The sequence below is a fragment of the Trichosurus vulpecula genome, chromosome 1 (genome assembly GCF_011100635.1).
Source record: "Trichosurus vulpecula isolate mTriVul1 chromosome 1, mTriVul1.pri, whole genome shotgun sequence".
In the NCBI taxonomy this organism is placed as follows: Eukaryota; Metazoa; Chordata; class Mammalia; order Diprotodontia; family Phalangeridae; genus Trichosurus; species Trichosurus vulpecula.
The window spans coordinates 115,182,285-115,254,373 of NC_050573.1; the positions used below are offsets into that span (position 1 = coordinate 115,182,285).

Consider the following 72,089-nt stretch of genomic DNA (forward strand, 5'->3'; position numbering starts at 1 on the left):
GAAGAATGATACTAATGCAACAAATACTTATTAAGCTGATCATTAAATAAATTAGGAAGATTAATCTTGCAACAGTTGCAAGATTAAAACAGTAGCTAAATTTGTTATCCTGTCAAAGAATTTCAAGCCCCATAAAAGTTAAGAAGTCTGACAAATTTTAAATAAATACACAGCACTTAGAGAATGGGTCCAAAAGAACAAATGATTTGAGATACTTTACAACCCAGATTTGCTGTGATGTATGCCAAAATAGAATGTATATCAGTTTGTGATAAGTGTTGCTCACTTATAGGACTGTGTTCTAGAGAAATAATGTCCTCACTGGCTTCTCATTCAGAAAGTGAACATTTAAGCAGCATGTGCATTTCAACAATTTTGATTTTTTTATTAAAGTGGTCTTCCCAATTGTTCTAATTACTAAAATTTCACTGTACTACATCATTTCTATACTTATAACAAACATTTAAAAGTGAAAATCATCCCACTATCTTGATCAGTAATAGTTTATTGTAAACATTTATGTTACATGTGCCAATCATCAAACTGAACACAAGGTTTATACATTTCATTGTATACTATTAACAATGTCATACCAGAAAATGATCCATTGTACTCAGTTACAATTTTGGTACTTCAAAACCTTTTAAATACAAACTGTTTGAAAGACTGAACAAGGAGGGGAAAAAAAGAAGAACTGAAACCCTCAGGGAATAAACCAGCAGGAAAAATGGTAAAACTCAATTCTAAATGCTTAAGATAATTCCAGCTAAAAGCACTATGTAGGTTGGTTGCACTATTCCCCAAGAAAAACAAAATTATTTGAACACATTAAAAGAAGACAAGGGGGCTACCACATACTTTAACAGCTCTGCTTACTGTAATAGCTATGTGCTATTTTTATAGATTCTTTCTTTTTCTCTCTTTTGGTTTTCAAAGAAATCTTGCCTCTTAAGCAACACTTAAAGACACTTATTAAAAAGTAACAAAGCCAATTGGAATCATATCAAACAGCAACAAAATTGAGTTAAAAGTCTTTAATGATCCTTCTCTTTGGTAGTCACCTATTAATTAGGTAACAGTCTGTATTTTTTAATTACCAGCTTTAAATGAAGAGATGTAACTTTACATGAGATAATGTATGTTTCTTTTATGAGCATATATACAATTGTAATGAAATAAAGCTAAGTTTGTAAAACACAATCTGAAAACAGCAGCATTTTACATTTTTTGTTTACAACACTGAATATGCTTACCCCATCTCTTTACAGTAATGGAAGCTCTACCAAGCTGTACATCAAAAGATTCCTTTCCTTATCAATGGCAGAAACCAAAAAACAGAGTTGAAACAAGCCTTTTCAATCATTTTTCCTAAAAATCATGATCACTATCTTATTCCATCTTCCCCTCCATTTTCTTTGAAAGGAAATAAGGCAGAAAATCATTCCCATATTTTGTTACAAATTTATGAAAAACTGGATTTACTGCCAGCAAAAACAAATATTCAATCCTTTATTAGTGCACACATCACAGTAGGCCCAAAGTATTAGTATCTGCAGAATAAATAACTACCTACAGTTAGTAAAAACAAACCAGATAAGAAAAATGTTAGAATAAAAAGCAGCACTGATCAAATTAAGTACTTGGACTTTCAGTTCAAAAACTGTAAGTTATACATTTACAGGAAGAGGAATGTATATTAACAGTTATGTGAGAAGTTAGTGTGTGATTCACAGTTTAACAAATCATTTTACTATTAGTATGCATTATTTTTCCTTTTTTAAACATACATTTAACACACACTTGGTTCCTACTACAGCAGAAAACGAAATGTTGTCGGATTTACCATGAACACTTTCCAGCACTCACTATGCCACAGGTTCTTGGTCCAAATTTTTAAATTACATTGTGAGCACGCAGTACTAACAGCATGGTTATGATTACCAGATTAAACACACAAATAACTGTTCTTATTAGAACAAGAAAAAAAGTGTGAGCTGAAATCTTTATGTTACAACTGTCCCCCAAATTTAAATGTTTTCCACATATGCTGTTTTACCAGGATTTTTGTTAAACCGGCAGAGCAATTATCCTACAGATTAGTCTAAACTAAACAATAACACTGCACAAACTTCCTAAGGAAGCTAACTTGATATATGTAAAAGTGAATTACTGAAGTATTCCAATTAATCGAGTTAACATTTGTCATACTAAAAGAACAGCTCAAGAGAAACTTTGAAATAACACTCCCATTTCCCTTTATCTTTGTCCCCAGGCCCACCTACAGGAAACTAGGATCCTGATTCCAGAAGATGAAGGCCATGTCTACATGGAAAACAGTTAATTCAATTGAATAATTTATCATACTTTTTTTCCTTAACTCAGTCAACTTTAACTGTTCCCTGTATATAAACTAAGGCTCCCAATCTTTGGTTTGTAAACTCGAAATCTGTTTCCACATAAATCAATCTTATGGTTATAAAGGAAGGCTACTTAATTAAACTGAAAATGGGCAGCAGTAGTAGCAACTAAACAAGGTCTTTTTTTATAGACACATCTGATAAAAATAGTCTATGTGAGAGATAATGAAGCTTATGTATCTAATCCTCATCACTTTATACACTGGATGTTTTTCAAAGTTTCTCATGAGGCATCAATGAATCTTGATGTTCCAAGAGACCTTATAAAGTAAGGTCAAATTAAGTATGCCAATTTATATACTTTCAACACTGTCCAACTGATATATAATTTACAGACAATTGCTACAATTTATAATGCCCCCATCATATCATCACACAACACTGGATTTTACTGGATTTTGGGGGTTTTTTTGGTTTTGTTTTGTTTTGTTTTTTTGCATTTTTACTACTTTAAGTACCAGGAAGCCTCTTCAGTGGAAGAGTTAAATCTCTTTCCATTACCCCAAAAAAGTATAGGTAATAAAATATAAAATTAAACAGGATTCATATTTGAGTAACTAACATATAAAATTATCATTGCAATATTTGTGGTGACAGCTTATAAATTTAACAATCATCATAAAGCCTATAAAGGGTATCCTTAGGTTTACAAAAGAAATGCAGATTGTCTCTAGGTAAAAATACAGTGCTGACTGCTAAAAAGCTCTCTGTTGCAGCAGGATATGCAACAATGAGTAAGACTCCAGACAGTGCAAATATTTCCCCCCAAACTGCAACACAATACACTTTTAACAACACTTTAGCATACATTATTCTGCAGCAGTACACTTCTTAGTGGTTGGCACTACAAATTAACCGTAAGAAAGAAAAAAGGCAGTAAGTGTGAACAACAAATGGTATGTGAATGAACTATTGCAAATTGACATTTGCAATAAGTACTGAGGAAGGTGATCGTCCATTCCACTCAGATAAGATGCCATCTTTAAATATTAAGTTCTTTGCAGGAAGTGGAACACCCAATTCAGCACATGGAGGCTGTGAAAACATACTTGAAAAACTGGCCTCAGTGTGTAAATCCAGGGTTGAAATTCCTTCCTAAAAAACAATCAAGAAAGAGAACACATTAATTTATAAACAATACGATAAACAGACCACTTTAAGTAAAATATGTTGTTCCTACTAGCTCAAAGCACTTGAACTTCACAGAACCTCAGCAACGGGAGGACCTCAGAGGTTAACCAACCAATGAGCAATCGTATCTTGGTGTCTGCTAGGTGCCAGGCACTGTGTGAGATACTGGGGATACAAAGACAAAAAAAGGAAACAATTCCTGCCCTCAAGGACCTTTCGTTCTCTTGAGGAGATGACATATATAGAATAAATGCAAACCAAATACAAGATCATTAGGGAGGAAAGGCAGGAGCACTTGGGGTAAGGAAAGGCTCAAGGAGAAAATGGTTCATCTTCAAGGAGGAGGGAGGGCATTCCAAGCATGAGGGGCATACAGTGCAAAGATCTAGTTCAACCCACATTGGAATGAGAACACCTTCTACAACATCCCTGAAAAAGGATCAACTGTTTTGACCAACTTCTGCTTGAAGGTTTCTAAGGAAAGGAAAATGACTATCTCCTCTCATAAGGCAGCCCATTCCACTTCAGGAATGCTCTGTTAGGAATTTTTCCTTTTACACTGAGCTCAAATCTCACTTTTTCAATCTCACCCCTCAATTCTATTTAATAAGTCAAAGTTCATCTTTATAGTGATTTATAGGTTCATAAAGTACTTTCCTCACAATAACCCTGTGAAATAAATACTGCAGAGTTAACAGATTAAAAAATTAATCATCAGGAAAGGTAAATGTGACTTGCCCAAGACGACATGGCTAAAATGCAACAAAGCTGAGACTCAAGTTAGGCCAATTTTCTAGGATCAAACAGAATAAATTTTATCCCTCTTCCACAGGGCAAACCTTCAAATAGTTGAAGACAGTTGCCAAAGTGTCTTTTCTAAAGCACAGATCTGACCAAGTCACCGTCCCCGACCCCTGAGTCAGGGAGCTCCACTGGTTCCCTATCACTTCTAGGATTCTTCATGATATGCCCCTCTCCTGCTTTTCCAGTGTTCTCACCTACTCTCTTGGGTGTATTCCATACACTGGCCTTACTTGTTTGCTCCTCACATGTGACAATACAACCCTCCCTCCCTGCCTTTGCTATGGTTAAGCTTTATACCTGCAATGTTCTGCTCCTTGACTCTGGTTCTTAGTTTTTTGGCTTCCTCCAAGACTCAACTCAAATTTCACATTCTGCAAGATGCCTACCAATCCTTTCAGCTGCTAGCATCTTTCTCTCCAAGATTACCTCCATCTAAAAGGCATCTTATATTTACCTAGTTATTTATACGCTGTCTCCTGTACCACAGAGGTATCAAACTCAAGGAACCAGATTAAAATGTAATCAGGAGATGTTTAGCAAAACAAATACAATATGGATAATGTTAATTTTTGGTTTTCCAAGTCAATATGCATTTCTGTTTGAATTTAACACCAGTGTTCTACAAGAATGTAATCTCCTTGAGAGCAACGGCCATTTTTGCCTTTCTTTGTATTCCCAGTGCTTTAGTAGAGTGCCTCATAACCAAAGCTTCATCAGTGCTTGCTGACTGACTACTGGATTGCCTATTTTCCACTCCCTTGCCATGCTTCTTCAATTGATTCTTAAAGAGAGCATGGTTTCAAGTACCATTCTGCCATCTTGGACATAAGCCACCTGGTCAATGTCCCATTTAAAAGGAATGAAGATACAGCCTGACCAGAGGAAAACTGTGGTTTACCAGGACACTTTCCACTTCTGGAAAGGCAATGTAGCATAGTGAAGGACAGAGTGCTCTCTAATGGATGGGAGGGCTGGATCTAGAATCCAGAAGACTTGGATTCAAATCCCACCTGACACTTATAACCTGCATAACCAAGGTCAAGACACTTCCCCTTTTCTAAGCTCAGTGTCCTCATCTACAAAATTGAAGTATTTCCATGGAGGGTATTACTAGTAATTAGCCTACCTGGCTATGAAACGATATGTAAAGTATGTTACAGACCTTAAGAACATTAAAGAAGTATCAGCTGTTGCTGCTACTGTTATAATTATTTCTGGCAAATTTCATGACTTAATAATCGTTTGGCCCCAGAAATCTCATTTTCCTCTATTTATCCCACCAATATACAAAGATCAATCATAAAACCTCAGATAATTCTTAGGTTTGGCCTTCAAAGAATTAGGAAGGATCTTTTCCACAAATGGTCCCAGTGGCCATGGAACGTAGTTTGTAACTTAATGGAGCTATTTTCAATCTTTCTGAAACAGAATTTTTGTCCTTTGCATCAGTAGTCCCCAAAGTGGGGAGTATCCAAAGTGGAAGCTGTGGTATGTGTGATCAGCTAAATGAGAAGGTGGTAAAATTGTATATACCATCCTCTCCAGTCAGGAGGTTTTTCTCCAATACAATGACACCTGCCCTTCATCCAATATGGCCCAATACTCCAGCAATCCTCTACTCCACCCTCTCCCTGTACTGTGCAACATTCCAACCTTCTCCTTTTTTGAACCAGGTATCAACCCCTCAAGGTTTTTATAATCTATCCTTGACCTTGTCCCCAGAATAACTGCACAGATGCCACTAGGAAAATCACCAGTCCTATTCCCTGACTGAGCCCCACCTCCTCCCCAAAAGTGTTTTACTGATAAGGTTACAAAATCAGAAAGTCTAGAGGCCACTGCCCTACATAATGTTAGATTTCATTTATTTCATGGTATTTGTGAAGATGTATTAAAAATAGAAAATATATTATCAAAGTTAAACACAAGTTGGTAATGTAGCACTATTAAAATGGCAAAGATTATACACCACAAGAAAATTTCACAAATAAAAATAGCTATGAAACCACAAAATGAAAGTATCATTATATTCTAGAAAAGTATTCCTAGATTAGTATAAGTTAGGCACTTTTAGGAGGTACTGCATGGATTCCTGGTGAAAACCAAATAACTGCTAAAAGTTATCATCTAACTTACCCTAGTTAGTGGCTCCCACACCAAGAAACATTTACACAGACAATATGAGTACTTTAAGCATTAAACAACAGTTTGCAGTTACTCTCTATGGTATAGATTATTTAGTAACTTAGATATGGACACGTTTAAGCAAAAGCACTCCTAGTTAAAATTATCTTCTTGTACAAATTAGGCTGACACAATTTTAATGGCTTAAATGCCAGACTTTTTTTTACTCTGCTTGCTTGTGGTTTTGTTTTGTTTGGGTTTTTTACCTGGAATGAATGAACAAAATTAAGGACGTGGAGAGAGAGTTTTCTACTGGAATGTAAGAGTTTTTGAAGGCTGAAAAAGAAAATAATAAAAATAAGGGCATAAATATGATTTTTTTTAAAAAAAGCATTAATATTGCACATTAGATTTTGTGATACAAATTGCAATTTTGATTAGCATTTACACTAGATGGTACCCCAAAATATTACCTGATGAAATTGTTGCATAACTCAATAAATATAAAAGAGATCAAAGGTCTAGAAAGTCATATTTTATAAAAAGAGCCAATATTAAATTGGTCATAATATATAAGACAGAAAAACTGGCCTCAAAAAGAAGTTTGGCAAAACATTTACATCCTTCACCATGAACTAATAAAAATAAAATTGGATTTGTTTTTTTTTTTTTAAATAACAAGTATTTTAAGACACAGCCTATTAGCCACATTTAAAATATTCCCTAAAATTCAAAAAAGTAATTCTGAAGAGCTGGCAGATTTAGCATACACCTGAATTATTATTTTTCCAAATACACAGGCTGTTGTTATTAATATAATTAAATATTAATTATGATGACAATCTATGCCTTTCCTCTGTGTAACATTTTCCCTTTTAAAAACACTCATGTATGTTATTTTACCTTGTGGAATGCTTATCATTAAGTACTGCCTGTCATCTCAAAATTTTAACTTGTTCTGACAACTATGTTCAGTAAACACATCTTAAAGTAAAAAATTTTGATATAAAAAGGAACGTTAACCTTTTTAAAAAATTTATTTTTCCCAAATTTAATCTTTGCCTTACAATTTCAGTTCAACTTAGGAAAAAACAAAGTAGAGAAATCAGAGCAGATTATGTGTAAAAACAGAACAAGATAAAACACCGAATCGATATTTACTGAATACTATTGTAACAAGACACCATGCTACAGAAAACTGGCAAGGGGGAGGTAAGGAATGAGGATGGGAAGTGCCCCATTAGAGAAAAAGCTATCTCAAACACTGTTACATCTCTATCTTCAAGGAACTGAGAATCTGAGATTGAGGGAATATAAATCAGTAACACACTCACCTTTCTTTCCTACAAAGACCATGTGTAGCAATTTTCCTACAGACTTTGCGATTCAATTCAGAACTAAATAGTGGAATTCCAAAGCACAGCTCAAGAGGAACCCATTCGACTTCCGTTGTAGCTACTACAAAAGAACATACACACTATTAAAAAACCTTCAAAATCATTAAAATGAAAGCTCAGTTAAATAAAATGTTTGCCAATTTTGAAACTCTCTAGATTTTAACTTGACAAATATTTACAAAGCATCTATTATATGCAAGGCAATATGCTAGGCATTGGGGGCAAACAGACACAAATATCCTAACACCTGGCTTCAAGCAGCTTAGGTTCTACTGGGGGAAACAAAATGCATATAGCTAAGGAAATACAACGGGGACATGGGAGAATCAAGAAAGGCTTCACATAGAAGGGAGTGCCTAGATGAGCCTTGAAGGAAGCCAGGAATTCTAAGAGACAAAGGTGAGGAGGAAGCAGCTTCTGGACATTGAGGGTGTCTTTCACAAAGGAGTCAAGAGCTAGAAGACTGGGTCTGGAGAACAGCAAGTACACTGCTGCTGTGGCTAGAATGAGAATTCATGAAAGGGAGTAATATACAGTAAGGCTGAATAGGGAGGTGGGGGTCAGACTCTGGAGGGCTTTGAGACTTGAAGATTTGAGCAGGGGAGTGTTATGAACCAACTTATGTCTTTGTAATATTAATTTAGTAGTTATATGGAGGACAGATTGGAGAGAGGGGATTATAACTAGGAGGCAACTGTAAAAGTCCAGGTGAGGAGTGATGACAGCAGTGACTATGTGAAAGGAGAGAAAAGGACGGATGAGAGAGTTGTAGAAATGCAGAAGGACAGAGAGAAAGAAGTCTTCAAAAAAATGCAATGAAAACTAAAACAAGTACTCTGAAGCTATAGATGTATAACCCTTTAATTATACAATTGTTAGGATGATATGAATAGGATTTTGAAAAGGAGTTTTTTTCAAAAGTCCATGATGAACACAGAGCAATACAAACTTAATGGGAGAATTAAAAATAATGACTTACAACATTTAATAGTCTCTCAAAATTCTAACAATTTTACCATCAACATTTTGCTTTGTTGTTGAATCTACAGTCTCCTCGATGACCATTTCAAATGATTCTGTGCTTCCATTTACATCTGATCCTGAAGCCAAATCAGGTTCGCCTAATTAAAGATAGTTAAAGATATTTATATAGCATTCATATTCAGGCAACCCAAAGTACTCCAAAAATCAGTCTTCACATTTCATAAAAAATGACTTTAGGCAATAGGTTTTTTGTACTATTTTTTCATGTCTACAAAATAACACTCAACAAGGATACACAGTAGCTAGGCTAGCACACCAAAATTTCTAGCATTAAGAAGGTAAAATGAGCTAAGCTAGTGTCTGTCCAGGCTCTGAGGATGAAGATCTCTTTTTAGTGTCAAAAAAAAAAATTGTGTGGACTCCCAGATGAAACAGTCAAGTCAGGCCAACAAGTATTTATTAAGCTCCTACTCTGTAACAAGCATTGTGGTATGTGCCAGGAATAGAAAGGCAAAAGATAGTCCCTGCTCTCAAGGAGTTCACTCTAATGCAGAAGGCAACAAGCAAACAGCTACGGAGAAACAAAATATACACAGGGTAAATTAAAGATAATCAAAAGACAGAGCCTTTAGCATTAAGGGGGATCGGGATAGGCTTCTTCTAACAGGTGGAATTTTAGCCTGTATTTGAAAGAAGCAAGGGGAGCCAGGGGGCAGAAGAGTGAGAGCATACCAGACATAGAATCCAGCCAGTGAAAATGCTCAGAGTTGGGAGATGCCGTGTCTGGTGCAAGGAGGCTACTGTTACTTGGTCACAAAGTATGTGGCAGGGAGAAACACTAAGAAAATTGAAAAGACAGGAGGGGGTCAGGTTATGAAGGACTTGGCAACATGTTGTTTGGACATGGTATTGAGAAAACACATAACAGAAAGTGACCAGGAAGTCAGTAATGCTTTTAAATTTATATTTTGGAATTGCAATAGCATCTGCATAAATTTAAAAAAAAAATACATGTATGTGTGAGACAGCTGTTATTCAGTCTGGAATTACATACTATTAGAGCTAAATATGAAAATGACAATGTTTCGTGCATATATAGATTCACAGTCCCTTGACAGTAATTGCTCCAAATGCCCAAAAGTGCTACACTCTGAGGCTGGGAACAACCAGTCTAGGAATGATGGAAAGACAACAAGGAAGAAAGAAGCCACTGTCAGGATGGAAAACAGACACAGTGGACAAACCAGATGTTGAGTTTCCATTTGAAATCTCTTCTAATGTATAGTTTTCTATATGGTTCTGTTTAAAAGAACCACTTACAGTCAACAAAAGAGCAACTTAAACTTATAAAGACTAAGTTTTAACATACAATTGGGAACTGCTTAAAATCTCAAGAAATTTTTTTTAAATAAGACTACTTTATAAGGAAAAAGAGTAAAAACTATTCTTTACCCTTACCAACATAATTCTTTTAACAAATAATTCTAATTGCCAAGAGTAAAAAGCAGACTTAGTTCAGGAGTAAAGCATCATTATCAATTCGCCTGGGCCTTTTGTTCTCCTTACATCAGCCTGCTGGTGGGACACCTGCCAGTATTCCACTAGAACTCTTTCTAGAAGTGACAGGTGCTAAGTCAAGGCCAGGGACACACAGAGATAGTTACGTGCGCTATTCTTTCTCTGTGAAGGCTCGTGGCACAAAAGCCAAAGGCAGAATCCAGAATACTAGAGGCACGAAAAGTTATGAACTAATTCTTTGCTGTTGTGAAAATAATAATATGATCAAGGAATACAAATCTATATTTAGGAAACTGAAATAATTCTTCTTTTTTTTGAAACAATTAATCACCATGGCCTCCAGATTTGTAACTCCTGTCAAGCATGGAACCAACACAATCGCATTCAGGGACTAGAACGTAATAATTTTAACCTTTAACCCCAGCTTTACTGCTTAGTTAACAGCACAGCCTCAGGCAATGCTGCCTCCTCTGGAGGATAAAGAAAAATGTTTATTCAAAAAAGCATTTTCTTATCCTCTAACAAAGGAATTTCAGGCTCACAGAAAACATGCTCAAGTTCCTTACCGCTTTCTGAAGGTACCAAACTAAAAATCAGCTACTCCAAATCCAAAACAAATTGACAAGCAGCTAACCTTTTTCATCAGATGCATCGCTCAGCTTTCTGCTAGCAGCATGGCGGCTAGAAGCGTTCAACATGGTGACATAGCCACAGAGGTGCTCCAAGTCCACTTTCTCCCGTAATGTCTGCAGTGCTTTATGAACACCCAGATTGGCTCGAGTCAACTCTAAGAACAGAAAGTAATATAAGAATAACTAACATTTATACAACAAAGTTTACAAAAGACTTTGCAGACATTATCACAAGTATACATATCCCAGACTGGAGAGTACTTTCCTCTCACTATAAAGTTAATAGCAATGTCACCTATGGGTGAGAGAAGGAGAGAGGGAGGGAGGGAGGGGGGAAGGGAGAGGAAGAGAGGGAGAGGAGGAGAGAGACGGAGAGGGAGAGAGAAAGAGAGAGAATATGCGTGTGCATGCACCTATATTAGCCAGATACAACACAACAATTTCAAAGTTTATTTGCTGCGATCCCAAAGGACAAATGCACTCTCTTAGTGGAGCAAGCATTTACTTGACATCCAAGAGAAGCAGCAGCCATTTGTGCCAATTTTGTTCACTTATTGCTCAGGGCCAAATGCTTACCTATGCTAATTTCAGTCAAGAAGGACAGCTATTAGCACATTCTTATTTGGATCTCCTTAGACATTCTAAATCTGCTACACCTCTTTACTGGGTAAACACACTGCCCAGAAGAAGAGGAATAGGAATACCAAGAGTGGAGATTTTAGAGCTTCATGGTTATAGAATCCAAAGCACTAATTCTACAAGTAAGAGAACACTGAAGCCAAGAGATCAAAAGTGATTTGTCCAATCTCACACAGCAGAACTCAAACTAGAACCAAAGATCCTGATTCTTACTACCGGAGTTCTTCAACTGTGTTCTATGCTACTAACCACTGAAACTTTTTGGAATCCTGACTCTACCATCCAACAGATATATTACTGAACCTCCTTCCCATCTTGGTATCATGATGGACTGCATGCCATCTTGGGGAGAGGGAGAGGAGGGAGGGGGAGAAAATTTAAAACTTATGAAAATGAATGATGAAAATTAAAAATAAATAAATTAACATATTAAAAAAAAAAGATTATCCAGTCCCTAGCTCAGTGCCTTGCACACAGGAGCTTAATAAATATTTGCTGAGTTGAATTACCTCCTTGCAGTTCCAATTCATCAAACGGGAAAGGTATATGCATGATTTCACCCATTCCATGCATGCCATGGCCCTAAATACCAACAAATAAAAAAGTCAAAGGTATATATTAAAAATCCATATCTGGTCATATCAATGTCTAGAGGTGAAGAACAGACAGCTCCAAGGCCACATCTAGCTCACCTCACCCCCTCACCCACTGTACAGATGAAGTAACTGAGGCCCCAATAGGTGAAATAACTTGCTCACAGTCACATAAGCAGGATTAGAGGCAGGATTGGAACCCAGGGCCTTGGGCTCCAGACAAAGTAGTTTTTCCATTGCGACACGCTGCCTCCTCATCTCTCCCTTTTTACATATTCCAAGAATACTTCAGATCTCTTTTCCTCCTTAATCACAACTGGCATCTCGTTCATCTGTTCAGTTTCTTAGGAAGAAAGATTGTGTCTTTTGTCTTTACATTACCAGCATCTAGCAGAATGCCTTGCCTATAGGCATTCCATTTGCTGAATTGAATCAAATTACACAGTGCTTTGAAAATTCAAAAAGTATTCTATATAAATGATCTTAATTTGATCCTCACAGTAATTGTATGAGGAAGGTACTCCAGACATTATCATTCTAATTTACAGATGAAAACACTGAAGCTTAGGAAAGCTAAGGCACTTGCCCTAGATCACATGGCTGGAGATGGCTCCAGCATTCTTTCCATGGTACCACAACTGCCTCTGTGTGATACTAGATGGAGCCCTAATTAGTAGCAAAACTACACCCGGACATTCAACTTTAAACAATTTCCCATCCTGCTCCTGTCCTTTTTGAAAGGTTATAGCAACAAATAAATCTCTCTATAATCTTTCTGATATAAGCATAAGGCTCCTAAATAAAGAACTTTACTTCAGGGAAACATTCTACTTTAAAAGAAACTGAACTTGCAAACATGTTCTGTTAAGAGTATGATTACCAGACTTGCCTTTTCACTGTTATCCTATCTCACAGGTAAACAGATTAAAAATTTAAACTCATACATAAAAAGTACACAAAGAAATAAACATATGACATTTCATCAAAAGTCTATCACTTATATTTTAATACATTAAAGAAAAATATTGGCTCTGTTAACTTTTGTATGACATAATAATGGTATTCTTTCAGGCAAAAATAAAATCAATTATCTTTTTTCTTAAATAACATAGAATTATGATGTTTTAATGTTTTGGTTAGAAGTTTATTCTCTATTAAGTACAACAGAACCTCACTAATTTGCATTATAGCAATAATCTGAGAACTAGAAAGACTTTGAGTATCATCTATTGCATCTAACTCATATTACAAATGAGGAAACAAGACCAGACAGGTTAAGTAACTTGTCAAAGGCCACAAAGCAAATCAGTGGCACAGCCAGACTAAGAATCTATATCTTCTGAAGCCATTCACTTTATTCTCATGATTCCAAATTAATCAAGCCCAAACTAAAATTCAGCCTCATTCTAAGAAGAGAGCTATCTAGGCAGAGTTAAAATAAGTCAAATTTTAGCATTTCAAAGAAGCTTATGATACCTGAATTAAAACTGCAGAATGTGTTAAAGCATCATTCAGCATTGTAAGCACATTTGAAGTAGGAACTACTCCAGGATCATGACCCCACGAAGTTATTAATAAGCGATCATAACCCTACAGGATACAAATGAACAACAGATAAGCCAACAGATAAGCAGTCACTTTTAAACATAATTTTTAAAACATTTTTAATAATTAACTTTATGGTCAACAGCAGCTCCCATTCCTCCAGCACTACTCCCTTTCATGTTGAAAAAAAAAAAAAAAAGTCACATCCATTCAGAATACCTGAAATATATCTGGAAGTTTTCGCAGCCTTGTCCCTTTGGAAAGTAAGAGAGATGGTGGTCCCTGCCCAGTAATATGATAAATGTATAATTTAAACCAGACTGAACTGACTTCTGGTATCGCTGGTCCAATATGCTACAACCACAAAAATAAAACAGATCACGACATCAAATTAAAAGGGAAATTGAAATTATTAACTTCATGCGTTCACTAAATACAGATGACAACCAAGTATTTTTCCACAAAATGCTAAATATTTCATTTCTGTTGTTGCTACACTTGTGAAAATACATTTCAAAAGACCCAGAAATATAATGGCTAGAAATCTGTACCCAACAACTCAAAGACAAGGTGGCAGAATCTAACCAAAAGGACCTGCACTGTATATCAAGAGTTAAAGCGCAAAGGCAATGTGTCACAAATGAGACTGTTCACTCAAACAAACACTGACTTGAGTTCAAGGTTCTGTGTTTGATGCTGTGGGAGATACAAAGATGGATAGGAAAAAGAGCATGAGTATATAGCCAAATTCTAGTGGATTGTAAGTATCATCTTTATACAGGATAGAAAATAAATTTTATGCCTGTAAAGGTATCTCTAGAAGCATGGTAATCTGATAATACGATGTTTCACCGGCACTCAAAATAAAGTTAATTAGAAACTGCTCTTGATATTACAGTACATCTGCATTTCAAGAATTCTGCCAAGTGTTCCCCAGTGGGGTGGACTTTATACTTTGACAGGCAGAGAACAAGAAGCAAGCATAAGGACTGCTGCAACAGCCATTCCCTCTCTTTATCCTGTATTTTTTAATTCCATCTTGAGGCCACAGGTCTGGGAGAAAGAACAAGCCAGGCCTGAAAATGGTACTGAGGACTTTTTGCCACATGTATAAAAGTTGATGAAATAAAGTGGCAACTTCCAAAAATAATTTCTAAACTTTGGATAACTGTAGAACATTTGACGTATAACTTAGGATTTCAGAGTCACTGATTTTCAAATTATATAACATCTTCACTCCCATCTGTACAAGACTTAATTTATTGTCCTTATCAGACATCGCCAAGAAATATGAGATTAAATTTCATCGCTTTCAGGAATTTTAAAATATTTTATTAATGAATACATGTTCATTGTAATTCTAATTTTGGAATGAAAATCCTTATTGCCACTCAAAATTCTTCAAGCAAAGGCAATAATCCTGTGGCTCCATAAGACAGAGGTGTTCATTGTCTAATTCTGGTATCTTGGAGGTCCCTAAGAACAACTCAAGGTCAAAGAGGATTATGATGGTCACCCTCTTCTGGGGAAGTAAATATTATTACCCCTTTGAGTAGATATTTATTCTTTTTACAATATTATTACCTGGGGAGTACAGCTGCTGATGGGTCGGATTTCATTGGTGAGGGGAGCCATGGAAACAAGTAGAGAATAATTTTTGTTTAAGACTCTACTGCAAGTGGCAGGATCCAAACCAAGGAGGCTTTCACATCGTAAAAGATCCAAAGGAAAACCTGAATCACGAATAAGCACACACGACACAATGAGAATCAGTGAAAATCTGAAGAATGCTGGGTAAGAGAGTCTAAAAGCCTTATGGCCTTGAATTTTCTTAATGAAAACGGTTTAAGTTCTAATCACTATGCCTATTAACAAGCTCCTGACATACTAGCTAGAGAATGGAAAACTAAAGCTGATGCTCATTCACATCCTAACTTATGAAATTAGCTGGCAGAGAACTATCATAAAAACATGCCTCTAGTAACAAACCCAATATTTTATCTACACTTCAGGATCAAGTACGTAAAGATGATCTATTTCATTTTATTGTAAATAATTCCCACGGAATCATGGCTTTAAAAATCATATGCAGTTATCATACCATAATTAGGTTGTTCTGGCTGTGCCGTTTGTGCAACTAGATCTTTATTGTGTCGTAAGAACAATATTGTGTTTCTCAGAGTAAGTGCATGATCAAAATATCTTTGTGCTTCTCCTTCACCAGTACTCTGAACCTAAGCCAAGAGAATAAATCCAACAGATTAACACATTCACTTTAATAGATCATCATACGACACTAGATAGATAGATGCAGATAGATACTAAGTTCATACTTAAAATTTAAAATCAGCAAGTTTGTCCAAACAATATGAAACCCAGCCCTGCCACTTCATTTGTGTTTCAAATTAACACTCCCCAGCTAGGGCAATGAGAAATGATACCAGTAATACTTGTATGTGTGGAGTGATACTACCACAATTTGAACAGTGGCTTCCCTCTTTCTTCATGACATAATATAGCAAATGATTTTAAAGGATACTACAAAATTAAGAAAATAGCATCCACTGCTGGGCCATCAAAATCAGACATATCACTTGTTGCTAACAATAATAAAAGTAAAACCAAGAGTGATTAGAAAACTGACACCTCAGTAAACTCCCTAAGGAATAAAAACTAGTTCTTCCAGAAGACACCATCAAGAGCTGAACTCAATTTATTTGAATGTGGTGCCAATGAAACTAAAGTCATGGATTATATCTTCACATAGGCCAATTACTCTCTCACAAAGGGGAAAAATATAGTTTAGAGACACAGATTGTACTGCTATTCTTGTCTAGTCCTGTCACAAACTTTGTATTGCTCATCACATGTAGAAGTGAACATAAAATACAAAGCACATGTCCTACCAACACTGGGTTAGTAATGTCACCTTCGTATACAGACAGGCAGCATATGTATTTGAAGAATATAGAAAACTAGAGGATGAGTCCACAGTATAATATCAAAAAAATTAACTCTGTGGAATGGACAAGGCCAACCAAATCAGCTAAATCAAAATTAGAAAGCTTAAAAAATTAGGATTAAAATACTGTTAACAAAAAAAAATTGGAATACAGAATCCTTTACCCAGTATTAGCTATCCCATATAAAAGGGGGAAAAAATAAGAGAGAGAAAGCTGAGCTAACCTGGTAATTACTATATTAATGAAATATAGGATAAGGTTAAAAAAAATAGCCTCAGAATCAGAATTCACTGTGTTACCACACAAGGAAAGTTCACAAGAAGAGGCACAATAACAAAAAGGCTGGTGTGATTTAAAAAATGTTGGAAGAGCAGTGAAAATCCAATGTAAGGTGTCCAAAAGAAAAGTAGTGAAGATTATCTTAGAAATATATTTCCTTTACTAACAACAGGAACAAAAGTTCTACAAAAAAAGTAAAATGAAAATAATATTAGATTTTTTAAAAATAGAAACAAATTAGAATTACCACAAATTCAGTAAACATTAATATACAGGGCTGATAAATGAAGACCAGAAGGCACCATAATAATTAGTCAAGGAACAAATCAGGCGCACAAACTGTTGGCAGACAAAGAGAAGGAACACAACAGAGAGGAAAATATCAAGGGGATAGAAAACACCAATAAAGGGGCAATCAAGATTTATAGCTAGGAAAACTAGGGCTGTACTCACTGGGAAAAAGTTGGTTAAGGGCAAATATGGCTGAAGTCTTCAAGATGCTAAAAGGGATAGTGAGAGTGGACATGAATAACTGTGATACCATGGGATACTGTTCCACATTTAAAAGTGGAACAAAAGTTCAGGTAAATCTCACCAAGTGGTGAACGTAACAGTGGCATATTAAAGATATAATTTAAGGGAACAATCACAAGAGTGTATATTTTGAGCTATAAGGGACACCAGCAGCTACCTAGTCCACCCCTTTTATTTTACAGATAAGGAAGCTGAGGGCCCAGAGAGAAGAAACTTGCCCAAGGTCATACAGCTCGTAAAGTGGCAGAAGCAGGACCTGAAACCAAACCTTCTGACTCTAAATACAACACTCTTTCCACAACCCCAAAGCTATTTTGGAATCAAGTAACTTCCGGCCCCAGATTTCTAACCCCCTTTCTACAAAACTAAATTAATTATCTCTATAGAGGCAGATTAATGGTCATATCACTCCAGCAATCAGTGGACTCATCCATTCAATATGTCAGGGCCTCAAAGGCTAACAAGAATAAATGCACTGAAAACATTTAAAGAAGAAAAATAAATAAATATATCCAAAAAAGTAGTGATACTTGTAACATCACCTAGCTTCTTAATTTCATCAGTGCCCATTAGTTCTTTCTGCTCAGAAGTATGGACAACTACACTGAAAATCTCATATTGAAAATTTTAAATTACCTTTTCAAGTTCTACAAGAAAGCTGTCCAGAGATTCATCTGATAGTTTCCCGACTTCAAACATAGTGACTGCATGACTTTTCAAGTTCTAAAAGAGAAATCCAAGAAAGAAAAAACAAATTTAATTTGTAAATATTTTCCAAAGTTTTTTTTTTAAATAATCCGAGTAAGCTTCAATTTAAGAAACTCCAATAAACTACATTCCACTCCTCTCTCCTACGCCCCCAAAAAAACCTTTTTAAAAAAATTAGGGGATTTTTTTCCTATTACAATGATTGTTTTCATTTGACAAAATGATTCAATCCAACCTCCTTAAAAAAACACTGATCAGTTATATCTTAAATATAGCTTGGATGACCAGAAAAGTAATTACACTCTTCAAAAAAATTAAATTATATTGATGACTTTTTTAAATTCCACCTACATTTCCCAGTGTTTCCCACCCATCTCCCCCTCAAAGAAGGCAATCATTTATAATAAAGAATAAAAAGGACGAAAAAATACTTCAGCAAAACTGATGAATCAAAAAAGTCTAACATTACATGCAATATTTCAAACTCATAGTTCCCATTTTGTGCAAGAGAGAAGGTAACCTTTCTGTGTGTGTGTGTGTGTGTATATATATATATACATACATATATATGTATATATACATATTCTATATGTACATATGCATCACATTAGTTCATATTTAATCTATTTTACAATTTTAGAAGTTTTCAATTTTTAAGAAGAAATTTACATACTGGTGAAAGATTTCCCATCATTAAAAAGGCAGTGAGAGTTGAATCAAATAGGAAGGCGATACGCTTCGTGTATCCTGTAGACAAACTCAAGCTGCTTATGCTGGCTGTGTCAGCTAAATTTGAAAAAAAAAAAGGCAAATCATATTTACAATCAGCTAAATCAAGAACTTGCTTTATCTGTGTAGTCACTAAAAACAGTTCACTGATCTAGAAATACTGCAGTCTCATCACTTTCATTTCAACTTTATTTCAACCGATGATGACAAAGCATATACACACTCAATGCAAAGACTATATAAAGAATACTGAAGGCATAACAGAGGCACTCGATCACACAAACATGAAATGAGGTTCAAAAAACATATCACTGTTAATAAAGCTTCCATGTATATAAATGATTTAATGAGAATAATTTTAAACTTAATTTATATTTAATGACATCTCAACAAACTCTAGAGATCATTTTCTCATTCCTCTTATCATAGGTGTCTTTCTCATACTTCACAATTTTAGCCATATATTGGATGATTGTTTTAACCACCAAATTCTAGCTAAGTACTTCTTTGAAAAATTTAATAAAATGTACAAGTTTTGAACCTCTATATAAATGTGAGAATAAATTAGAAAATAAATTAGCAGTCATCCTCATTTTCCTATGCTCATTTCCTATCCTCATTTCCTATGAAAAAACCAATTTTTTTCAATTCTTAAATAACAGCAACAACCCTGAACATATGTGAAAGTTAATACTGTCTTGATATACAGGCTAAGCTCATTTCAAATCTTCCATATTCACAGACATAATTTGAATTAAACCAAGAGTCAATGCTCACCTGGATCTTCTTGACTGTTTGTGTCTGTATCAGTTGCTGAAGAAGCTTCTTGAACAGGACTCCTACTTTCCCCACCATCCCATGAAAGAAGCATCTTTTGTGGATCTAAAGTACTCCTACTGGTGAACAAGTAAATTTAAATTGAATATACAACTACGTGTGACCTTGTGAAAACATCTATGTTAGCACTTATATATTATACACAATTTTAAATGCATGCTCTGTTCTGACCAAGACCTGGGGTAAAAACCAAAATTGTGTTTATCACACTTAAGGCTTAAAATATGAATGAGAAGTTAGATGAGAGGTAGCACAGCATGACAGAAGGAGAACCAGACTGGAAATTAAGTGATTTAAATTCTCATACCAGACCTACAACTACCTAGCCATTACCTTAGCTAAGTCACTTCACAGTCATATTTTTCTCATCTGTAAAATAAGGGAGTTTAGAATTGCTAGGGCCTTTGCATCTTAAAAATTCCATCATTCTATAAAAGTATTTACTTTAATCGGTTTACAGAAGGAACATTCCGCCATGATGAATGAAGTTGATCCAAATTAATTACTTGTCCTTTCTTATGGGCAAAACCTAATCGACAGTACATGGAAACCGCGTTCTGAAAATAAAAATATATAAATTACTACTTAGATGAAAACAAAGTACCTATAGGGAATACATGAAGGAAAATATCAAGACAGTTTATAACTGTGGGTTCTTAAAACATTTTCATACCCCACAACCACCCAAGTAGTTTTTTAAGACAGCTGTATCTTCTCCTAGGAATCTTGACACATCTGAGAAGAAAAATATGGGAGGCCTCAGAAAGTACTCTTACAGGCCAGTTTCCCAAAGGCTTAATAATTCTAGTCTCTGTTACTCTCTTACAATACTCCTGAGAATCTCAACCCAGACTGCAATCTACCTAGCCTCAATGACTTACTGTGAAAAGAAAAAGCTGACAAAAATCATTAAGCTTTCAATTCAAACAATGAAATAAAATTAAATTTCTGTATAAAATTACATACCTTCACGAGTGATAAGTCTATCTCAAGGACATTTGCAAGCTAGGAGAAAAAAGTCAAAAATCAGAACTCAAAAATAAAAGCTTATAAAAGAGGATGCACATTACCATCTGATGAACATTATTATTATAAAATTGAAAAACTACAAAAGTGATGCAGAGAACCAACCAAAAAAAAACCCTCAGGTTCAGAAAGGATGTAATACTCACTATTCCTGCTTCTACAGGGCTTCCCAGGTGACTTCTCATAGCTGCTTAGCTCTGATGGGGCCTTCTCTAACTACTCCCACATCCACTGGGCAGCTACTAGCTGCCTGAAATACTGACACACCTCCTCTCCTTTCTCTCGTAATGACTTCCTTTCCAAGCTCCCCATCTCTGCCTCCTCTGGGCAGCCCACCTAGTTCTCCTCCCATCCCCCATTATTCTCCCCACTCTCATTTCTTCCACACTTATCTTGTATTTCTTTATCTGTGCACTTGTTCCCCCTGCCCATCCCCCTGGAATTTTTGGTTCCTTGATGCTAAAGACCTTCTCCTTTTTGTCTGTGAATCCTCAGTAGAGAGCACAGCTTAGTGGATAAAGAACCAGGAAGACCTAGGTTCAAGTGCTGCCTCTAACACATACTGGCTGTGTGACCTTGAGCAATTCAGTTCACCACTCAGTGGTATAGAAACTCTCTAAAACCATAAGATGCTAAGAAAGAGCTAACACAAAGTGGTAGAGGGAGTTTCCTTATTTGAGAACTCCCTATATCCATAAAGTTCAGGTCTAGTACCTATCCCTACGTTGTACATAGTAGATATCTAACAAATGTTCTCTGAATTGAACTGGTACCATATGGTAGATGCAAAGAGACTGACAGGACTGCATGAAGGGAAGAAGCCAGACAACAAAGGAGGAAAAGGAGTAAGTACCCAAAGAAGAAGACTCAATTAGAAGGATATGGGATAAGTCAAAGGCAAAGCAGAAAAGATAAGCCCCAGCCACCATAACTCACTACCTCTTCCATAGTCTTACCTACACCAGACACCATACCCTGAAGAACCTTCCACCTTGGGCCCTGTTGTCTTAACTGGTGACTGCCGCTCCCCTGAATCCAGGCTTCATTTCACTACCTTCTCTTCCATAACCTTGCCACAATCCTTGTCACCCTCCTTCCACCTCCAACCCTCCTCCTGTTCTTAGACCACTCTGCCATTATTCCTCAATAGGGTATTTATCTTCTTTATGGTCCCACTCAGAATCCCTGTAACCAAAGGATCCCTCCCTAGCCACCACTCACTGAGTTACTGTCTCCCCCAAAAGAATATAAGCTCCTTAAGGACAGGGACTATCTTTGCCTCTGTATTTGTATCCCCAAGATTTAGTACAGTGTTTACACAGTAAGTGCAAAATAAAGGCTTCATTCATTCCCAAAGGGAAAAATTACTAAAAAATATATTTATTTCATACATTCCTTGACTCAGTTAAGATTTTAAAAGGTCCCTGGATATACAAATGTAGTTCATATTTTTCTGCCTCTAAATAATATGATTACGGAAAGTCATTTGATAAAATGTATAATGATTAACTTTTATAAATTTCCAATATGAATGTATAAGAAATAATTTGAAGAAATGACTTTATCAGTTATAAATGCCTAAAACACAGTAGACCTTTAATACTGTTCAAGAAACCCAATTTATCCAAATCATCAAATAAAATTTTGTCTGCTTTATTACAAGTACATTTTATGTTTCTAAGATTTTGTTTGTCATAAGAACTGTCACACTTACCTCTGCAACATTAGTGTGCTCATCTATTGAAACAAATATCTTGTAGAGCAGAGTTTCAAAATAATCACCTTGGACCCGGTTCATTACAAAACCTTCAAGCGGTGGTACTTAAAAGGAATACAAATTTCCTTAGGGACATAATTTTAATAAATATGAAACTACAGTTAAAATATCTTAGCAGGGACAGAAAGTCAGTCATCAGAATCTGATCTTTGACTTAATTTTAAATGACCCAGGGAAAGTTTCCAAAAACTGTTGATTAGCAAACATTGTTTCATTATAGTCAAAATCAAATAAAAAACAAGAGTATCAGGGAATCTAAAAGTTGGTGGGTCCCCCAAGGTCATACAGTAAAAGCCATACCTAACAAAACTTTCCATTTTATAACACACTTGGAGACGTGATCACATAACTTCTACCTGAGAACCTCTGTTGATGGAGGACACACTGAGCCTACATAAAGCTCTTGAATTGAGAGCCATACTCTCAAGAATTTAAAAGCAAACGCTAAACAGACTGCTAGAGGTCATTCGTTACCTCTATGAAAATGTTAGCTGAAAAGATGACGGAGAGAATCAAGGCTGCTCCAGTGGAATTTGGGATTATTCTTTGGTCAACTACTGCGTAAGGTCCAAGGAAGGGAGCAGATGCCTTAAGAAAATGAGGTCAATGTCATGCAGAGTAGTGACTGGTTGGAAGAAAATGTATTGCACTCTATCTCTCTGCTCTTTTCATTTAGCACTCAATTTTTTCTCCTCTTCTGCTTCTCCCCTAATCTATCTCCACATATCTCCCTTAGTTTCTTTATCCCTCTCTTTCTCCCCCTGTCCTTTAAGTGGCCATCATTTAGAATTAAAGCAGCCATAATTTAGAAACAGTTTTTGAATTCATTTAATTGAGCTTTCATGCTATATATTAATTTTAAAAGCAAATTTAAAATTTTTCTCTTGGAAAAAAATTCTAAAGCTGATCATAAATTTATTTTTACTTGTGTATGCCCTTAAGTTGATTTTTTTTTGGTGGATCAGTAAAGTTTGCCCATTTCTATCTTACATCTTAGATCCTTAAGTTATGACTAAAATGAATTTTAACTTAAAAGTATAAACTGCCAACAACATGTTGATGTAAAAATATTTAATTTGTATTGATTTGCCAACCAAAAAGTAATAGGTATGCTATAACACTACGCATAGTCATACAATAAAAACAATGGCTGACAAAGTTTTGAAGTGTCAAATAAATTGTAGTGGAAAAAACTGCTACTAGTGAACAGAGAAGGGAAAGAAAATTTCAGAATGGAAATGCTTTTTGAATGACATACGGTTTAGACTGGGTCTCAAAGGACTGGTAGGCTTTGAAAAGGCAGGGAGGAAAGAAAAGGATATGCCCGGTGGGTGGGGCAGCAGAAATAAAAGCACAAAGCTAGGAAATTACAAAGTATCTTCAGGAAACAATGAACAACAACTAACATTTACGTAATGCTTTAAAGTTTACGAAGTGCTTTCCTCACAACAATCTGTTTGGTTGAAGTGGAGAGTTTAGGAAATTGAGGAGCTGGAGATAAGACTTGGAAGGAATGTGAAGACCAAAGTATGCAGGATCCTGTATGACTAGTAAAAGAGTTTGTATTGTTTTGGATATGCAAAGCCACTGAAGATTTCTGATTGGGGAGCACAGCATGATCAAAACTGTGCTTTACGAAGATCCGTAATATGAAAATGTGCAAGATGAATTAAGGAGAAAGAGGCTGGAGACAAGGGAAAACCAGGCTATTTCATGAAAGATTTGGGCTTTTCCTAGTTAATTGTTCTCATGAAGTAGGCTTGGTCAGTGGCAGCAAAAACAAAAGAAATTACAATTCTGAGGCTTTATCTCAAATCCCTCAGACTGGCAAATATGAAAATAACAAATCTTGAGAGACCGTATGAAGCCAGGCACACTGTTGGTACAACTGTGACTTAGTCCCACTTATGAAAAACAACTTGGAATTTTAGTAGGAAAATCACTAAAGTACAAAGTCCCAATAACACTAATACTGGAACTATGTCCCAAGGAGGTTAAAAACAAAAGGGAAGTTCCCATATACACAAAAATATTCAGAGAGACAATTCTGGTAGAAGCTATTATCATAATCTATTTGTTAACAATATTTTGGCAACGAAATACAAACAGTACCCAAGCAGTCAAAAAATACTAATGTGCATTCTTTAATATCTAAATTAGGCTCTTGGAATAGGTATGATTCATTAGGTTTTTCAGATTCAGTGTTCTCTATGTTTCAAGTTTTGAAAGTATTTTCAGTATCAACTAACTCTTCTTTGGAATATTTATATCACTAAGTAGGTTCTTCTAATACAAATCATGTCTAAATATATTTTGAGGTTAAATCGGTTTCATCACCTAAATACCACCCAAAACTATAAATCACATAAGAACTATTAACAAAGCTCTCATGTTGCTTTAAGTAGAAAATTAGCAAAGTAAATTCTTTCACTAGCAGGGCCAAATCATGTCAGAATAGGACAATTTAACCATCTTCACCATTGCTACCACATGCTCTAGAGCACATCACAGCTAGAGATTCAGAACTACTCTAAGACACTTATGTGTTCTCCACAACGAGTACAGAGCTTAAACACAAAAACATTAAAAATGTCCCAAGGAAAAATAAGATGACCAAATGTAAAAGTCATTTAAGAAATCAGGAAAATGAAGTATTTATTGAAAAACTTAGTTATCAGAATTCTTCCCCCTCCCCCCCTTAACTATCCTACTCATCCATAAAAGCAGAACTCAAATGCTACCAACTCCACAGACTTCCAGACCTCCCACAACAATCTTCTTCCTCATATAGCATTCTATAACTCTATGTGTTGGTAAACAAAATGGGCTCTTAGCACTCAGTTCAACCAAGTGCCCTTGAAGAGTTTAGCCTTTGTTTCCTTGATTAGATTTGGGAGTCCTTGGTGACCTCCTTGCCTCAGGGGAGGGCCTAGTTTACACATGAGTTTGAGTGACATGTCTGGGACATCAGAGGCTTTTAGACCACATGAGTTTAAGTCGCCTCTTTGTGACCATTCTAGGTCACGTGAGTGAGTCGCTTGTGTGACTCACCCTTGACCCTGAAAAAGATATAAAACCAGCGGTTGGCTTTCTCTTTTTCAGAGCTCTTGCCCACAGCCATGGTGGCTCACGTGACTCTGGACCAGGCCTTCTTATGAGCTCCCGGGCTGAACCTAGATGTTGGTAACTATGAATTGTATTTGGTCTGTCTGTCGATGTTTGTAATTTGTTTGTATTTGTTCCGAAGTTCAGGGTGATGGCTTTTTCCCCTGAACTATGTGAATGGTATTTGTATGCTGAATTAAAGTAAGCTTGTCAACCCCTTAACGTTGCTTTTCTTAGTAAAGCAGATCAAAAGAACCTGGGCTTTTGTAGCATGCTGGCAGCGTTCTGGTTGTTGGGTTTGTGTTGGTTTTTCACCCCCACAACAGGTGCTAGCTGGATTGTTGAAACACTCTACCAAGCACTTTTTTTGAAATACTGTAGTACTGTATAAAACTATCTGGATTAGCATCTTATCCATCTATTAGACAGAAAGTTTCTTAAGAACAAGGACCATCTCTTATATAAATAGTTATCTCCCTTAGTGCCTAAGACATTTTTCTGCACACCGGATCCAAAACAGACACTTAATAAATGTTGCAATGTATTGTACTAATAGCACATACATACCGGCAATACAACTGTCATCAGATATGGGCACATCAAGATAAATAAATCCTTTGTTATATAAACCTACAGAAACAGGAATACATTGTTTTAGATTTGTGAGACTAAATTAAAATAACTATTTTCTGTACTTCTCTTTACTCTGTCCAACCCCCCCCCCAAAGACTGAAAATATTTTGCAAGATAGCACAGACACTTTGCACTCAAATTTTTAAAAAGTAAGTTTAAATGTGTTCAGTATTTTTCATTTTGTGTATTTATGACACTTTTAACACTTCCTACATACAGGTGTAATGAGTTTTTAAAAATTTAGTTATCCGTAGCTTAGAAGGTAAAAAGTGACAAAGGGATGTGGTTAACACCATTGAATAGACACAGACAACCAAACAGCAAAGGAGCTAGTGAAAGTTCTGGCCGGCTGAAAGGAAAAGTAAGAAGCTCTCTGCCTGGATACAGAGGTAAAAAGGAGGTTGAGAGCATGGGGCAAGAATTATGGCGCCTACTTAGGAGCCTACTAAAATGCTGCTCATTTAGTGTGGAGAACCTAGTTAAGTTCTTTCCCTCTCTCTCTATTCAAATGATTTTTGAAATCCTACCCCTACTTCCTAACCTCTACTACAAATACACAATTATAGGTTATGTAAATTCTTTCATGTCTACTGCTTGTATAATAAAGTTTATATCTGGTTATCACTATACGCCTTTCAAACTAGTTTAAAGATCCAAGAGAACCACAGGCTCAGAGCACCATAGGTTTGGAGCTGGAAGGGACCTTAGAGGCTACTGAGTCTAGTACCCTCATTTTGCAGATGAAATTAAGATGAAATCTGCAGATGAAACAAAAATAATTCCCAGAAATTAAGGAACAGAGAAGTTAAGTGAATTGTGCCCAGGGTCACATAGCTGCTAAATGTCTGAGGTAAGATTTGAGTTCAATTCTTCTTGACTTGTAAGCCCAGTTGTTCTACCCACTGTGGGAATATGCATGCAAAATTTTCTTGGTATTTAACAAATACTTCTTCATTTTGACAAGCTACAAATAAAATGTGTTACTATCTTCCCCATTTGCATCTCAAAATTAAAAAGGAACAAAAAGTTCCTTTAAATGAGGCTTTTTTTCATTGTCTATGTTTCTAATAGATTCACTCCTCTTAACGATTTATAATAGCAAGTAGAATAGCTTAAAACTCATCTCTACTTCTCCAAATCCTCCAAACACACTGTCCCTTCTCTGAATTCCAAGGGCATCTATAGCCAATGCTGTATTACTTAGCACTAACCCTAACCAATTCACAGTGCCATTAATTGTTCTCTATTTGTTAAATACATGTTTCTCTCATCTTCCCATGGTAGGGACTATCTTATACCTAAAATCACAGGTTCACAGTTTTAGAGTTTAAGGGCCCTTAAAAGTCATCTAATCCAACTCCCTTTTTTTACAGGCCCAGAGAGATTAAGTGATCTGCCCAAAGTTACACACCAGATAATTTTCTGAAAATGTTCAAAATTAGACAAATCTCTCTCGTGTTGTTTTAAGTTTCTAGTCCATTTACTAATTACTGTGGTTCTACTGGGAAACAATGAACACTTGATATGTCTGACAGCAGAAAACATCTTAAGAAACAGGAGTTTCATCTACATTAATCAGGGAATAAATGTTACTAAACCTTTCAATGGCTTAAATACAAGTTCATATGCTACTTAAAGGAATGTTTTAATAACCACTTACTATGTACCACATTGTAGTCTAGAGATCCAGACAGCTGAGGACCTGAATCAATGATCTTATCAATAGCACATTTCTCAGGCAAAGTGCATATCTGAGGAAAATAATAAATTTTTCATTAAGTTTTGTCTAAACTGAATCCATAAGTGTCTTAAAAATGGTTAAAATGTTAAACTAAAGCTGTAAGGATTATAAAATTATGAGTTCATTACTTTTTAAGATACTTCACCCCATTTAATCAATGTCCTATAAATTTCACCCCTAAGACACACAAAACTGTGTACATTACTATCTATTCAGTTGCCAGAGCTAGTACCTTAACAACAAGGATTTCGACTGGGCTTGTTATATAGACTTAAAAAGATACTTAGCTATTTTGTCTGTTTGTTAATGACTGTCCAGTATTTACTGAGACTTTTAGTTTTATTTTCTTGGCGAAAAATATATGTTGTTAGAACCACCGCAACTAGAGAGTTTTATTACAATGCCTTATTGTAGCATGGAAGTGACCTGGGTTCTCAAAGGTTAAGACAGCAGAATTTAGTCTCTGGTGGTGCTTCCAAGTTGGAAGGACACTGAGGCTAGATGACAGACTATGCCCATCAAACAAGGAGCAGCCTAGCTAGCTCAATGCAGAAGGCTGATGAATTTTGGCACTCCAGGATATAATGAAAACCACCTATTGAGAATAAAGTGTTTCATCCAGAGAAAGAACTATGGAGTTTGATTGCAGATCAATGCATACTATTTCTATTTTTTTGTTGTTGCTTTTTCTTTCTCGTGGTTTTTCTCTTTTGTTCTGATTCTTCTTTCACAACATGACTAATGTAGAACTATATGTAATATAATTGCACATGTACAGCCTATCAGATTGCAGGCCACCTTGGGGAGGGGGAAGAGAAGAGAATGGGGGGAAAATTTAAAACTCAGTATCTTATAAAAATGAATGTTGAAAACTAAAAATAAATCAATTAATTAAAAAAAGAGAGTGTAATTTGCCTAGCTAGTAAGAGTATCACAAATTTTTTTGAAGTATTAAAATTAAAAAAGTATGGAAATATATCTTCTTGTAGCAAATTCAAAACTACTCTGACCAAAAATTATATAGTGAACTCAGAATAAAATAAATATCTAAAATTACCTTTATATCATCTTCTGTGATGTAACCAGCCTGAACCACCCACCATGCCTCTATAGTAATTTCCACAGGCTTCACTGGCAGAAGATCACGAGCGGTTTTCCTTCTGAAAAATTTCTGCAGTGGCACAGTCCATTTGAGATAACATTTAACTTGTACAGTCATCAAAAAAATTATGATTTCCCCTTATACCAAAAGAAAATATCTTACCCTTCCTTTAAGAGAACACTCTAGAGGCTGAATATACATTGATTTCAAAATATGCTTCAAAAGGTACAGTAAGTAGGTGCAGCTAAGTGGCACAGTGAGTAGAGTACCGGCCCTGGAGTCAGGAGGACCTGAGCTCAAATCCAGCCTCGGACACTTGACACACTTACTAGCTGTGCGACCTTGGGCAAATCACTTAACCCCAATTGCCTTGCCTTCCCTCCTCCAAAAAAAAAAAAAAAAAAGGAAAAAGTACAATAAGTATTCTGGATAGACAAAGCATTCCGGATAGACAACATGAAGTGGACAGTCGGCCAAATTTAGTGACAAGAAGCCCTAGGTTCCAGTCCTGGCCCTGACACATAACAGCTATCTGGCCATGGGCCAGCACCAAAGAACAAATTCATTAAGAAGAGACACCCATCCCCAAGTGGCTCAAATGGAAAGAGTTTCTAAATCAAGATTACCCTATGTGGATAAAATCATAGGTCTGGGGTAGGGGCAGGGAGGTATTCAGAATTATTTATGTATGCATATGTGTAGGTATGCATATGTGCATACAAGTATATTTGGGTATGTGTATATCACAAGTATTTTGAAAGGAGAAATGTCTTCATCTTCTAGGGTTCTCTCTAACCCCTAGTGACACATCCCAAATTAAAAAAATGGAGGTAAACATACAAATTTAGGTGAAAACTGTTGGGAAAGGTATAGTTACTTCTTCAATGTAGCTAGTATTAAGAATGGGGGGAAGAGGTAAGTTAAGAAATAGAAAAATGCAAATATCGAAACTTCTTTTAAAAATTTAAAAATTTCTATGTAAAATCGTGTTTTTCAGCACACTAATGTGTAAGAAATTTAATTGCAGGGGATAAATTAGATTTTTTGCATAAACATGTATTTCAAAAAACTTTAACTTGATAAAAGGAACTGCAAAAATAGCCATATTAAGCAGAATTGTTTGGTAAGAGGGGGTTTCTTGGACAGAAAAAAGAAAAAAAAAACAACTTACTTTTGATGACCTACACTGATTCATAAGGTCAATATACTGATTTCTTCCTATGCCAAGAAGCCTTAGACCTGAAACAAAGAGCCTTTGGATTACACATTCTTTATATACTTTTAATATTCATATACATTAAATGATTCTTGGTAACTTATTCTCAGCTTTTATTATTCCTTGAATACTCAGCTGAACATTAAGTCCTAAAATCAAGAATAATTAGCAAGAATACTTTGAAGCAGAAGAATTAAAGGTCTTTCATAACAACCATAACAACAAGCATTACTGTGATTACTGAATATTTTTCTTAATGAGAGAAATTTTTAAAAAGCAGAAAATCTCTTAATTTCAAGAGACACAAGAGAAAAAATTACAGTTTTCAAAGAAAACCTCCAACTTTTGAATGGGGTTTTAATTTAAGCCAGTTGTTTGGAACTTAGAATTCATTTGCTTATAATAAGAGGCTAGGTTCCCAGGCCAATCTGTGAAAGCCTACATACCTGAAGTATAGTACTCTCCTAATACTAATAGTACTTCATGGTGCAGCTGAAATAGTTGTGTGAACTTGGACAAGTCACTTAACCTCTCTGAGTCTCAGTTTCCTCATCTGTAAAATAGGGATAATAATACTCACACTACCTACCTCGAGTTATTTTGAGGATTACGCAAATTAAAGGGTTTGGCAAATCCTAAAGTGCCATTTAATATAAGTTATCACATAATTATCATCATTATGATTATGTTGTGCTCATCTTTTACAAGGAAATTCAGAGAGACATGAGATAGGTCGCTGGTCTTCTATTATTCTTTTATATTTTTTGTTCCATGACCTATTACACAAGTGGACAAAATAACCATCTTTTGTAACTGAATAAAAGTATTGGGATATAAACTTGTCTTTGGGCTCACTGAAAGCACCTTTAGGACAACTCTAATAGGAGACAGGAAGATGGGGATAATATGTACCTCATTTCATTTCTATATCTTCTTGACTTCTACCACTAGATCTCTGTATTTTGAAAATTTTCCATTCCTTGTAGCTTGAAGAGTATGAGTATTTGGTATGGTGACGTCTATTAAAAATATTGTTCATAAATTTTTGTGGGACCATGCTAAGTGTGGGGAATAGTTTTGTCTGTGATAATCACAATTATCATCATTTTTATTAAGTTGGGAAAAAGGTTAACCTGAGTTCTAGATGATGTAGGCTCTGCTCTTGGGTCTATCATTAACTATCTGTTAAATCTTAGGCAAATCTCATTTGTTAGAGTTCATTCTAATTATAGCAAAATGAGAGCAGTAGACTAGATGAACTTAAAATCCCTTCTAATACTTGAAAAAGTAACCACAATACTTCTATGGGAAGCATCTGTGTCTTGATCCTATTCCCCCCCCACCCTACCCCATTCCAAGGACCTTGTTGCATCAGATAGTCCCTATTCTTCTCATCTGCAGTCTCTACTCTCTTGTTCTCTCCTGACTCCTTCCCCACTGACTAAAAAAATACTTGTTTCCCCTATCCTAAACACAAACAAAATCCTTGCCCTCAACTGGCAGATCCTCAAATTATCATCCTTTATCTCTCCCTGCACTGCTAAACTTTTAAAAAAGTAATGTTCGACCAACCCTGACATACTGCGCTTTTCTCAGCAACCTAAGGGGCAAGGACAACTCCAGGGGACTCACGATGGAGAATGCTATCTTCATCCAGACAAAGAACTGCGAAGTTTGAATACAGATCGAGGCACACTACATGCTCGCCTTTTCTGCTTCTCTTTTGTTTTTGGGGTTTTTTTTTTTTTTGGTTCTGTTTCTTCTTTCTCATGATTCATTCCATTGGTCAAAATTCTTCTCCATGACTTGACTAGTGCATAAATTAATTCAATGCAAAGTCATTCATGACAGTTAAAAAAAAAAAAAAGTAATGTTCACTTGTTGCCTCCACCCCCTCACTATTCCATTTATCTCTATCTAAAGCAGATTCTTAACGCGGGGCCCATGGACTCCAAAGGTATCTATGGATAGATTTTTAAGGGGGGTAGGAGGGGAAGGGTGTCTGTGGACTTGGATTGAAAAGTTATATCTTTATTTCAACATAGTTATGTTTCTTTTGAAATCTTATGCATTTTATGAATTTAAAAACATTATTCTGAGACAGGGTCCACAGACTTCACCAGACTGACATAGGGATCCATCACATCAAAAAGGTTTTGGACACAATAAGTTTATCTTCCCCATAAAACCTGTCATACTTCCCAGCTTTACTGTTTCTGTTACTGGCACCTTGTCACCCATCTTCAAAATCTCAAAGACATCTTTGACACCCCTCTCCCTCTTCCTTCCCCCACCACTGTCTCTCTCTCTATCTCTCTCCATCCAATTATTTACCAAGAACTTTCAGTTCTACTTCCCCAATCTCTTGCACGAGGCCCTTTTCTCTGCTTCTATGCAACATCTCCCCACCCCCATTTCAGCCCTAATCTTTTCTCGATACATTATTTTAAAAGTCTCCTAACTGGTTTCTCTCACCTTCCCACCCTTCCACATACTGGACCTGAGTTTGAATCTTGGCTCTGTCCTCACATGTGAGCTAGGGTATATCACTTACCTTCTCTGGGACTCCACTAACAAATGAAGGGTACTAGACTACCCAGTCTCTTCCAACACAGCTACTGATATTATTCCCTTCTCAAATGTCACCTCCTCTTCCATGAACCCTTGCTTGATCCTCAGCTAAAAGCCAGCTCTGCTGCCTCAAATTCTCTGACAGCAATTCTGTCCACATCTCTTCTGCGCCCAAGACTAGCAGAAGTGTCATTATTTTCCTCAGAAGATCACAAGGTCCTTGAAAGTGAAGAATTTTATCTTCATATCCTCATCACTTATCAAAGTGCCTTGCATATAGTTACTAAATGTTTGCTGAACTGAACTAAAAAGGTAAACATATTCAGATCACATGTGAAGCTCAGTGCTGTGTTCAGTTATAGGCACCACATTTTAGAAAGGAGAAAGATAAGCTGGAAAATGTCCAGAGGAGAATGGGCAGTAAGGGCATGCTATATAAGGATCAACTGAAGACTAGGGATGTTTAGTTTTGGAGGAAAAAAAGAAGATTGAGGGGAGACATGACAGACATGATAGATTTTTGAAGGGCTGGCACTTAGAAGAGGATTTATATTTGTTCTGCTTTGTCCCTGAGGGCAAAACTAGAACAAAGTGACAAATTTATGATTCATATAAGGAAAATTTGCTATCAGAACTAGCCAAAAATAAAACGGACTGCCTTATGAAAGCCAGGTATGTTTTAAAGGGGGTTCTTTGGACCCAGTTGCACTACTACCACTAACCTACTGACCCTATGCTGCCCCTCCCCCCCCAACCACCCAAAAGAAGAAGAATAAGAGAAGATGGGCAACTGACCATGCAAGGGAGGAATCTGGTGCAACACCACCTACCTCCTATCCCACACCGCACACCCCAGGAAAGCAAGCAAGAGTTGCTAAAGCTTTACACCCCTGGCCATTGGCTGGCAATAATAACCTTGAAATTATCAGCTGTACTTTTTATGTACCATTCACTACAACCCCTTTAGCTAACAATTTCACACAGAAGGTTTCTCTGGCCCTATCTCTAGATGAATCAATGTCTAGCTACCTAGGAGAAAACTATCCCCAGCTCTCACTTCCTGTTCTTTCACCCTGATCTTCCTCAAACTTAAGCCCACAACCATATCTAATCTCTTTCATTGTGTCTGTCATTCCATAATGAACAAACTCCCTTTCTTCCCATACCTCTTTCTCTCATGCTCCTTCCATTTATAGCAATCACTGAGACCCGGCTCCGTACCACCCCAGTTACACTAAATCCCTGACCCTCTTCCCTACTATTGGCTGCGCTGCACCTTCACCCACACCCCTAATCACCGTCACTGAGGAACCTCTCCTCCTTTTAGATTCACCATCTAAATTTATCGGTCTATCCAGATTAGGCGTTGCGTTCTGATCCTCAGGTCCTTCTTCCTCCTTTCTCAATGAGTTCAGCACCTGGCTCATCTTTCCCAGAAAATTACAACCTGAATCATCATCATCATATTACACACACTTATCGCCTCTATGTAGAGGATTCACAGAACTATATCCAGCCTGTAATAACAATTTAGATGTGAAGATCTTTCCCAGCCATTGATAGGCCATGTGACCTGCTTACGGCACAGGAAGCCTAAGTTACATGTGGTGAGAGGGGCTTCCTGAGAGGAAAAGGAAGTTATGTCACAGGAAATGGAGAGAGAGCAGTTACGGCTGCTGATGGCTGCTAAGGGCTGTCCTGATAGTTAGAGCTGGACAGGCTGACTCGGCTGTACTGTGGGTTTGTTTTGTAGAAGACCCCCGCAGGGGCTCAGAGAGGTTTGGGGATGGCGAGGCTCCATGTTATAATATTATGTATTGAATGCTTTACTGCCGTGACAGATTGGATAAATGGCTTGAGGGATATGGCTCTCTGGTGTCTGAATAAATGGTTTACTTCTACCTTCTGTGTGGGGAGTCTCGCATACTTTGCGATACAGAACTACACAGGCATTTTGACAATTATCGTCTACATTGTTACTGATTGCCTTACTGATACACAGCCCTAGTCTTTCAAGATAAACATGAGTTCTTTCAATTAGTTCTCAAAGGAGAGGAATTCCAATCCATTCACCATCTCAGCAGTCCTCCTCTGGACGCAGTCTAGCTCAGGGGTGGGGAATCTGCGGCTCTGAGGCCAAATGTGGTCTTCTAGGTCCTTGGGTGCAGTTTTTTGGTTGAGTCCAAGTTTTATAGAACAAATCTTTTCATTAAGGGGATCTGTTCTGTGAAGTTTGGATTCAGTCAAAGGGCTGCGCTTGAGGACCTAGAAGACCACATGTGGCCTGGAGGCTATAGGCTCCCTACCTCTGGTTCTAGCTTATCAATGTCCTACTTATAATGTGAAATCAAGGACTGACCACAATACTCTAGATGTAGTCTGATCAAGATAAGAATACAGCAGAACCATCACTTCAGGACACTATGCCTCTCTTAATATAGCCTAAAATCAAAATAGCTTCTCTGGCTGCCATATTATACTGCTGACTCATGTTGAAACTGTAAACTAATAAATTTCCCATATCTTTTTCACATGAAGAACTGCCTAACCATGCCCTCATCTTGTACTCTGAAGTTGATTTTTTGGATCCACATTATGACTTTACATTTACTGCTATTATATTTCATCTTTTTAGGTTTGATCTATCACTGTAATATGGTCTATTGACCTGGAGAGATCATTTGGGATACTAAATCTATCATCCAATCTAACTACCCATGTCCAGTTTTGTGTTATCTGTAATATAAGCATATTATCTTTGCCCAAGTTAATGATGAAAATGTTGAACATTATAGAGTCAAGAGACAGATTCCTGGGGTGTTCCACTAGAAAGCTTTCTTCAGGTTGAAACTGACCCATTAATGCCTACTCTTTGAATCCAGTCATTCAATCACTTACAAATCTAAGTAAGGTAAATTAATCTATCCTTCATCTCTCCATCTGGGGTATAATGATAGCGTGAGAGACTGCTAAATGCTTTTCTGGACTCTGGATAAAGCCTTTCTGTAACATTCCCTCAATTTATCAGTCTAATAAGTTCCCTATACAAACCCTTTCTTTTCTTTTGACAGTCCTATTTGTTGGACTGCTTTCTTGTCTACTGCCAAGGATTAAAAGTTTTCCTCGTTTGCGGATGACTAATTCCTTCTTTGCATTCATATCCCAAAGAGTAAGTACAAAAATAAGAAGATTCATTTACATTTTAGATGAAAAGCTGATTCACACTAGCTTGGACTTGCATGGGAATCTGATGGCAGTGACTATGTGGGATAAAGGGGAGAGGGAGAGAAACATACAGCTGCTGCCAAGATAAGGAAGAGAAATGACCCTACTCCCAGTCCTAGTCAGAGTAGAATTCCAGAGAAAGAGAAACACTCCTAATTACTGTGTTCCACTTCTCATCATAGAGAGATGGCACACCTGCCTACACCACAGTCATGAGCACTTACTTCCCAAGACACTACAATCATCCGAAGGAAGAGTTCCAAAGCAGAGCACATATTCCCTTATTGACACACAACAGGCAAATCAACAAAGTCACCTTTGAAATATTTCTTAAATTTCCACATTCCCTTCTCACAACATACCACAGATTTCTCATTAAAATATTTTAAAAGCTTGCCTACTAATATCTACTTAAACTATAATATAATAAAATTGTACCACTATTAATATTACTAGTGTTGCCTTATTCTAAATTCCCCTTTTGTATTCAGGGACCACCATCCTTCTAGTCATCCAGATTCACCAAACCTCAGCATCATCCTTGACTATTTATTCACCTTTACCTGAGTCCCCCCATATCAAATCAGTTGCCAAGTCTTGTCAATTCACACTTCACATGTCTAGCATACCCCCTCTCAATTTATATATCTTCCACACTAATTCAAACACTCATCACCTCGCACTTCAACAACTACAACAGTTGCCTAATTGATCTGCTTCTTGCCTCTTCCTTCCACAATCCATTTCCCAGTTTGATGTTCTAAAAGCACAGATCTGATCATTTCAATTCCATGATAAAGTCGTCTCTCCTACATGGACTCAATATTCCTATGAAACTGGCCTACTTACTATGCCCCATCTCTGATGTTCCACCTCCTGTCTCCAGGCCCTTGCACAGGTTGTCCTTCTGTCCAATGCCTGCAATGTTTTCTCTTCTTACCTGTCTAGAATAATTACTTCTTTTCAATTACTTCAGCTAAAATGCCACCTCTTATACAAGGTCTTTCTTGATTGCCCCAGTTGTTAATAATCTATAATCTACTTCCTTCCCAAAATTATTCCATTTATTTTTTATCTACTTTGCATGTACTTACTGGTCTTCATGCTTCCTCCTAGAAGAATGAAACTCTTTGAGGGCAGGAATGGTTTTGTTTTTGTCTTTAATGCCTAAGTTTTTAGCACTGCCTGGCACAGAGTAGGCACTTAATAAGTGTTTACTGATTGATTGCGTGTTAAATGCTCTAATATAATGTAAACTCTAATATAATGTAAACTCCTTGTAGGCAAGATCTATTTCTATCTGCATGCCCAACACCCAGCACACTGCTTTGCACATAACAGGAGATTAATAATGTTTGCTGAATCGCAGAACTAAATATACCTGATGGGAAACTAAGATTTCACAAAACATTTGACAAAGACTAATTCTTCCAACTAGGATGGTGTAGGGACTAGACAGATATGGAGTCCATGTTCTATGAAACAACTGAGGGAATGGGTGCCATCTACCTCAAAAAACACATACGGGGGCATAATTGCTTTCTTAAAATAATTTGAAAGGTCTACACTTGTTCTGGCCCTAGGGTATGGAACAAGGTACAAATGGAGAAGCAGAATCATAGAATCTGAAAGTCAGAAGGGATCTCGGTACCCACAGAGTCCAAACCATATAGAAAGCAATCTCTACTATAATATCTCTGACAAGACAAATTTAGAGTGACACAAGGCGGAAAATCAAAACAATTAGGGCTAGAATAAGCTGCTTTAAGAGAGAATGACTTCTCATTACTCAAGATTTCTAAGTAGAAGCTGCACGACCACTTTCTGGCAATGTTATAAGAAAGATTATTGGTTAGGTAGGGGTTAGACTAAATGACCCCTGAGGTCCCTTCTCCCTTCAAAATCCTTTTGATTCTGTTATCTAAAATCCTCTGTTTCCTTCTAATCCTCTATCTTTACCACGTTCATCTAGATTTGTAAGTCTTTAGGGAGTGAGATTTTTTGATACAAGGCACATATAAATAATAATTTCAAATTCCTGACCAATGGAAGCCAGTTTATAAATTACCTCTCCCCTCAAAACAAAATCTAATATTTTATTTTGTGTGCTTTTGAACTTAGGCAAAAAAACCTTTCCCTAGAGACAGTAAACAATATCTTAATTTTTACTCACATTCTTAAAAAATTAAGAACCACCATAGCTCTTTAACATCACTAAGAATCTAAAATCCAATGTTAAGTTTCAATTTATATACACTTCCTCTCTTTCTAAATGGGCTTATTTCAATATTCCCCCTTAACTAAAATTCAGTTTTACTTTTAAATTGTATTAGTAAAACCACAACATTACAAACTAGATTAATTATATGTTGCTACAAAATGAATCATAGTTTTTCTTACTGATTATCATGTCCCTTTAAAAAAAAAAAAGAAAAACCTTGCTTATATTTTGTCTTTGTGTCAGTAGACAGAAAATCTATCCAAAACACAAATAGTTGCTTCTCCTTGCAAATGTGTTTGTCAAGTTTTTTAAAAAGACCCTCATTCAATATACAACACAATTATTTCACCTCATTTATTTAACAGTTAGAAAATTTAAAGCAAATCCTGAAATAAAGGATCATATATATTAAATTTCTAAATTATTAGCACTTAACCCATTTATATGCTGTTCTTTCAGCTACATGTTAAAGAACTTCTCATGTCCCCCTACAGCATTAGAAACTTAGGGGTTCTCCAACAAATAGCACAACATGTGACACATCATAGGGACACAAAAAATGTTTCCTGGATTGAATGAAACAATGCTAAAATAAGAAATGCTAATCCCAAAATGGCTTTTTGCCTATTCTGAAGATCATTCTTTTGGCTGATTCTCAAACTACTCTAAATTCACTAAGTATTAAAAGAGACATTGAGCTCAAATAAACTGTTCTTCGAAGATTAGTCTATTTGTATAGGTAATCAGCATGTTATACACTTAAAGAACTCCCAAGAACATTATATATTCTATGTGATATAGCTATATCTAGATCTAGATAAGATATACCACTACTTGATAGTCATCACACCCTTAGAAAAAAAGATATCAAGAAAATTATATTGCATCCTGATAATACATCAAAATTAGATTTTTTAAAAATAGAGAAACAAACAACCTAACCTTCTAATAATGGTGTCACTGATGCCATTCAAACTTCCAGGAAAAGAGTAGATTCCCTCTAGAAATATATAATTATTTCCCCTTTCACCCAGTCTAATTTCTCTTTTTCTTTGGAGATTAGATGAAGTACTGAACCTCAAATGAACCACTTAATGTAACTCACATGAATCCTACTGTTATAAAAAATCAATACTGCCAACTGGTCTACTGTGTTTCAGACTAAACAAATAACGTAATTCAAGGCAGTGTCATAAGCATACACATATCAGTGCATTATTTTGTTCAACATAATTGAATGAATAATACTCACAGTCAGCAGCAGTAAAATTGGGCAAAGAATCATAGCTTTTTTCACTGTTCATTATGTCCTTTTAAAAAGAAAATAATATATTTTTAAATAGTTTTAAGATAACCTTGCTCAGGGAAATAACATGATTTTTAACATACATTTTTTTTTGTTATGGTACCAAAAAAAATTATGTTACAGGTATAAGATCACAGGTTAGCAATCTATAGCATACATGACACCCAGTCCCAATTTAAAATATTAAGAAATGTGACTTTCTTCCCTTTTACGAGTTCCAAACAGTTATATATAGTTCCTTTGCAACAGATGAAATAACTAGCAAAGAGCCCAGTCCCTTCAATTCTCATACACTCAAATCCAGAGTTCATCCATATGAGAAAATTAAACAGTGGCCCCTCTAATAAAAAGCCCAGTAGACCAGTGGCAGCCAGCAGTAGACCAGAGAATAGGAGCTAACAGGTGTTAGCCAAGAGCTGAGCCACTCAATGCTCTCTGCTCTTTTACAGGTAAGTCAAAAATGGCTTTATATCAACATCCTAAATGAGCCAACCATAAAATGGTTCCCCATTATTTAGATACCCAGATAAACGTGGAAGTAAGACCTGTTTCCTATATAGTAGCTACAAACCAAAAGAGCCAATAGTTTAGTGAACATCCTGCAATGGAAAAAATATCTTGGGGCTGGTTTGGGATAACTGATCCCAAGTTTCTTTGGGCCAAAGGTACTATAAAAAAGGATTAAGAGTCAAGAACCCAAAAAGCATTTTTCTTTATTCTTCCACTGACATACTGCAACGTCTTGTGTTATCTATACATAGCCAGCAATTGGATCATTATCTATCTATTTATTAGGTTTCATTAACCTTAACATTTAAAAATTACTAAGAACCTCAAATATTAAGAAATTACAATTTAAAACACTCAATTTTAGAAGCAAAAAAAATCTTACAACTGATTTTGTTTAACTGATTAACAAATAATTACAATGGCACAAAAGAGGCATAAGTGTGCATATACACACATACACAAAGACTAGCATCATTCACAATTCTTTGACTTGTTGTTGACAAGAATTCTTTCTTCTATAAGAGTTTATCCATTCTTAATTATAGCTACAACACTGAAACTCACCTCCATAATGCCAGTATAATAAGAAAATGGTGTTATCCTCAAGCCCTTTACCATAATATCAGATAAATGGTAGGGGTACAACATGAGATGTTCTCGACTGTATTTTAACAATTCCTCATAGTATTTGCGTTCATCCTTCTTGACATGCTTAACTGGTTAAAAGAAGCAAAATAAATCAATAATTCTTCACTGTTGGTGCTTATTATTTAAATCTGCACACTAATAACAGAAAATAAAATTCAAACATAGTAAAAAAAATGACACAGAAACCAGAAAAAGTGGGAGGAACCAAATGAGAAAACAAAATCTGAGAGAGAAAAATAATGGAGAAATGTTTTCCATTTTCATCTAAGAAAACCAAAGAAATTTTCATGATACTACAAGAAACAATTCTTCAGAAAAAAATAACTAGAATAACAGGGTTTTTCCATACCTGAAGTCACCGAACTTTAGAATAAGACTTTATTAGATCTAGGCTCAGAAGAGTAATTTGATAAGACAGGACTCCAAAAAGCTAAGTAAGGCAAGGCTGCATTAAATGTGTTGTATAATATTAACTAGTACAATTTTTTTCCTTGCAAAAGCTGCTATATTTAGACCAGCAGAAAACTGAAAGATAGCTAAACTAAATGCCAACTTATAGTAGAAGTGAATAAGTAATAGTTTGGGTTTTTTGATTTATGTGGCTTTCAGATCCTGGCAGGACACTTAAAAGCAAGTTAACTCTGAAATGCAATGCCTAAAACAAACATTAAAAAATTTAGAGAGAAGAAAATAGCCAACAACAAAATAAAATGATAAATTTATTATTTCAGGATTTAAAGGTAAATACAAGAAATTTAACTAGAAGAAACTAGGAACATTATAGAATACGATACCTAAACACTGTTTCTAATTATTATAAAAAGTGTTCGTCATTAAGGTTACATATCTGAAACAGTTACTAAGGTAATAACTGTCATCTAGAAGGTAAAAGTAATAAAAATTCATGTACTCCTAGCCTACAAAACAAAGAAGCAAAGGCTGAATTGAGAGACTGTCATTGTTAGTAAACTAAAAACAAAATACAGTGTTCTATGGTAATTTTCAGTGAAATCACAAAGAAAATATGGTAGCTACTTTTTTAAAATTGATAAGCTCATATGGGACAATGCAAACATACATGTGTCTATTAATTTCCATGATGCAAAGTTTTGAGTGGGATTTTAGTTTGTTTTTTTTTAATCTGCATCTATGATTTCACTGGTTCAGTAACTCCTAGGAGAGAAATTCCCTCTACCAATATAAATCAGCACAGCAACTGACTTGTCTAGGGTCACAGGGTAACTGTCAGAAATAGTCCTGAAACCAGGTCTTCCCAATTGTTAGGCTGGCTTTCTATCAACTACTTCATGCTGCTTGTAACATAAAGCACACACTGAAAAATTGTGGCAAATTTATTAAAATTAAAAATCAATACGAATACTATGCATTTGAACAACAAAGTATCTACTTACCTAAGTTATTTCTGTATCGTAACTGATTTCTGATACTATAGAGCACAACTTGCTTTTCATATTCTCTCTGTGAATTTCCAAGACCCTAGAAAATGAAATAAATTTAAAGTATTTTCCAAAATATGAATATGCAAATTTAAACTTCCCCCCCAAAATTCATATCTAACTTCACTTTATCTCACTTAATTTCTAACACAAAAAATAAAGAAGACTTTTTGTTGCTGTTGTTCAGTTGTTTCAGCCATGTTTGACTCTTCATGACCCTATCTGAGGTATTCTTGGCAAAGACAGTGGAGTGGTTTGACATTTCCTTCCCTGTTCATTTTACAGATGAGAAAGCTGAGGTAAAACAGAGTTAATGATTTGCCCAGGGTCACACAAATAGTAAGTGTGTGAGTTTGGATTTGAACTCAGGTCTTCCTGACTCCAGACCCAGCACTCTATCTGCCGTACCACCCAGCGGCAAACTTTTAACATACATAGACACACAGACATATATGTGTGTATACACATATAAATACATATATACACACACATATACATATATACACACATACACATGTGTATATATGTATATGGGGGGGAGAGAAGGAGAGGGAGAGAGGAAGAGAGAGAGAGAGAAAGAGAGAGAGAGAGAGAGAGAGAGAGAGAGAACCTTGCTAGAACACTATCTTCTAAAACATACAATGCAGTATTAAGACAATTGTCTTGTATCTTCAAGCAGGTTTATTTGCTAGAAATATCCATTTTTACATTCAGCTAAAATGCAGAGGCTCAGAATAAATAAGATGACAGTCTTATGGTAAGATAAGCACATTTAACAGAGAATTTGCTTTTATTTTATTGCTCTCCTACTAATTTGACTTAATATGAAAAAGGGTCTTTATATATTATACAAAATATACTAATAATTTTTAATTCTATTTTTAGTTCAGTTAAGGTAATCATGGGTCTGCACCTATAAAAAGGATCAACTATTTTGCTTTGGACTAAGAACTAGAAATAAATAGTCTTGAGGGAGTTACAGGTCCGGGGAAGGTAGCATACTGCCAAAGAACAAACGTAAGTTCCCAAGCTTCAGTCCATACACCCCAAGTCCCAAATTCTACTAATAACTCACACATTCTCGTGGTCAATCTTACCTTTCAATCTGACTGAGGTACCAGCTGTTCCGCACTCCTTCAGATCTCTTGCATCCATACTTTAATAATCCTGTGTCTTCACCCAAATTCTCCTCCTTTCCTTCTGCCCTCTCTCTCTCCTCTTACCAAAGCAAATCTATCTGTCCCCTTGATTCCATTCTCTCCACTCTGACTCTTGTTCTGTGTCTCTCCTCCTCTCTCTATTCTCTCCTCCCCCCTTTTCTTCTCTCTTTTTCTCTCTTCTCTCCCCATTCCTACACTTTGCTAAGCTTATTAAAAGAGTAGGATACCCTCACTATTCCCATTATATCATTAATGTACTGCATGGTGAGTTAATCTTTTTTAAAAATTGATAAGATATGTGATAATGCAAATGTACATATATGCATATTAATTTCCATGTTACAAAGTTCTGAGTGGGTTTTTGGTTTGGTTTCTTTTATCTCAACTTCCTACAACATGGCTTCCATTCCTACTATTCTACTAAAACTGACCTATTAAAAGTAAGTCACCCACCAATGGCCTCTTAATTGAAAAAATGCACTGAACACTTTTTGAGTACTTAATCACCTCCTTGACTTGTAACTTGACATCATGGACTACCCCTTGCTGCTGACACACATTTTTATCTTGGCTTCCCAGATAATATGTTTTCTTAGTTTTCAGTAATCAGTCAATAAACATTTACTAAGAACTTACTATGTGCCAGTCACTGTACTTAGCACTGTTGATACAAAGAAAGGCAAAAAACAGTCTTTTGCCCTCAAAGAGCTCACATTCCAACGAGGGAGACAACATGCACTATCCAGACAAGATAAATTGATGATAATCAACAGTGGGAAGGCACCAGAATTAAAGAGGATCAGGAAAGAATGTGGGATTTTAGCTAGGCCTTGAAGAAAGCCAGGAAGTCAGAAGCAGAGATGAAGAAGTGCATTTCAGCCATGAGGGAAAGCCAGTGAAAATGCCTAGAGTTGGCAAATGGAGTGTCTTGTGTGAGGAACATCAAGGAAGCCAGGAGGAGGTTGTGGAAAAAGGACTTTGAATGCTAAACAGAGGACTTTATGGAGACAATAAGGAGCTAATGATGTTAACTGAGTGAGGGAGCAGGGAGAAGGGTTGATATGGTCAGACTTGCTTTAGGAAAACCACTGTGACATCTAAATAGAAAATGGGCTGGAGTAGAGATCTTTGGCAGGGAGACAAACCAGCAGGCTATTGCAACAGTCTAGGCACGAGGTGATAAAGGCCTGCTTCTCTAAATTTTCCTTCAGTAACTCCTCCTCCAGCTTTTACATTGCCATTTTCCAAGGCTTTAGACCTCTTGTCTTTCCTTATACTGTATCCTTTGGCTTCAAATGTCACCTCTATGAAGATGATTTCCAATATCTATCTCTGGCCCTAATTTCTCTGAGCTCTAAACCTGTATTCCCACTCCCCAGGAAACATCTCCAAAAGATGTCAACTCATTGTTCAAAACAAGATTCACTCTTTTCACCACAAACCTGTTCTCCCTGAATGTATACTTTATTGCCTCTCCAGGCTTCACTTATAATTCTCTGGACTTTCACTACCATGCCACAGAAGCCTCCTCACCCCTGGACTTCTCACTTTGGAAGTACACTCCATCCCTTGATTACCTGGTTTGTCCCAGGACTTTCATTTCAAGGAAAGCATCCAGATCAGCCATGTCTTCACAACTCTCCAGGCTCCACTCCTGATTCTAGAATTTCTCTACCATGTCTTTCCCCATTAGAATATAAGCTCCTTGAGGGCAAGAACCACCTTTGTGCTGATACCAGTGTTCCCAGTAATTAGCACAGTGCTTGGCACATAGTAAACACTTAATAAATGCTTGTTGACCTGATTGCTAGTCACATCTCTCAGTCTTTTATAAAATTAATATATGTGTAAGAATCCTTGTCTGAAAGCCTTCAAAGTTGAATTTTATTCTACTACATCAAATGCTTTCTAAAAAAAAAACCACCAAACATAAACATAGTAGGATCTTTAATTCTTACAGTACGATGTCACTCTATTAAAGATATGGTTTGTGGAGAGGGACTGAGGAACAAAAGGCTATTTTTTCTCATATTTTCATCAAGAATACTCTCCAGGTACAACAGCAAACATAAGGATTGCCTTGTTTTTGTTTAGTAAAAGCACAACTGATGCTCTTTTCTATTCTTCTAGAATTTTTCCTTCTCTGAGATACCTTGAAAAATCTACCTTTGAGTACCTTTAGAACTGTATTTGTTCCTGAAATGTTATATACTCACATACTCTTCTTGATTTCATTTTCTTCACAAAATAGATTCGATAAATGCTGTTGACTTTTTCCTATTTCACATATTCCCTTGACCAGACTATTCTCAACCACACTGCCCATTCCATATCTTGCCTCCCACACCTCTTTAGGTATGCCTCTTCTACCCAACTGTCCAATTCTAAACACCAAAATACTTCCTAGTTCTTTGTGTATCTGAAGACACTATGGCTAGATTCCATTTGAAGCATTCAGATGAACTGTTCCTTTTGGAACACATTGAGGATTTAGACAGAACTCTGAAATGAGGACCAAAGATGAGCAACATAAATTTATATTGCCTTCACTTTCTCATATTAACTAGAAATATGATTGGGTGGAAGACAGGGAGAAGAAAACTACAATAGGCTGTTTTAGAAATTCACCCCATTTTTTTCCTTTGGGTCTGTGTCTTCTTTCACAACATGATTAATATAGTAATATGTTTTGCACAATTGAACATGTATACCTGGTATCATACTCCTTACTTTCTCAGGGAGAGGGGAGGTGAGGGAGGGGGAGAGAAAATTAGGAACATTTTTTTAAATGAATGTTTAAAATTGTCTTTACATGTAACTGGAGAAAAAATATTACTGAAAAAAGAGAAAAAAAAGAATTTCACTTTTGTGCTCACAATATTCTGTAGAGAGAGAAATTTAGGAAATAGTTTAAACTACTTTGTAAGTACTTTGGGACACTAACAACTTGTCTTTTTGTTCCTTTCGACACAAACCTAGCCCTCATTCATGACTGCTGTCATAATATGAAAGTAACAAAATTTCCATCGACTACCCTTCTCAACTTCACCCTAGAAAACTGTTATGGTTTTCAGAAACTGTATCCATGACAAGTTCATTGAATGATGAATGTTGCTAAACCAAACTATTGTCATACTCCTTTATTTATATTTTTAATTATAAAATCGTACTCCAGGTATTGCCACCCTCTCCCAAATGGTCTCTTCTCACCAATTTTTCCATTTCTGTCAATGGTATTATTCTCTGAGTTCCTAGACTCACAAACTAGGAACTATTGTTTTTTGTCACTGTTTTTCCTTCACTCCTCATTACATCATATTTAATCAGTTTCCTAGCAGATTACCCTGCCTAGTCTTGCTATCAACCCTTGATCTTGTTCTTTATAGCCATTACCCAATTTCAGACTGTCAACCCCAACACTGCATGACCCAATTACTTTAACAGCTTCCTGCTTGTTTGCAATTTTTGCTTGGCTTTCTGCTTTCAATCTTTCATCCTATACCGCTACAGATTAATCTTCCTTAAAAATTACTTTGAACATTAATTTCATCTTGGGAAAAGACACAACCTCTCTGTGCTTCTGTTTCCTAATTTGCAAAATAAAAGGAGGAATATATATATATATATACACACACACACATATATATGTATATATATACACACACATATATACACACACACACCATCATCATCATCAATTAGGTTCTTTTCTATCTCTAAACTTTATGATCCCAATCGCCCAGACTAGAAACCTTGGTTATCATTTGATTTCCTCTTCCTCAAACTCAAATCCAATCAGCTTCCAAGTCTAGACTATTCTCAGGCATTTTCACTGGCATCCCCTCAATTTCCAATTCTTTGTCACCACAAAAAGAGCTGCTATAAATATTTTTGTACTTACAGGTCCCTTTCCCACTTGTGTGATCTCTTTGGGATACAGCCCTAGAAGTGGTATTGCTGGATCAAAGGGTATGCACATTGTTATAGCCCTTTGGGCATAATTCCAAATTGCTCTCCAGAACAGCTGGATCAGCTCACAACTCCACCAACAATGTAAGCGGTCCTGTTTTCCCAAATCTTCTCCGGCATTTATGATTTTCCTGTTTTGTCACGTTAGCCAATCTGACAGGAGATGTGGTACCTAAGAATTGTTTTGATTTGCATTTCTCTATTCAATAGTGATTTAGAGCATTCTTTCATATGCCTATATATATCTTTAATTTCTTTTTCTGAAAACTTCCTGTCATAGCCTTTGACCATTTATCAATTGGGGAATGACTCGTATGCCTACAAATTTGACTCAGTTCCCTGTACATCTCAGGGAGGAGGCCTTTATCAGAGTCACTGGTTGTAAAAATTCTTTCCCAATTTTCTGCTTCTCTCCTAATCTTTGTTGCATTGGCTGTTTATGCAAAAACTTTTCAATCTGACATAATCAAAATTATCCATTTTGCATTTTGTAATGCTCTCTATCTCTTGTTTGGTCATAAATTCTTCCCTTCTCCATAAATCTGACAGGTAAACTATTCCTTGCTCTCACTGATGTATCTTCTAAACCAGGTTATCTGCCTATGTAGCCTTCCAAGGCATTATTTTCTTTGTCCAAAAAAGGGTAAAATCTGACTTGTAAGTCCTTGTTGAAGAGAAACAAAAACATAGAGTAGTAGTGCTATATTTCTCCTTCCCTTTCTTGACTAAACTCCTTGAGAAAGCTCTTTATAATCAGTTCCTCCACTTCCTTTCCTTTCACTCTCTTCTGAATTCTAGGCAGTCTGGCCCCCAACTTCATTATTCAATTGAAACTACTGTCTCCAAAATTACCAAAGATCTTTTAATTGCCAAATCTAATCCTTTTCTCAGTCATCATCCTTCTTGACCTCTCTGCAGCTTATGACACTATCAATCAGCCCCTTTTCATTGATACTTTCTTCTCTCTAGGTCTTTGTGACACTGTTCTTTCCCGGTTTTTTACCTGACTGTTCCTTCTTAATCTTAGTACCCATTAGTGCCTGCTAAAGGCAGATGGTCCATAAGGCTCTGTTCTGGGCTCTCCTCTCTATTCCCTCAATACTATTTTGCTTGGTGATCTCATCAGATCCCATGGATTAAGTAATCATCTTTATGCAGACAATCCTCAGATCTCTTCATCTAGTCCTAATCTCTCTCAGGACGTCTCCAAATGGATGTCTCATAAACATCTTGAACATGCCATGCCCAAAACTGTACTCATTATGTTTCCCCCAAACCACTTCCTTCTTCCTAATTTTCCTATTACTATCGAGAGTACGACTATCCTAGTCATCTAGGTTCAAAATCTAGGTGTCATCCTCCCCTCCTCATTCTCACTACCCATATCCAGTCAGCGGACAAGTCCTGTCATTTCTACCCTCAAAATATTTCTCATATACACAGGCTCTCATCACTTCATGCCTGGGTTAGTTCCTGCCAGTTGATCTCCTTGCCTCAAGTCTCTCTCCACTACAATCCATCCTTCACTCACCTGTCAAAGTTATCTTCTTAAAGTATAAGTCTGAACATGTTGCTCCCTATTCAATAAACACCAGTGGCTCCCTATCACCTCCAGAACCAAACATAAAATCCTCTGGCTTTTAAAGCCCTTCATACTCTGGTTCCTTCCTACCTTTCATGTCTTTTTACATCTTACAACCTCCTATACACTATTCAATTCAGTGACACTGGCTTCCTTGACATTTCTTAAATATAACACTCTATCTTCCAAATCCATATTTTTCACTGGCTGTTCCTCATGTCTGAAACTTTCTCCCTCTTCATTTGCACCTCCTGTCCTCCTTCAAGTCTCAGGTAAAGTCCCTTGTTCTACAAGCAGCCTTTCTCAGTCCTCCTTAATTTTAGTGCCTTCCCTCTGAGATTATCTCTAATTTATCCTGTACATAGCTTGACTGTACATATTTGTTTTTCATGTTGTCTACTCCATTAGCTTGTGAGCTCCTTGAGAGCAAGGACTATTTTTGAATTTTCTTTCATATTCCCAAGTGCTTGGCTCATAGCAGACACTTAGTCAATGTCTGTTGACTTGACCTGACTAGTAAAAAATATGATATAAACCTAAAACAAAAATTTAATTTGAGACAATCATACTTTACTTTTTATGGAAGCTATTTCTTTGAGGGATACAAAGAAGAGTAAGATTCCATTCCCTATCTACATGAAATTTATAATCTAGTTGAGAGGATGAGATATATACACAATAATTATAAGATCAATGGCATGGTATGCCAAATGCTGGGATACTTCCAGGACTCAGGTACAGTAAAATACACGTTTTTAAAAATGAACCAAAAACTGTTACTAAGTGTACTTTTAGTATATTTTAAATCCAAAAGTTTAGTTTTTATGAAAACAAAGAACCAATAACATTCCCTAGCTAATGTCAATCAATAAATATTTGGGGCACACTCATAAGCTTTTGTTGTGACTACAGCCTGCTTTCTAATTGCTATGTAAGGTATTGCCAGCACATTGTAGGATAAATCTACATGCTCAGAGCAGTATATATATATATGTATATATGTATGTATGTACGTACGTATGTATGTATATGTATATATGTATGTATATGTATATGTATGTGTGTATATATACACATACACGTATGTATGTATACATTCAGTAGATATAATTTCTTATGCTTAATTAATCTGTATGCCTTTTCAAATGCCAAGGAACCTGGCCATACCTATTACAGTCAAAGTCAATCTTCATAAGGAAGGAGGGAAGATCAGACTAACCCTTCAAGCCACATCTGATTTTGCTGGCATTCATATACTATTAAATGGAATTTTAGAAAAGGGACACCAGGGCAACCAAACTCTTTATCCCCACATTATAAGTAAACCAGCAGGCAAAACCTTGCCAAGCTATACATGCATATACTACATATAGCAAATTTCACCTCTCTTCATTAGTTATGTTGTTTGTAAAAAATTATTCATCAGCAAAACTTGTTATAAGGAATAACCACAGCATTCATTCATCATATGGAACCAAGGATAAAGGCAGTTATTGTAGAGATTTAATAAAAACCAATCTGAGTCTGTGCTAAGACTTTAAAAACAATTGCCTCTAGTCCCAGTGACAAGATGGATGAGACTGTGCTTTTCTAAGGGAGATAAACATACAAAAATATTACTGCTAAAATCTTACAATCGTTTAAGAACTAATTCTCATTCTCTCACAAAACTGAGTTCCTACAGAAATAATTCCATAATTTATTCCTATATATTCTTATGTGCAGATAGATAAAGAGATAGAGATAAAGCCAAAACTATCAATGCTCTCTATCCACCTTTCCAAATATCCCATATTCTTGGAAACTCTACAGTAGAAAATACAAACTATTTCACCTCATAACTAGGAAACTAGCAAAATGTCAAAAGACAGAATAGTCAGTAAAAGGGTTGTGCAAAGAGAGGAACACTAATACACTGTTGTTAGAGCTATGAATTGGTCCAACCAATTTAGAATTATGCTTAGAATATGGTGAGAATGTCCACATTATTTAACCCAGTGACCCCACTGATGGGCATATGCCCCAAGAAAAGTCAGTGATTTAAAAAAAAAAAAGTTCCAGATACACTAAAATATTTGTAGCAACTTTTTATAGCATCAAAGAATCAGAAAGTAAATGGCCCATAAAGTGGGTAATAGCTAAATAAATTGTGGCACACAAATTTAACAGAATATTACTGCACTGTAAGAAATGACAATTACCAGGAAGCAAGGACTTAAAATGATGTATGTGATGATAAGTAGAAAGAACAAAAACAACAAAATAATCACAGCTGAAAGCTGTGAAATAATAATGGCCAAGCTTGACCTCCCATCCTTCCTTACAGATATTGAAGCTGAAGTTTATATACACCGAAATATTTTTAGTAGCAAAGAACAAGAGAGTAGATGCCCGTAAAGAGGGGGATAATATGGAACACAGAATATGTCACACTTGGTTGATGTGTTCTTTAGCTTTGGCATAACTGTCGTCTTCATCCTTTGTTATAAAATATGGGTCCCTGGAAATAGTAGATGGGATATATTAAGAAATTTAAGTACCATAAAAACAAAAGATACCAACAAAAAAATTTTAAGGGAAACATAAAGCATACTTTTCATAATAAATAAAAATGAGACACTGTTATAGCTTATATCATAAATAATACTCAGTAAAACGTATGTGTGCTTACTTGCTGGCCATTAAGTGACTGAAAGACCCTGATCAGTTAATAAATACAGAAAGTTCAAAATTATATTAACAACTAGTCAAAAGTGTGTGGGGAAGACTAGTAACAGTCATCAAAAAGAGAAATGATTATCAATGAAGCATTTTTAAAATAGAAGGAAATTCAGAAAGGGATATAAACAAGCAGGGCAATGCTATACTACCACATCATATAACTGTATGTGTACATACATGCATACATGCAAGCATGTATATTTTAAAGATGTAAATAACAGATTAACAGTTTCATGTAAAATCTTTTTCTGGACTTCTTTTTGTATGGAAATGTTCATGTCTATCAAAGATTTTCTAGAGAGACTCCCTCCCAACCCTATGTAAAAAGCTGTAATGATACTGGGGTTGAAGTAAGGGAGTTCCAGAGGTAGAGTAGAGAAGGTAAAGAAATGTCACTTTAGTAAAGAAGTAAGTAATGCTGGTTGGCAGCAATAAGAAACTAAGGAGGACAAAAGAAAGACTTAAAGAAAAATGTATTAACAGTTACAAATGATTCAGGGTGCTTCAGATTGTGGTGGTTAGGCTCAGATAAACTTTTAAAATTAAACTTAGAATCATAACTTTAGAGCTGAAAGGGATCTCAAAGGACATCTACTCCAAACACCTCATTTTACTGACAAGGAAACTGAGGTTAAGTGACTTGCCCAAGGTCACAAAGGTGATAGGTAGTCAGTCACAGGTGAGATCTAAACCACTGAAACAAGGGCTACTCTTCTTTCCATCATAACATGCTTCCTCTACTTAAAAATTAAGATCAAGAATGTAACTGCTGAACTTTGTTTCACTGATGCAGACCTCATGTTTAAAACCTTAAAAACAGACTAAAGTTAATCTATCTACAAATACAGCGTTTTATCCTAAATTTTCCCCCAATTTCATGATGTGTTTTAGACAAAATTTAAAATTAAGTAACTGAAATTAAGAATCCTGTAATGACGATCTCTTCCTTCAACTATATAGTTTTTAAAGTCTTACAAAATGGACCAAATGAATGGTTTCTCTCATAATTGGTGAAGAATAATGCTTTCTTTACATAATTAAACTCTTCCAAGTACCACAGCAATGTGTGAAAAATCATCATTAGTCCCTTTCATAGAAACAGTACCCATGCCCAGTAATTTAAATTACTGACAGCTCTATTTTGGTAAAATCTTAAAGATGCTAGCATGAAGTTCCACAATTTCAAATTAGAAATTTGTGCAACATTTTCTACAAGTGGCTAAATTTAGATCCTGCTTAAATCTTACCAATTGCTTTCAAGTATTCTTGCAAAAAGCCTAAGCAATTTCACCTTTTTTTTTTTAATCTAAATTAAGCACTCATTTTTGCCACCATTATTCCTGTTCAGAGTAACACACATTCAACATTCATCTTCCCTCTATCACAGGGGAGAGAAAGAAGAAGAAAATAAGTGGTGGTTCTCCCAGCAGTTGGTATGGAGGAAACGGGACTAACTATGGAGTCAAAGACCTGGCTTCAAGTCGACTTCTGACACTATCTGTGGGTCCTTGGGCAAGGTACTGTAACCTCTCTTGGTCTCAGTTTCCTGTAAAATGAAGGCTATGGACTAGATTGACTCTGAAGCCCATTCAGAGCTATAGATCTATGATATATAAATATGCACGTAAACGTATGTGTAAATACACATATATCGTCCCAAATGGATGATCCTATATCCTGTACTACACTTAGTGACAAACACTTAAAGGGAGTGTTAACCCCAGGGGTAAATAGGTTATGTTACAGGCAGCCAATCAGACCAGACACCAAATTTCCATGGGCTTTTTCGTTTTCTCACACTTTTATTCCAGGTTACACAAATTTGACGACAACAGAAAACCTATCACCTTTTCAGGTACTGGGCAAGCACAATCCCTTCGGAGGGAAACCAACTCTGATATCCCTGTGATTAAGGGGAAATGCCTGGCATGTAATTATTCCCCTGCCTGGATGGTTTTCCTAATCAGAAGCATCTCTTCTCAACACGCTGCCTCACATGACACACCTGCTGACCTTTCCCGCACAACCCTTCCCCCTTTAACTCTAGTGTTCTCCCTCCGATTCCCCCCAGTTTACCCTTTATGTATTTTGTTTGTACATTAGGTTGTTCGCATGTTTTCTCTCCCATTATTATACTGTGGACGCCTTCGGAAGAGGGACTGTTTTCTGCCATCGCCGGGGCTCGGACAGCGCCTGACACACAGTGAGCGCTTAATTAATGCTTGGTGCATTCATTATGCAAGCCGCAGCATATTTATTTATTTAAATTTAAAATATTTAAGCAGCGCTGCACCGCCGGCCTCAGACGGCTAGGGCCAGGCTGGGAGCGAGCAGAACGAGGGGGGGACCCAAGGGGATGGGGCGGCACCTACCCCCAGTGATCCGAGAACCTCATTCTGGGAGCGCGCTCCCTCCGGTTCTCTTCTCAGGGAAAGGGGCCTTTGCGGAGGCGTGGAGGGGAGAGCCGCGGCCCCGAGGGGCAGGGAAGGGACTGGACGGGGCAGCCCGACGCTCGCCGAATCGCCTGTGCGCGGGGCCCCCCGCCTCCTTCCGCGCCCAGCTCGCTCGCGCCCCTGGCCCGTCCCGGTCCTGCCGCGTTACCTGTCGGACGTTGGCCGGCAGCTTGCTCCACGGGTAGTTGTGGCGGATGTGGAACTCCACGTCGATGTTCATGGTGCCGGGCGCCGACGGACGGACGGGCGGCGGCGGCGCCTCCCTCCTCCTCACGGCCTGGCCGGGGCTGCCTGAGGGAGGGTCCGCGGCTCACTGTGCCGCAGGGCAGGGCCGCTCCATGCCTCGGGCTCCCGGGGCCCAGAGGACCGAGCCCTCGGCCACCCCGCGGGGCAAGGGAAGGGAGAGGGGGGCGGAGGGGCGCGTAAGTCGCGACGGCTCCAAGTTTCTTCCTAGTTTCGATCTGCCGGAAGCGGCCTCCGACCACACGTCACTTCCGCCTGCGGCGGCGAGTGGGAGGGAGAAGAAAGGGGCGGGGTGGGAAAGTTGTGGCAGGTCGGGCGTCCTCTTCCAGCCTGCCTCATAATCCTCCATCTATTTCCCCCGCTTCCTCCTTACCTGGGGGGCTGGGACGCGGGCGCCACGGCCAAAGAGACGCGAGCGGGGGCGTGGCCTCGCCAGCCTCAAGGGAGGCGGGGCCTGTTGGCCGCTAAAACTCTTGTAGCATCTGTCGGTGGAGAGATCCCGCTGCCCAGGTAGCCGAAGCCTGCCCTGAAGTCAAGAAACTCCATGGATACTCAGGAGCTGTGTGACCCTGTAACTTCAGCCTTACTTTCCTCCTCCGTAAAATGCCGATAAAAATAACACAAACGCTGGCTGTGTGGTCTTGGACGGCTCACTTAATAAACATTTATTAAGTACCTACTGTGTGCCAGGTACTGTGTGCCAGGTACTGTGTGCCAGGTACTGTGCTAAGCGCTGGGATAGAAAAAGAGGCAAAAGACGATCCCTGCCCTCGAAGAACTTACGGTTGAAAAAGGAGATAATAGCCAAACAAATATATACAAAAGAAGCTATATACAGGATAAATAGGAAATAATTAACAGAGGGAAGGTGCTGGAATTAAGAAGGGTTGAGGAGGAAGTCTTCTTGTAGGAGGTGGGATTTTAGTTGGGACTTAAAGGAAGCCCTGTGATCCTGGGCAAATCACTCTTAACCTCTCTTGGCCTCAGTTTCTTCTCCTGTAAACCAGGGATAATTATAGCTTCTTTCTCAAGGGGTGATGGTTGTCGTGAGGATCAAATGAGATGGGATATGCAAAGTGCTTTACAAGCCTTAAAACTAATTATATAAATGCTAGCTATTACTACTTATTAAATGCCTACTGTGTGCTGTGTTAGGCTCTGGGGATTCAGAGGAGAAAGCCAAAAAGAAGACTGATGTGAATAATGTCTTAGTGGAGGAATAGAGTGCTAGATTTGGAGCCAGAAGACCTAAGGTTGAAACCTGACTTCTGTCATTTAACATGGAGTTTGTTTTCTCCTTCTGCCAAATGAGACAGATAGACTAAATGACCTCCAAGGACTTTTCTAGCTCTAAATCTAGGATCCTATGGTTCCTGTGCTTTCTGACATTCTTATGCAAGGAATGGATGATTTGCTCATCACATTGGCAGAGAACATAAAGCTTTTTGTTGTTTGTTGTTTAGTCACATCCTACTCTTCATGACCCCATTTGGGGTTTTCTTGGTAAAGATATAGGAGTGATTTGCCATTTCTTTCTCCTCATTTTACAGATGAGGAAACTGTAGGAAACATAATTAAGTGACTTGCCCAGGGACACTCAGCTGGTAAGTGTCTGAGGCCAGATTTGAACTCAGAAAGATGAGTCTTCTGGACTCTAGGCCTGGCGCTCTGTCCACTTCACCACCTAGCTGCCATAAAGCTTAGAGGTATAATTAATATATCCGAATGGGCAGCATCCCTCTACTCCTCCAAAGAGGACTTCACAAGTACAAACTGGGAGAGGTGTGGGAAATGATTATACCTAGCTTTTATATGGCTCTTTAAGGCTTGCAAAGAGCTTCACATATATTATCTTATTTGATCTTACAACAACCTTGTGAGATAGGTACTATTAGCCCCATTTGGCAGATGAGAAAACTGTTGTTAAATGACTTTTCCCAAGGTCACACAGCTAGTAAGTGACTGAGGCATGATATTAACTCAGGTATTCTAAATTACAAGTAAATACCTCTATCCACTCCCCCACCTAACTACCTCAAAGGAGTCAGAAATCCCTTTGAAAAAGATCTGGGGGTTTTAGTGGGCTACAACCTCAATGTGAATTAAGAGGTGATGAAGCAACCAAGAAAGTTAATACAATGCATCTTAAGCTTCAAGTAGAGAGAGAAAGTGTTTAGCTGTGTTCAGTTTTAGGTGTTATATTTTATGAAAGACATTGGTCAGTTGGATGATGTCCAGAAGACTGACACCAACATGGTGAAAGACCTCAAGCTCATATCATTGAGAATCATTTTAAAAATTGGGGGTATTGGGTCTGGAGAAGACAATGCAGGATACAGTAGCTACCTTCAAGTATTTGGAGGGCTGTTCCTTGGAAGGTGGAATAGACTCTCTCTGCTTGATCCCAGAATGCAGAATTAGATGCAATGCATTGAAGTTGTAAAGAAGCAAATTTAGACTTGATGTAAGGGAAAACTGCCTAATAATGATTAAAACTACTCAAAAGTGGAAATGAGTTACCTCATGAGTTAGTGGGTTTCCCCTAACTTAGAGTCTTCAAACAGTGGTTAAATAACAACTTGTCAGGAAACTCTTGGTCTGACTTACTATACAGCTTCAGAGGTCCCATTCAACTCTGAGATTCTGAGATACTGTAAGGAATTTGGAAAGCTTCATGGAGTAAAGGGATTATGTTTGATTCTGCATAGTTCCAGCAGACAGAGATCTGAACAATGAGTGTAAACCACAGGAACGCAGATTTCTGTTCAACGCCTACAATTTGAGCTGTCCAACAGTGAGCCAGGCTGATTGGTAAGAAATAAATTCCCTTGGGGCAGCTAGGTGGCACACCCCAAGTAGAGCACTGGTCAGGAGGACCTGAGTTCAAATTCAGCCTCAGATGCTTGACAATTATTAGCTGTGTGACCTGGGGCAAGTCACTTACCCCAACTGCCTTGCCTCCCTCCTTCAAAAAAAAAAAAAGTAAGTTCCCATTACTGGGAATGGCAAGCTGTTGTTGTTCCTTCCTTTTTGAAGAGGAACAATGACACCAGCAGGTAATGTCTTGATTTGCTCATAATTTGGATTCAAGTGAGGCAGACTTGTACAAAGATGTCAGGCTCACTCTTCTAAAAATCATCGAAGTTCAATGTCAAAACAAAAATCAGGATGACTGGTGATGGTCCAGGATGCAGTGGGTGACCTTGGCATCTCCAACGTCTGACCAGGCTCTAAGAATTCCACAGTGCCAGTTTTAGCAGCCTTTGGGGCCATTGGAACAAATTGTTCTTATCCTCCCATGCTGCCAGGGGAAGTATTCGCATACTTGGGGTAGACATCCCTCGAACCCACTGATGGGTTTGAGACCTGTCAGTTACCTTCAACCTGGTTTAGCCTTTGCACCAAGATGGTTTTAGAGGGGTGTGGTCACTGCATATGCTACAGCTTCTTTAAGTCGTTGGCCAGAGTTAGGGGATGGACACCAAAGGTGGATGAGCAGCCCCGAAAAGTGCTCATCAAGTCTTCACACCGGAGGTACTAGTCCTCCCCAAACACCTTATATACCCCAAATGTCCAAGCAGAGATTAGACGACCACCTTGTCAGGAATGTTTCATTGAGGATGTTGTAGAAGACCTCCTGCTTGGAATAGGGGCTTGCCACAGTTGGTGTTTCCCATCCTCTGATCACTAGACCAAAATTGAGCTACAATTAATTTTTTGCCACTCAGAAAATCTTTTGTTCCCAAAGGTCTTCTTTGGTTCCCTATCATGTGGAGGAATGGTTCAGGGAAAAGGAGTTCACACCCTTTGGCCAAGAAAAAGATAAGAATGGCCGTCTGCAACCAAGAAGGGAAAATGCTTTCAACCACCATGGTCATTCATTCAAAAAGCCTCTTCCCGTCTTGGGAAAAAGGAAAGAGAAAGGAGCCTCATGAAGCACCCCCTTATACCTCAATCAGAGAATCCAATCACATAACTTTAAGTCTCTCAGACTGGGATCTGAAATCGAAAAGTTTGTGGTAATGTTTACGACAGCAGATGTGACTAATATCGAACACATAGAAGGCTTTAAAGTTCTTAGACTTCCAAATCAGATATTTTATCAATTCTCTACCTCAACCCCCCTGCAGCATTTGACACGGTTGACTATCTTCTTCTGGATGTGGTCATTATAAAAGCTAACATTTATACACTTAACACTTTAAAATGTGCAAAACGTTGTCCCATCTGATCATCACGAGAACCCTGGGAAGCAGATACTGTTGTTGTTCCCATGTTACAGGGCAGGAACCTGCAACTGAAAGGGTTAAGTAACTCACTTGGAATCACATAGCTAGTAAGTGTCTAAGGCAGGGTTTGAACTCAGATTGGCTTGACTCTGTGTTAGGCCCTCTTTCCATTGCCATCATGGCACCACTTAGCTGACAAGGATATTCTCTGTTCTCTGAGTTTTCCTAACCACTTTTCTCTTGACTCTCTACCCCTTCTAATTCTACTATTATCGTCCATACCTCACTCCCTACCTCAGGTTCCACAAGGGTCTGTCCTGGGTCCTCTTTTTTTCTTTTTTTTCCCCTACATTTAAGAGGTGACTTCCTAAATATGAATTTAATTATTATCTCCATGCAGATGGCAATCAGACCTGGATATCCAGCCTTGTTTTCTTTCTTGGATCCCAGTCCTACATCACCATTTGCCTGTTAGACATTTCAAACTGGATATCCTGCAGGCATCACTTAGACTTATTATGTCCAAAATAGAACTCATTATCTTTTGCTCTAACTACACCCTTCTTCCAAACTTCTCTCTTTCTATGAAGGGTGTAATCATTCTTCTAGTCACCTATGTTTACAACATCAGTGTCATTCTCAACTCCTACTCTCACTCATCCCAAATAACTAATCAGTCCACAAATCTTGGCATTTCTACCTCCATGATATCTCTTACACCCATGCCTTTCTCTCTATTCACACATCATTTTGGTTAAGGTCCTGATCATCTTTCACCTAGACTATTGTGATAGATTCCTTATTGGCTCCTGGCCCCAAATCTCCCTCCACTCCAACCCATTCTCCAAATAGCTGTCAAAGTGATTTTTGTAAGTCATGTCTGATCATATGACTCCTGTACTCAATAAATTCCAATTGTTACCTATACAATCAAATATAAATCCCTGTTTGGCATTTAAATCCCTTCAAAACATGGCCCCCTTCCTATGTTCCTAGATTTATTACATATTACTCCCCTTCATACTCCCTAGAGCCTAGACAAATTGGCCTTCTTAACTATTCCTCATCACACACACACACACACACACACACACACACACTATTTCTTCCAATAGAGTATAAGTCACAGAGGGCAACCATTTTCATTTTCATCCTTGTATCCTGAGTGTCTAACATGTAGCAGGTGCTTAATAAATGCTTGCTAACTGCCCCCGAGGTAGGTGCTATTACCATTCCCATTTTACTGGTGAAAAACTGCATCCTAGAGAGGTTGAGCATCTCGTCCATGATCACACAGGTAGTAAATACCCAAGATCTGATTTAAACACAAGCCTTTGGACTCCAAGTCCAACTTTCTGTCCACTATACCCCTCAAGAAATGAAAGAGGTCAAAAAAGGAGCAGAACTAGGGAAAGATATGGAAGTCAAGGAGGCAGATCAAGAGTGAATCTAAAGAAATGGAAGAGACCCTTCTCCAGTTCTGCCATCCTCTATCCTCTCCCTCCAAAGATGACCTTCTAGTGACACTCTTCAAGGATAAAATCTAATTCATGGACTCCAATAAGAAAAAGGTCTTTAGGGATCATTTCTCCCAGAATTGTTATTATAATTGCTTACATACTTGCGCCATCTGCTTATAAATGTTAATGTCATCTTGATAGGAGAGCAGTGCTATCTACACGCATAGATCAGTTCAGTATTTTTCCAAGAACGTTTTTTCTAGTGTAAGTTGCTTCATATGTTTGAGTGTGTATACATATATAAATATATATGTGACATATATAGTTGTTGTTGTTCAGTCTTTTCAGTCATATCTGACTTTCCATGACCCCATTTGGGTTTTTTTTTTGGCAAAGACACTGGAGTGGTTTGCCATTTACTTCTCTAGCCCATTTTACAAATAAGAAAGTGAGGCAAACAGGGTTAAATGATTTGCCCAGGGTCACACAGCTAGCAACTATCAGAGGCCAAATTTGAACCCATGAAGATAGGATTCCTGGCTTCCTGATTCCAAGCCCAGTGCTCTATCCACTGTGCCACCTAGCTGATGGATAAATATATAGATACATAGAGCTAGATAGATAGATATAGATATATACATACATATACATATATGTATTGTATGTGTGTTTACATGTATGTATGTTACATATATTATCAGTTGCACTGATCTTAAACCTTATGCAGGCATTGTAATCTTGATTCTTTCAAATCTATGTTATCAGAGCTATTCAGTTCTAACTAGAGAAACTTTCATTTAAAACCAATGAGGCTTTTTATTATCTTTTTAAATTCTCCTAGATGTGAAAGAAACACTTAAGAGAACAGAAAAATGCTTCTACCCAGTTGCCTATATTTTCCCTATTGGTTTTGCATTAGCAGAACAAATTTCATTATTTGAACAATGAAAATTTCGTTTTAAATATCATAATCATCCCCTATAAGACTTTATCCATGCAAGATATAACATATTTCCTCTGTTGTTTCATGATAGTCAAACAAATTAGCAACTGATTGCCCTTAGATTGTGAGCTTCATAAGAGTAGGGACTGTCTCTTTCCTTTCTTTATATCTGCAGCACAGCACATAGTAAGCACTTTGTAAGTGGGTACTGACTGATTAACCTCACTTAAAGCAATACTTCCCAAGTGTTATGCATTGGTTCAACAACTATTTGTTGAATTCAATTATACTTTCACTTCTCACTTCAATACTTGAGGATTGAAGACCTTGTTTCCCAGCTTTTGTTTATCAATTCAATTTTTATTTGTTTTACTTATACTATCACTTCTAACACTTCTAAATTAGGCCAGGAATGGATGGAGCTAATCTTATACACTAGGATAAAATTGAGGTTTAGAGATATAATAGACTTTTGGGGGAAAAAGTTACTTTCAAGAAGAAAAAAGGGAAGTTCTAATTCATCAGGGTGGAGAAACGAAAGAGAACAAAGAAAGAAGTAAAACTAGAGAAAGATATGAAAATAAGCAATATTGACAGCAGTTCTTGCAGAGTAAACTCTAGAGTCAGAGCAGAAGAAAAGAACAGCATGTGAAAACATATTAATGTGCCAACACCAGGGGTTGAGAAGCACTGAGTGTTTGAAAGAGTTCCTATGATAAGGGACAATCAGGCAGAACAAGTGTTGGGATGTTGCTCAAAGGTTGCTCAGAAATCCTTTTTAGCCCAAATGCTTCCTTTTCACAATTGATTTCTAGCTAAATTTCCAAATTAGATATTTAGTCCTGTTCGCTGAATTAGAATATAAATCCTTATACCCATTAAACTGTGTCAGTCTTTTGCATCTTAATTTGAAAGAGTTTCTAAATTCCTCTCTAGAAAGAAGATTGTTATAGGGGATAGGCTGGTGGGGGGGGGGCAGTGCGCTATCCATTGCACCACCCAGTTGCCAGAGGTATACCCAGCCCTAGTCCCTTCCATGACTTGCAGTGCCACATCACCAACTGCCTGTTGGATATTTCAAACTAGATGGCATCTCCAGCTAAACATATCTCAAACACAGCTCATTATCTTTCCCCTTAAATCTATTACTCTTTCCAATTTGTCTATTTCTACAGAGGGTACCACCATTTCTCTGGTCACCCAGAGTTGCAACTTTGGCATCATCTTCATCTCTACTCTCCATCACACCACTCATCCAGTCTTGTGAATTCTACCTCTACATCTCATCCATCCATCCCCTTCTTTCCACTCATGGTGTAATGGCAACCACACTGCCATACCCAGGATGGCTGCTAGCACAGGTTCTTAGATCTGCTTTTCTAGGAAAGACTGTTCAAAAAGGGGTTAACAATCCCACTTTTAATTACATTCACTAGTTCAGGGGAAGGGTCAGCACCCTGACCATCAGAGAAAATACGAGCAGAAAAATTAACATAAAGACCAACAGACAGGGCTCTGACTGGCTAAATCAAAGCAATATTGCCACGTACTTCACATATACCACTGAACTGAGAGAGCCTTTAAACCTGAGCGGTCAGGGGGCTAAACATACAGCTATTCAGAGTCTTGACCAGGGAATCACAAGGTCCTTCTCATAAGCAAGCCCCCAAAGTAAAATACCAACTCAGAGTATATATGCACTTATCAGAGCCAGAAAGTATCACAACCCTCATGACTCAGTGCCTAATTAGAAATTGGCAAAATGTGTGAAAGCCTTCCTACAAGCAAGCCTCCTCTAAGCAAGCTTCCCCAATGGGCTCTACCTGAGGCCTATTAATGGGCAGGGAAGATCATCTATCCCATTAAAATTACACATGACCACCCCCCTAGTTCAGCCCCTCAACTACCTCAATATCCTTCTGATTGGTCTCTCTGCCTCCAGGCTCCTCTTTCATTCCATTCTACACACAGCTACCAAAGTGATATTCCTAAAACACAGGTCTGAATCTGTTTTCCCTTGCTAAAGAACCTGCTATGGTTCTTGGTTGTCTCTAGCATCAAAAGCAACCTCGGTTTGGTATTGAAAGCCCTTCACAATCTGATTCCTGCCTATCTTTCCAACCTTATCTCAGTAGACTGCTGATTGGTCTCTTTGCCACGAGTCTCTCCCCATTGCAGTTCATCAAGCACTCAGCTGTCAAAATGATCTTCCTAAAGTTCAGGTCACCTCACTGCCTCCTACTCAATAAACGACCGTGCCTCCCTATCACCTCTAGGATCAAATATAAAATCCTTTGCTTGGCATTCAAAGTCCTTCATAATCCATTCCCCTCCCCACCTCTCTACCTTTCTAGTCTTCCTACCCCGTATAACCACTCTCTTTATGTACTCTGTGATCCAGTATCACTGGCCTCCTTGCTGTTCCTCAAACAAGAAATTCCATCTCCCAACTCTGGGCTTTTTCACTAGCTGTCCCCATGACCAAAACTCTCCCTCTTTAGCTCCATCCCCTGGCTTCCCTGGTTCCTTCAAGTCCTAGCTAAAATCCCTTCTTATACAGGAAGCCTTTCCCCACACTCCTTAATTCTTATGACTTCCCTCTTTTGACTATCTCCAGTTAATCCCATACATAGCTTGTTTTACAGAGGTGTTTGTATGTTGTCTTCTCCATTAGACTGTAAGCTCCTGGAGAGCAGAGACCGCCTTTTGCCATTTTTATATCCCCAGTACTTAGCACAGTGCTTGGCACATAGTAGGCATTTAATAAATGTTTGTTGACTCACTGCCTGACGTTACTCCTTTCACGCTATAAATGGATCAAAACTGACATACTATGGCGTAGTAACTATACTGTTCATCACACATGACATTACATTTAGAGCCACTAGGTGGCGCCACAGTGAACAGAGCAAGGTTGCCCAGAGCTAGGAACACTTCAGTTCAGATGAGGCTTTAGATACTTCCCCAGCTGTGTGACCCTGGGCAAGTCACTTAACCTCTGCCTCAGTTCCATCATCTGTGAAATGGGGATAATAATAGTACATACCTCCCAGAGTTGTGAGGATCAAATGAGATAATCCTTATAAAGTGCTTACCATAGTGCCAGGCACACAGTAAACGCTATATAAATGTCAGCTCTTATCATGGTTGTTGTTGCTATTTTCCATCATCATCATCTTCATCACCATCATCACCACCACCACCACTACCATCATCATCTCCTCTTTTCCTTTGTAAAAACTGTTCCCTTGCATGGGAGCCATCTCCAGCTGTCCTGATCCCTATTTTGCCACTGATCTAGATGGTTCTGGAGGAGAAAGTGAGGCTCATGACTTTGCACAGCCCTCCCTCACTTAAATTCAATTCATTTGCCTGTCATGGCATCACCTTCCTGATGTCATGGGCCTCTCTGAGAACGAAGGACAAATAGTGACAACGGTAACCCCCTGCGTAGACCTCAAACGTACTCCCACTTCATCTCCAGCTCTTAGAATCCCCAGCCTTCCTTAAGCTATCGTAGCATGGATGCTCCGACTCTTTCTCCCAGGGCAAGGCTGCTCTCTCACCCCTCGGAACCCTGAGAAGTCGGGTGTTTTTCTTTTCCCTATTTTCATCTGCTTACGTCCCAGTGACTTGCCCTTGGCAGTGACTCGCATCCCAGTCCTACTTGATCACTTAAACATCGGGTAGCTTTTACACAGGGGCTATTTAATTTGAAGACATAACAAGAGGAAGGTACAAGCATTTCCTTGCCCCAACACTTGGGGGGATGGACGAGGAAGGGGGTATGGAGGGCATACTCTTCTCTATTCCACCTTGATCTCTGAGGGATTAGACTCAAAACTTAGCTCAGTTTCTGCATAGCATCAGTCCCACCAAGTTCACATGCAACGGTAGCATATCTGGTGAATGAATCCTTGTCTCAGCTACCCCTGGGCCCCAAAGGTCACTTCCAAAAGACACTCTCTGCTCTTCAGAGCATCAATGCTGTATTGCTGCAAAACTTAACCAGGGCTCTAGATCTCAGATTACTGTGCCTTGTTTTCCTGACATTTCAAAACTCCCAGTGTTAGAAAGACAACACCCCCTTCACCTACAATAGAAAAGAATAAACAATAAGAATTGAGGTTGTTTTTTGGGACTATATGACCTCAGAGGAGAAAAAGCCCTAAGCTCTTCCCCAGATGACAGGGTCTCTCACAAGATGCCATGACCAACCCCCCCGCACCTGCCCAGAGCAAGTGAGACAAAAGAGTCTGAAGCTAACGTACCTTTTTGAGTGTCTCTGAAGCATATAGTAGGCACTCAATAAATGCATGTTACTTGATTGAATGAATAATTCACCTTTCCCTTTTTAAAAAGTAAAACATTTGCTCACCTCTTATCTCCAGGAACAATATCTATTTTCAAATTTTCTTCAATCATCTAATCACACGATATTAAAGCTGAAAGGGATTCCTGAGCTCATCTAGGTCAATTTCCTCATTTTACAGATGCAGAACAGAGATTCTCCTTGGCAGATTGGTAACACAATATTAGAGTTCTTTTAGCTCTCTGAAGGTTAATTTCTCTAGGATAGGAGAGTTCAGTTCATTTAGAGATGCTAGATGCTCTCCTATTAATGTTTTCACCAATTTTTAACCTAACGTCTCACTTGGTAAGATGCAATAGCTGTTCTTCTAAGATATTCCTACCTCCATACCTTTTGCACGGTAGACTTTCAGGAGTCCTTCCTCATTTGGCTCATTTACAATCCCTAACTTCCTTCAAAACACAGCTCAGATGCCATCTCTTACAGATGGCTTTTCCTAATCCACCCCCCCCCCCAGTTACTGATTCCTTCTTTTTTTGTAAGTAACTTTTTCTGATGTTGTATTTTCTTGTATTTATTGATTTGTGTGCCCATTCTACCTTCCTCCACCCCACCGTTAAAATAAAAGCTCCTTAAGAACAAGGATTGAATTGTTTTTCCTTTTGTACACCCAAAACATACAGAACTGCGGTACCTTGTACACAGTAAGTACTTAATAAATGTTTGTTGAATTAAATTGAACTTCGTTCTACCTTCTCCAGTCTGGAGATCAGATAGAAAAAAGTAGACAAAATAGAAGCAAAACAGCAATTGAGAACATTCTCTAACCTCTGTTAAAATCATGCCATCTGCTCAAAGCCTGAGGACTATCCCTCATTCCCCTTATTGACATTAAAGAAGCTTTAAAAGTCCTTTTTTCTAATAGCTCCCTTATTTTACATACAAGGAAAATGAGGTCCAGGCAAGAAGAAATATTTGTCTAGGGTCGCGCAGAAAGTGGAGATCACCTGTCATAATTTTTGAAAGGCTCATCTTATATAGTTTAATAATATTTGAAGAAATAAAATATTTCTGCCATTTAAAGTTGTTGTTTTTTTAACCTTAGTTACTCTGATGAGGAAATTAATATTATTGTAAAAATTCATGAATACAGAAGCAGCAGAACTGTAATAGTTGAAACAACCACTAGAGGCTGATAGCATACAATATTTCTATTGTCCTTAAAATTCAATTGAACCTGCCTTTTGAGGCAAATGGTCTGCTAACATAGGAATTTAGGAGACTAAAGAATATTTTGGCTCCCCCCTTTTTCACTATAAACATTCATATATTTTCCTCTATCCTTATTTTGTATTGTAATTATCTGTATATTTGTCATACTTCTTTATTAGACTCTAAGTTCCACAAAGGCAGGTATTATATATTACATAAACTTTTAATCTTTTCTAGTCCCTAACACAGTGTATACAGCAAGTACCTAATAAATGCATTCTGAATTAAATTCAAAATAAAGTATTTCCTGACACCCCATTCAACCATGAGTCTATTATTTGTTTTTCTATCGCAGCCCAACTCCTTGTATACAAAACCTTGTGGTCTCTGGTCACTGACTTCATTTTACTATCACTTACCTCCAGCCATAGCCAGATATCTCCCCAACATTTCCCATTTGGCCTCCCACTTCTATTCTTGGCCACTTAGAACAATGGCTGGCATACAGTGAGAACTGAATGAATACCCGTTCCCTTCCCCTTCTAGCACCTAGACACATGCTTCTTGCCATCTGGCCTCCTTTCCCTACCCTCACTACTAGGCTGCTTGGCCACTAGAGCAAGGGCCAAGACACAAACTTCTTACTCTTCCTGTCCCATGCCATCCACATCCACTTCCTACCTTTTGCTCAGGGAATGATAATATTTCTGGGCTGAAGCCTGGGACATAGTTACCCTTGCTACTGTAGTGAGTATAACCATCTACTACTGTCTTATGGCTAGTAAAGGCTCTCCTCCACTCAGAACCTCAGACCCAGCGTTATAAAGTGTTTTGGCCAAATAATAATAATGCCTTCCTCTGATAATATTTCCCTGTCTTTCATATGTATCCTTGTCAGACCTATTCCTCTCATGTCCCTATCCTACTCTGCCTTCCCCTTCCATTTGCCCTATGGGATCTCCATTCTATTATTTACAAATGGCTCTTTACATTAAGCCTCTTCTTCTCAAGTTCCTTTTATCTTCTTGCGATCACAAGACTCTCTTCAAAAGATTTTATGGCCCTACCCACCCTCTTCAGCATAAGATTCATTTTTTAAGATACATAATATATCTTCCCCCCTCGAAATACATACATATACACGTGGAGAAGTAACAACAATGCTTGCTCCTCATAGCTACTTCCAGACCTTTGCCTTCTACCATCACTCAGGAAGCTCTCCTTCTTTGAGGTTCACTCCAATCCAGATGTGTGGTTCTATCCAGATTCAGGGTGGGGGGGCAGTTATCCACTCCCTCCCCACCCAGGTCAATCAATCAACAAGCAATTTATTAAGTGGCTATTCCACTCAGGAACTGTGATAGTCACCGGGGATATGAAGACAAAAACAAAACCGTCCCTCTCCACAAGAAGCCTACAATCTATTGATAGAAAGAATGTATACATATATATAAAACATGCACATCCCCCTCAAAACCCCATAAGTTTGGTGGGGGGAAGACTGGTATCTGGGGGGATTAAGAAAGAACTAGTGTATGAGGTAGCAGTTGGACTGAACTTTGAAGGAAGCTAGGCAATTAAAAGAGATGGAAATGAGCAGGGAGTGAATTCCAAGCATCCTATAGAAAGGCGCAGAGGTAGGAGAGAGAATATCATGTGTAGCGATCGATACATAAGTCAGTTTGGCTAGATCATAGAGTATATAAGAATAACAATGCATGAAATCTTGGTGAAGAAACTGAAAACCATGTGGAGCACTGGTTACATTTTTCTTGCTATTGCCCATGGAAGGCAAAGAATTCAGAAGAGAAAAATGAACTTGGAAAGTAAATTGATGCCCAAGAAGATGGTGTCTGAGAATGGGATTTGGACCTCTGGACAAGGGCTTAATATATAGGGAGGATAGATTCCTGACTGAAGTCGGAGTAGTATACCTAACAAAACCTATTAAGAATGTATTTGTCATCTCAGTGGATGAAAGAGGGGATGGAGGGAGAAAGAAAATTTGGAACTGAAAAGAAAATAAAAATTTTTAAGAGGCTTCTGTAAGAAGTTAGGACCAGTAAAGCCACCATATTATTAGCCTCATCTTACATATCCAAACATTTATTCTGCTATTCTGCTCCAGACAAAATAGTCTACTGTTCATCCCCAGCCCCACCCCACCCCCAGCATACTTACCATCTTCCTTCTCATCTCAGTCAAGTTGCTCCTAAGCTACAATCTGGAATACTTCCCCCTCTCACATCTAAACTCTATACTTCTTTTAACACCCACCTCAAGCCTCTTTGCTCTTTTCCTATTGACACAGATTAATTCATTAATCATTTATGACTTTGGAATGCACAGAGACCTTGTCAGTTAATCAATGAAAAAGCATTTGTTGAGCACCTACTACCTGACAGGCATTACATTAAGTATTGGGGATACAAAGAGATTGTAAGTGGAAAGTGATATCAGAGGGAAGACACTAGCATTTGGGGGCAGCTAGAGTTTGGAGGTGAGGAAAGAGAGAGGGCGATAGCCACTACACAGGCATGAAATAAAAATGGATGTGTGAAGAACAGTAAGTAGATGGGGGAAGTAAAATATAAGAAGATTAGAAAGGTAGGATGGAACTGAGTTGTAGAGGGATTTAAATGCCATTTGTTATTTATAAATGCATTTTGTATTTGTTCTTGGAGGCAATAGGGAGCCATTAGAATTTATTGGGTATACAAGTAACATGGGCAGATCTACATTTCAGGAAAAAGCACTCTGGCAATGAAGTGGAATATAGACTGGAGTTGTTGTTACTATTTTTTTTTTGTTTTTGAAGAGAACTAATGACATCACAAGGTGATATCTTGACTTGCTCATGAATTGGATTTAAGTGAGGCAGAGTTGCACAAAGCCATGATCCATACTCTCTCTTCCAGAGTCATAGAAATCCAGTGGCAAGACAAAAGTCAGGATGACTGGCAATGACCCCAGGATGCAGTAGATGACCTCAGCATCTTTAATGTCTAACCAAGCTCTAAGCCTCCATGCACCTGCTTCAGCCGCCTCCATGGCTGGAACAAATTGTTCTCATCTGCCCATTCCTCTCAGGGAAGTCTTCATGTGCTTGGGGTAGACATCCCCCTAACTCAACAAAACTAGGAGAGAGAGCAGCAGCATGAAAAGAGGTTAATCAAAAATGCTAAATATTGCAGAAAGGGTAAGAAGAATAGGGATTGAGAAAAAGTCATTAGATTTGACAATGAAGAGATATCCAAGATTAGGGTTTGGCAAGGTATGATTGATAATAAGACAAGAGGGCAAGGAGCTCAAATAGGAGGATAGTATAGAGCTGAACTGGTTCACTAGGGGGTTAAAGAGAGGGAAGGAAGGCCAATATAGTCGGTGCAGGAATGATAGCCTGGGAAAGAACTGAGAGGTAGATGCCACAGTAAGGATGAAGAACAGAGTTAGGGTTTATAAGACACAGAGAAAGACAGAATGACAAAAGATTATGATCAGATAAGGAAATATCAGAGTTCATAAACATGGAAATGGAAGAGTTGTGAGTGACAGCAAGGTCAAATTGAGGTAGAGGAGAGGAATAGGTTCATGGGAACTCAGTCTATTGAGGAATTGGAAAGTTAGGGAGTATATACATATATATGCATGTATATATATGTGTTTATATATGTGTCTGTATGTATATATGTACATATGTGTGTGTTGAAGTCATGTAGGATGATGCTAGGAGTTGGGTAAAAAGAAAGACCATGAGCCAGACATTGAACTCTGTGAAGAAGGAAGAAGAATATCCTAGATATGGCCACCAACATCTAAATTTCAATAGTATAAACTTCAAAGAAGGCAAAGTTACTGGGTGATGATGGTAGAGAGAGAGTCTGGAAGTGATGATGGAGAACAAGTATTTTTATTACTCTATTGAGACCAGTAAGTCAGAGGGTATAAATGAAAGTACAACCAGTACTGGTAAGAATGGCCAATATGTAATGTCATTGAGAGGGTGCCTGGTCTCAGTGAAGCCAGAAGATGGAAGGAGTGAAAAAAAAGGAAAAAGTGCAAGATTAAAGGAAATTAATGAATTATAGAGCAAGCATTCCAGGGAGCATAGTGGAAGAGGAAGGTAGATCTGCCGTGGGACATTTGGGAGGAAGTAGGTTTGAGAGGGTTGGGATTAAGGGCTCGGTAGCTGGAAATGGAGAATAGAATTTATATATCAGCATCCCTGAGGTTCAGAATTATTAGGAAGGGAGACTATCAAGGGGCAGGAGTATGCTAACCATTGATGAATGAGTCGAGGCAGTTTATCCTTGATTAGGGAGAGGAGTGTACACCAAAGACAACTTCTCAACTTCCCAATTTTGTATAAAATCTGTCCTATCTAATAGTACTAACATCCAATTGAAAAGCAGGAGACTGGTTCTTGTTACAGATCTCAAAATGATTAGGTCTGTGACCTTGGACCAATCATTTAAACTGTCTTGGCCTTAGCTCATTCACTGATGAAATGTGGATGTTAGACAAAATTATCTTAAAACATGTTGTCCAACTCTAGATACTAGAAACAACTAGAGGACAAAATCCCTTTCTATGAAAGGTAACCCCCTCCCCCACAAATGCCATCCGTCCCAACTTGGGCTATTGTTAATACTCTGTCATGATCAAATAAACAGGTGCTCAATCAACAGATTTTTCTACAAGCTATATGATCCCCACAAGCACCATCCTTTGCTAACAATTGACAGAGATAATTATAGAGCTGTGTATTTCTGAACTAATATGGGCATTTTCAGAGTTTATGTAACAGATATGGCATAGGTTTGGCTTAGCTATCTTTAGCTTATTTGGTTGTATCATCAGAATGGCAGAAAATTTGGCTGGGCATGAAACACTTATTTCCTTCTACATTATGTGCCAATCAAAATTTATACCCCTTAGCAGCACACAATCTCTTAACTGTCCAACAAGAAATACAAGTTTCACTACTAGTATAAACTGTGATCAGTGATAAAAACCAAGCACAAGTAAGTCAGCTTCATGGCCCCTATAAATGAGATTTGAACGTGAGATAGAGTATATTCTTGGCTATGGCTTCAACCCTCCCCAGATATAAATTTGCTATTTCTTGGCCCAAGTCCACATGTGTCATTTGCTCTCTTTCTTTTCAGAAGTTCTGGATTCTCTGTATGCTCTGCATTCATAAATGTTTCTTCAACTTTAAAAGCGTAAGCCCTTCTGGAAATTGTCAATGGAGCCTTAATGCTTAATTAAGCCTTTTAAAAAATAAAATAGTTCAGAAAAAACTAGCAACTGACTTGTTCACCTGGAAAAATGGAAGTAATTTCTGATGCTAGGTTCAATTATTAATAAAGGCAGATGAAACAGAAGGCCAATCTCAAGAAACATTTATGTGACTCCTATAGTGGGCAAAAC

General features: G+C 37.7%; 1 protein-coding gene across 2 annotated transcripts; it reads right to left on the reverse strand.

The window, feature by feature from the left end:
- Positions 1-485: 485 nt before the first annotated feature.
- On the reverse strand, positions 486-54,759 carry FAM91A1 (family with sequence similarity 91 member A1). 2 transcript variants are annotated; one of them, XM_036758186.1, is made up of 24 exons: positions 54,406-54,759; positions 42,328-42,412; positions 40,832-40,983; positions 39,704-39,761; positions 30,390-30,457; positions 29,174-29,287; positions 28,036-28,126; positions 26,310-26,372; positions 22,575-22,681; positions 20,801-20,839; positions 20,279-20,391; positions 19,775-19,893; positions 18,942-19,054; positions 18,197-18,283; positions 15,886-16,018; positions 15,369-15,517; positions 14,004-14,138; positions 13,716-13,829; positions 12,156-12,228; positions 11,010-11,162; positions 8,890-8,994; positions 7,811-7,934; positions 6,743-6,812; positions 486-3,512 (listed from the first exon to the last, which is right to left on the reverse strand). In XM_036758186.1, exons 1-24 carry the CDS (start codon positions 54,475-54,477, stop codon positions 3,327-3,329), a joined length of 2,523 nt encoding a protein of 840 aa, XP_036614081.1. In that variant the 5' UTR covers positions 54,478-54,759; the 3' UTR covers positions 486-3,326. The 2 variants fall into 2 exon arrangements, with proteins under 2 accessions (XP_036614081.1, XP_036614089.1); XM_036758194.1 differs by having other exon boundaries at positions 19,775-19,890; positions 54,406-54,701.
- Between the last annotated feature and the right edge of the window lie 17,330 nt (positions 54,760-72,089).

Bases quoted from the DNA above. Each gene is read 5' to 3' on its own strand.
- FAM91A1 (XM_036758186.1), bottom strand. From the start codon at position 54,477: ATGAACATCGACGTGGAGTTCCACATCCGCCACAACTACCCGTGGAGC. The intron at 40,984-42,327 runs GTAAGTAGATAC...TCTTTTAACCAG, and splicing joins ACGATACAGAAATAACTTAG to TTAAGCATGTCAAGAAGGAT. The intron at 20,840-22,574 runs GTAAGTGTGACA...TTTTTCTCCTAG, and splicing joins AGCACACTAATGTTGCAGAG to CTTGCAAATGTCCTTGAGAT.